At 30.4% G+C, this 72,089-nt stretch overlaps 6 protein-coding genes across 10 annotated transcripts; 3 read left to right on the top strand and 3 right to left on the bottom strand.

The window, feature by feature from the left end:
- Positions 1-28,344: 28,344 nt before the first annotated feature.
- LOC108559580 (fork head domain-containing protein FD2-like) lies at positions 28,345-30,936 on the bottom strand. The gene is made up of 2 exons (XM_017916907.1): positions 30,448-30,936; positions 28,345-28,575 (listed from the first exon to the last, which is right to left on the bottom strand). Exons 1-2 carry the CDS (start codon positions 30,934-30,936, stop codon positions 28,345-28,347), a joined length of 720 nt encoding a protein of 239 aa, XP_017772396.1.
- Positions 30,937-41,672: 10,736 nt separating this feature from the next.
- LOC108559584 (GDP-mannose 4,6 dehydratase) lies at positions 41,673-43,443 on the bottom strand. The gene is made up of 5 exons (XM_017916912.1): positions 43,343-43,443; positions 42,528-42,963; positions 42,245-42,477; positions 41,972-42,187; positions 41,673-41,909 (listed from the first exon to the last, which is right to left on the bottom strand). Exons 1-5 carry the CDS (start codon positions 43,397-43,399, stop codon positions 41,778-41,780), a joined length of 1,074 nt encoding a protein of 357 aa, XP_017772401.1. The 5' UTR covers positions 43,400-43,443; the 3' UTR covers positions 41,673-41,777.
- On the top strand, positions 43,203-44,479 carry LOC108559588 (uncharacterized protein CG1161). Of its 3 annotated transcripts, none has more exons than XM_017916918.1 (4): positions 43,203-43,409; positions 43,695-43,764; positions 43,826-43,950; positions 44,010-44,479. In XM_017916918.1, exons 2-4 carry the CDS (start codon positions 43,711-43,713, stop codon positions 44,404-44,406), a joined length of 576 nt encoding a protein of 191 aa, XP_017772407.1. In that variant the 5' UTR covers positions 43,203-43,409; positions 43,695-43,710; the 3' UTR covers positions 44,407-44,479. The 3 variants fall into 3 exon arrangements, with proteins under 3 accessions (XP_017772407.1, XP_017772408.1, XP_017772406.1); XM_017916919.1 differs by lacking the exon at positions 43,203-43,409 and adding an exon at positions 43,415-43,472; XM_017916917.1 differs by lacking the exon at positions 43,203-43,409 and having other exon boundaries at positions 43,508-43,764.
- A 181-nt stretch (positions 44,480-44,660) lies between these two features.
- On the top strand, positions 44,661-46,291 carry LOC108559585 (ADP,ATP carrier protein 1-like). 2 transcript variants are annotated; one of them, XM_017916914.1, is made up of 4 exons: positions 44,661-44,703; positions 44,840-45,125; positions 45,244-45,740; positions 45,796-46,291. In XM_017916914.1, the coding sequence occupies exons 2-4, from the start codon at positions 44,960-44,962 to the stop codon at positions 46,036-46,038; spliced, it is 906 nt and encodes a 301-aa protein (XP_017772403.1). In that variant the 5' UTR covers positions 44,661-44,703; positions 44,840-44,959; the 3' UTR covers positions 46,039-46,291. The 2 variants fall into 2 exon arrangements, with proteins under 2 accessions (XP_017772403.1, XP_017772402.1); XM_017916913.1 differs by lacking the exon at positions 44,661-44,703 and having other exon boundaries at positions 44,719-45,125.
- Positions 46,292-46,390: 99 nt separating this feature from the next.
- LOC108559586 (syntaxin-6) lies at positions 46,391-49,207 on the bottom strand. Of its 2 annotated transcripts, XM_017916916.1 has the most exons (9): positions 49,191-49,207; positions 48,983-49,132; positions 48,622-48,770; positions 47,866-48,035; positions 47,697-47,791; positions 47,585-47,644; positions 47,294-47,529; positions 47,138-47,232; positions 46,848-46,924 (listed from the first exon to the last, which is right to left on the bottom strand). In XM_017916916.1, the coding sequence occupies exons 3-9, from the start codon at positions 48,654-48,656 to the stop codon at positions 46,848-46,850; spliced, it is 768 nt and encodes a 255-aa protein (XP_017772405.1). In that variant the 5' UTR covers positions 48,657-48,770; positions 48,983-49,132; positions 49,191-49,207. The 2 variants fall into 2 exon arrangements, with proteins under 2 accessions (XP_017772404.1, XP_017772405.1); XM_017916915.1 differs by lacking the exons at positions 48,622-48,770; positions 48,983-49,132; positions 49,191-49,207 and adding an exon at positions 48,814-48,976 and having other exon boundaries at positions 46,391-46,924.
- Positions 49,208-49,839: 632 nt separating this feature from the next.
- On the top strand, positions 49,840-51,723 carry LOC108559581 (40S ribosomal protein S5). Its single transcript, XM_017916909.1, has 5 exons — positions 49,840-49,936; positions 50,344-50,486; positions 50,689-50,910; positions 51,094-51,309; positions 51,550-51,723. Exons 2-5 carry the CDS (start codon positions 50,355-50,357, stop codon positions 51,616-51,618), a joined length of 639 nt encoding a protein of 212 aa, XP_017772398.1. The 5' UTR covers positions 49,840-49,936; positions 50,344-50,354; the 3' UTR covers positions 51,619-51,723.
- Positions 51,724-72,089: the final 20,366 nt, after the last annotated feature.

The raw sequence follows: 72,089 nt of genomic DNA, 5'->3' as shown, positions 1-72,089 counted from the left end.
TTATACATCAGATGTCCCCAACCCTATGCCCGCGGACATATTCAATTAATATTGTAAAATAAAAAACGAAATTATTTTATCACACCTTTGTACAAGGTCAATTTATTGAATTGTTTTAAAACTAAAATAATTTGAAAATAAGAAAAATTAATTATTAATCAAAAAATTAATTAGTAACTATGGACTTCTACAAAATACTAATAGAAATGTAATAAGAGAAAAAAACTTGATAATTATTATTTTTTAATTCATTTATAAAACAACATTGATGATATTAATAATAGCTATGAAATTAGGGAAGTAAGAGCATTGATATTGTACATATATATAGAAAACTGCTTAATTATAAGATAAACTTGCAGTTGAAGAGATCCCAGAAGAGCGATACTGCACCGTCGCCGCAAAGGCAGTTTAGTTTCTTAAAGTTCGTTTATATTTTGGAAGTGTTTGCCTGAAACTTTAATTTTGGAATATTTTAACAACGGTTAAATTACCTGGCGCGCAGAGGTGAAAGTTACGTCTTCTTCTCCCCGAGGCGACACCAACTGCTCATGAAACATACACACAAACTGTTGATGATTCCTTTATTAAATACAGCATGAATCTCTCTCTCTATATATATATCTCTCTTTCTGAAGCGAATACAGAAAGGAAGAGGGATTTTGGCTGCTGCTGCAATCAATAACATCTGATTATTTTCCATGTGTCACATTGAAATGGTTTACTGCTCGAAGGAAGCGAGAAATAAACGGCGCAAGCAATCCATAAATTTCGCCTGTATTTTTACAATTTTCAATTCGTTTTTTTATTATTATTTATTTGTATATGTGTGTATACATGGACAATAATATTTTAGCGTTAAGATATTTTTGGACCCAGCGTGAAATTGGAACTCGATTTAATTCAAAAGATGTAAAGTTTATTGCGCAAACCCCCTGCCGTTTTATGTGCAAAGTCGCGTTCACTCTAGTATTCTAATAATAAAAAAAAAATATATATATAAGAGAGTGAGTAAAAGAGAGGAAACGAAGGGCTGTTGCCGCCAACGCTGCCTCTTTTTCCTCTTTGCCTTTTCTCTCCGACGTTCCGCATGTAAATTTATTGGGATTAAAAAATATTGGAATGTTATGACTGCTGAATTTAATATACCGCTGCGAAAACGTCGAGTGTATCCTTCTATATGGTCCCATCTACAAGGAGATCAAAAATAATGTTATTCTGGAGCGAAATTACATGCAGACCGAAAAATATAAACTTCCACATTAAATTATTGGCTACGAGTAATATTCGTAATTGTAGTAATATCCAAAGGCAGTGGCGGATCGTTAACTTTCAGGGTTCTGGTCTATCACTGTAACACTATTTGAGGGCCCTCGATTAACACTATTTGGGGGCCTCAATTATCACTCTTTGGGAACCTCGACTAACACTTTATGAGGGGGTCCAAATTTTGGGTTAATTAGGTTTATTTATAAGGAATTTAAACCTTTGATTAAAGCATTGTCTATAAATATAAAGCCTAAATCCGCCTTTATCTAAATAAGTTATTGACGCTTTATAATAACATAATTAAATTATGAATAAGCGTGCTATAGTTCACAAAATTTTAACATATCTATTGACATTTGACTTAACCATTTTTACTAACAAAAATACTTATTATAAACTGTATATTAGTCCTGAAAGTATACCCATTCTGATCAAATTATGAAATTTGGAATTGTGCTTTACTTTCAATATTCGAACATATTATTTTATTTGACTTTATATAATTATTCCTCAAATTATCAGCAATAGTATAATTTTGTAGTATCTATTGTTATTTGATAATACCAACCCGAAAAATACAGATGCTACCGAAATTTTATCTTATCCTAAATAATCTTATATAACATTTAATCAAATTATACACGAACGTTCTCTATGTCATATTGTTGAATTACATATATAAATGTGACAGTAACAAATGTACAAATAGTACAAACAGAAAAATTAAGTTATTTTCAAGCAATTGTGAAACGTATAGTTTAAAGATTTTTTATATTAATTGTTATAAAGTATATATTTGAACAATTATTACTATTCTATAGAGATACGCAAGGATAATGCAACAATTCCAATTGGGATTTAATGATTTGGAAGTAGCTTCAGTCAATTATCATATAGGTATAATACGCAGGAAGGTCAAGGTGTGGCTCCTAACATATACGGATGATGTGGTGACAGGCGCCATGAATGGGAAATTTGATTCATGATGAACGCAACAGAGTCAATAAACCAAGATTAGTCAATATTCCATTAAGATAATAATACGTTTCTATAGCAATAATCGTTGAACAATAGTTTTAAGAAAGAAAATACGTGTTTATTAGAATAATTTATTAGAAACATTGGTTTGATTTTTAATGTGAATTTGATATTTTATAAAATTACTAAATTAATTTTAATCGCTACATTAGAAAACGTAACTTTTTCTATAAGAAGTATACAATTTCATACTATATAAATTTGTAAGTTAATGAGTTTGATGTATGCAAAGAACGTAACAGGCGACGGTTTAATTAGTCATTAATTTGTCGGGGAATAAAAATCGTCGTGAAGGTAATTTCCTCGTTCGCGAAAGACTGATGGGCCCCATATAAAATTTAATGCGTTTGACAAATTGCTTTTTCGAAAAATGCGGCTCGGCTAATCCAGATAATGTTTATAGCGTGACAGATAAGGAAATCTTCTGCGCTGCAAATGAGAGGCGGCGGATAAATCACGCGATTGACAATCGGGCTCCCATTATCTGAAGGACCATTAGTCAGCCCAAGCTCAGATTAAATTACCACTCGCTTTTGTGTGTTGGGCCCTTTTCATTCCCTCCTCCTTTCCTTCTCCACATCCAACTCATCCACCTCATCCAACCAACCAACTCCTCCTGCTGCTGCTGCTTCTGCTCCACCGTCATCGCATCTTCTTATTCTTCATCTCCATCATCTTCTCCTTCTTTTACTTTTCGCACTCTGGATTTTTCCTTTCTTTAGTCCTTTTGTTATTTTTTCTTGGTGTGAATATATAGTCAAAACTGGAGATAAATCATACTTATTAAGATATATTGAAATATTTGAATACTAGTATGTAAAACCAAAGATTATTAAAGATTTTTGGTAACTAAAGGTAATGTTATTCCACAAATAATGAAATATATGACGTAGAAAACTGCGTTTCTTAAACTAGCGTTTCTCAACATATGAGAGTAAACCCAAAACGGAATTGGTGACTCACTCAATATGTTCGTAGGATGCTTAATAAAACAATAACTTTTTAGCAATATTCGACTTTTTTCATCAACAAAGTCACCTTTAAGAGTGATACATTAATTCTAATACTTCATTTCGATACCTTTCTTGTTAGTTCATCAAGTCTTGTATTTTATGAATAGGTTTTTAAAAAGCTGTTGTAGATCCAAGCTGAGTAATAGTGAATGACAGCTGGAATGTGAATGTTTTTGCACTTTTGACTGGCAGTGTAGTATATGTATGGTGCGGGTGGGTAATTTTGAACCAACAAGTATGGCCTCGGGCGTGTTGTGTTATAGAGGATGAAGAGGGGGGGGCGTTGGCGGTATATATCGATGCAAATGCTATTCCGCAAAACCAACTACCACTACCCTCTCTCCACCCGCCAACCGACACACCGTCCCCGACATCTAATAACATCGCTTTAACTTTTCATATTCGAGCCCGAGCAAATTGGATTTACGCTATGGAGAGTTTAAGGCTAATTTAATAAGCAATTATCGGTTAGCACGCAGCGGCCGGATAGCCTTTACGAGCCCCTTTGCACCTTGTTACAACCCCCATAACCATCCGAGTAATCCGACAGCCACTACTACTGGCCTGGCCTCGCCTCCACATTGCTGTCCCGGGATTGCATCTGCAATGCGCACTTACACAATTAAATGCATCATAGCCTGTTCACCCATACCCACGTCCATACCAACCAACACCGACGCACTCTGTGTATTTTTTGGCCGTCGCCGCCGCCTCGGGCTTCCCGTTAAGATGGCCGAATGCCAGCTTCCGAGTTTTTCGTTTGGGAGTTTGTGGTGGGTGGTGGAGGTGGAGGTGAAGGAGAAGAGATCGTGGGGATTTTCAACGTCGGTGCGAAGGGTGAGAAGAAGACCCGTGATATATGGGGACAGACGGGATTAAGAGATAAGCTGAATACTCTCTTTTCTTTCCTCCTGTTGAATGAGAAAGCTCAATAAATGCTACAGGAGGGCAGGGTGTGCATTTCAAAGGTTTTCGAGTTCCGATTCGAAAACATCCCCTCGCTCCGTTCGTAAAATTCTGCCGGGCGCAATTAATCCGGAGGGTGGCGAAGGGTGAATGTGCGGCCGCCGAAAAAGCGTTTGAACAGCTTGGTACAAAACTTTCTTAGCAACAGTTTTCCATCAGTGACACGTATCCGTACCATTCTGCGCCAAATGAGCGCCCGCATTTGTGAAATACCTTTCCCTAAACGACTGACACTTGTAACGTGTTTTCGGGGGGTGGCTTGGTAGTTGGTAGTGTAGTGGCGGTGGTGGTGGCGACATGGCGGAAGGTTGGAAAGTGGAAGAAGGTGGATGGAAAAGAGAGGAAGGTTGAGGAGGCCGGGGGGTACGATTCCGCCCCTTCGCTCGCTGCGTGCATGCAACCGGCCCATAAACAACCCGGGGTGCCAACCACCACGAGACACTCGAAAAGCACCTGAGGAGAGATCATCAAAAACGGACGGTGATGATGATGACTTTATTTACTGCCCAACATTATGGGCACCAGATAAAACGGGTATTAAGGCGCAAAACCCCTCCTCGCACGCACGCATACATTAAAGATTTTTCCATTTCGAACATTTGCAAAATTAAACGAACGCTACGCTATCCACAAAGAATTCTAAAGCAGCAACTAAACTACTGCAATTTGCATTGTGTAAGCACGTACAAGTTTATATCAGACCTGTGATTATTTGTCATTTACTTCTAGTATTTGTATTCATTTTAACCTATTATCCCAAAATATATTTATTTACGCCGGTATTACACTATAATAATATTTTTATTGATAAAAGTCCTCAATACCCTAATAATTCACTGTTACCCCCATCGGTTCGCCGTCATAATAATTTTGTATAAAAAAACATTCACATGCATACTCACATTTCGAATCCTATTTATAATAACTAAAGTAATATTGAAATACTTAGTATGGTTTATTGTTGCATTATTTTTACATTACTGTATTATTCAATAAGTAAGGTTTTTTATTGAGTTCAAATTTTATTTATTTCTTATGATTACTTACATAAGATCAAGAGTTATAATTGATTAATGAAAGCTTATAGTGAGTGTGTAATTGCATATTTAATAAATAGAATACAACAAGAGCTATTGATTTAAAATATAAAGTTCAAAATTAAATAGTTTCATATTTAAGCATTAGAAATATAGCACATAATATCTAAACTTTGTTTGTTGAACTTTGTATACGTATTTAGAAGCATAGCGCATTTTAGTGGATAAATAATAAAGACAATATGAGAACAGTCGTAAAGAGGCGAATGCGAATATATACCTCTCTACCAGATTTATGTAAACGAGGACTGCAATAATGAATGAAAATCGATGTTCCCGATGTGCGGATGAAACACATTCGGGACACCTGTTTGTTTTTCGGGGTTGAAAAGGAGGAGAGGATGCCTGTTGACCACTGCAATTTAGGAGCGACCCGGTCGTCCTTTATATTCCGCATAGCCGACGCCACCTAATTCCGTACTCGCAGCAGCAAACCACCCTGCTTCGGCTTTGCAAAACCTCCCCACTTTATATTTCCCTCCAGTGTATTATCCCAGCACCGACGGCGCCGGCGATAACTCAAGAACTTAAGTAATTTAATATAAATATTTTATCAATTTCACGCTAATTTTAGCGAGTCGCTTCCGCTCTTTAAAAACTTATTTCATTTCACCCTCTGAGGCCGTTTTCCGTTTTGCATTTCTGATGGGAGTTGCTTACGTGGGTGGACCTTCTTCTTCATCATCCTGTTACGTCACTTTTTCGTAGCTATCATGTATATATATATATATATATATATATACACGAGGATGACAANGGGAGAAGCCCGGAACTTTTTCGCTGTTGGTGCCATTAAGATAAGATCGTCCTTCCGCTGCGCGAATTTTATCGGGGGCGGCGGCGGCAGCGATATGCCGGCTGGCCGCTCCCTCAAATTAAAATAGAAAGAGAACGAGATATACACAAAAAAAATAAATATAAATAAGGGAAATAGCAACGGAAATAACAAAAGACGTGCGAGTCAAATTTGGATATTTGAATCGAATTAATTAAAATTGACGAGAGGCCGAAGTAATCCAAAGGCAACATCTTTTGCTTCTAGTAAACAGCCACAGAACCACCGGTGTTTAGCACGGAAAGGGAACGTTTCGGGTTTAATCTGCAAAACACATCTCTTTAATGCAGTTCATTTTTGTTAATTATGTTGGATCGTAAACTGCGGAGGTATTCTCTGCATTAACAAGGAAACCTAATTAACCGAATCCTCTTTTAAGGTCCTTTTTATTACGCTTGTAAGCTGCAGTCACCAGTTGTAATGCTTCTATTTTTTTTTTTTCATAAACATTGTACAAGAATTTCGTTTCCTTGTTCATCTCTGTTAAAGGAGAAACGCTGTTACTTCGCTTTTATAGAGAGAATATATATATACATGAACTATAAAAAGGTTAAATAGGAGCTTCAGCTGCATGATTTATTAGTTGCGATTGTCCAATACGATTTCCACAAGGTGTCAACGCAAGCACGCAATACCCTTGGGATTAAATGAATTTATATTTAAAAGCTACAACGTAACCCACGAACTCTTCAACTGATTCCACTGGAAAGTCATGTAATACACGATTCTATATATTATAGCACGGGTCTCCAAACTGGTCGATATAACTAAATTTTTCAAAAACCGTTTTTTTTTAATTATATAGTTTTTTCAACTAAAATATCGGTTTTTGAGCATAGACTTAAAATATTAATGAAATTCATGAAACAAACAGAAAATCGGGAAGAAATTAAGTCTTATTCCTGACTACCAAACGAGATTTAGGAAGAATAGTTAAATGAAATTCACAGAACGTTTGGACAAATACGTCTTAATACGATAACTTCAAAGACTAAGATCATTAAGTTATGTGGACAAATATTATCATATGACAGCGATGGTGAAAAAAGTGTCGAAGAAGAAAATAATATGGAAAAATGCTAAAGAAAAATAATTCATAACTATCTACAAAAACGTGAAGAAATGAATTTGGCTTATGATTATTTGTTGCTCTAAAGACTAGATTGAACCTAGCTTGGTAAGAAATGAGAAAGTTTTCTCTATTTCTGGAAATGTTGTATGCAATAAACCTGTAGACATGTTTTCCTTCTTAAAATCAGTCTAGTATCAGTATTTTCAAATATAAAGTAATGAAATTTATACTTAAAAAAATTGATACATTTAGAAATATTAGAAATTAGAACTCACATGATAATTTATGTTATCATATTGAAATAAGTCTATAGTTTCAATAGCAATTTGTCTACAAACATGTGTATGTCTTCAATGATAAAACATTAATAGTTGGAAAGATGAATCATCTCAACTAATCTACTTTTAATTGAAATTAGCATAATCCAAAATGGAACTATCAATTCTTTACATTTACATTTTACCTACTAACAAAACTATATATTAAGAAATAGTTTTCGTGATTATAAAATCGTTTAACACATATAAAACTATGAAATTACAATTATCATATGTTTTTCTTTCTCAATTTATTATTAATTTTAATATTTATAATGTAACAATATTGATTATCATAATCTATTATTTAACATATTTAAGTTCTGTTAATGCAAAGTGACAGTGACAGAACGCAATGTCAATGTCAAAATCAGGAAAATTTTGTTTAATAATTTATAGACGTAGCAAAGCACAATGATAACTGCAGGACTTAAAGTTATCAGTAGGTTAATTTGAAAATGCGTCGGAAGAAAGAGGCCTGGCAGCATAATTTGCTTATTTATAGTCATTAGAGGATTTCTTCAAATTGAACTTTCCCCCTTCTAATCTTGTTAGCCCGATGTTAGAGCTTACCGAAAGATGTTACTTGATATTTATAGGATGCCAGTGGCGTCACAAACTTAGAGTGCGTCCTAACATTCATTGTGATTTACGTTATTCTAAGTCCCTCTCTGCATTCATTTTGTTATATTTTTGCTTTGCTTTTTTTCGAAATTAAATTCGATGCCCTCCGCATTTTCAGGGAGACGATAAAAATAACAGTTTTGTTGTAAATAACTTTATTGTTATTAGCTTCTGTACGTACATAAAATTATGGCTGTTCCCCCTAATACTCCGGAAATATGTATGGGAGGATGCAGAATGGAAGAAACGGGGCAAGACAATAACGTAATATATTCGGAATCATATAAAGGGATTCCTAAATCTGGCATTCTACGAGCGTTTTTATCGTTCGGTTTTACTGTTTCGGTGGTCAGTTTAACGTAAACATCGTACAATTCCTGCTCGGTGGTATAGACGGTACAGTTAGGTCCGGTTTAACAGGATTACATTAGATAAACCCAATAAATATGTCAAAGATGGAGGAGGTTTGGTGCAGTAGGCCTCGATGGACACGGGCAAAAACAGAGAAAGATGAATAGAATGAATAAAAGAGAGAGAGAAAGAGATGTACATTTGTTGAGGAGAAGCGATGCGTGTTTGTTTGTGTTTGTATGTGAGTGTGTGTGCATCCGAACAAAACGTTTCCCCTCCGATTCTATATATTGGCGCCGCGACGCCTCGTAACTTGAGCGTCGCGAATGAAGCCGCTGCCAAACCGTAGCATCAACAAATCTTAAACAACTAAAAAACACCATCGTCGACCCATACCATTCCTCCGACTCACTCCCTTCCGACCAACCTCGACCTAAAGCCTGAAATACTGCACAATGCAGAAATTCCGCTCTCCGTTACGGAGCCAATAAATTTTTAAGGTCTATAAATTCTCATTGGGCCTAATTTTTAATAAATCTGCTGCATTTCACACATTTTGCCAATAACCGAAGAAATGTAACCTGCTTCATATCCTTGTTTAACCCAAATAAACACGCTATAATTTCTACTTTAATTATCATCCAATATATAACTAAATTATGTTAGATGATGATATATATCAGAGCGGTGGCAATCGCAAGCCCGACAACCTGACTATATCAAAATCCCGACTATATTAAAATCCCGACAACCATAATCCTGACTGTATCAAAATCCCGACTATGTCGAAAATGTCTGCAATAACATTTTAAAATTATTCCAGAGCGTAGTGACTTTTAAATTGTTATTAATAATAAATAATAACAATTAATAATCTAATTGTATTTGAGATTATTTCATAATGTTAAGGTTTATTATGAATAATTCATCTAAATCAAATAAATTCATAATCATTTATTGTTATTAATAATAAAAGCGTTATTAATAATTTAAAAATGTTATTGTAAACATTTTCGATATAGTCGGGATTTTGATACAGTAGGGATTATGGTTGTCGTGTCGAGATTTTGATATAGTCGGGATTTCGAACATCAGGATTTCAATAGACGGTCTTTCGGTTGTCGGGCTTGCGATATAGACCCATATCAGAGACGCCCGGAGCATATAAAAGAAAGGGGCCATAGTCAAAATGAAATTCCTAAATTTGTAGATCCAACAAATTTCTAGACAACTGAATCAGACAACTTTGTCAACTGAATCAACATCAAATGATATGGCCTATCAAGATTCATCCTTTCACATACCAAACAAATTATAGGATAATTACTGTTTCCTTGATATTGCCTAGAAAATTATAATAATGCCCCACTAGGCATGTTCAGAAGGTGGGACAATACAATTTTTTTAATAATTTTATGGATATACTGAATAAATTATGTATATTTAGTTGGTTCTTTTCAGCGATCTTTCAGGTACTTTTATCATCATAAAATATGAATTAAATTGCTGTTAAAGTTTATAATTTCCGTATTCCATGAATCAACTAGTTATTTCATAAAATATTAATCTACGGTAGTTAAATTATAGAACAGTTTTGTTAAATGAGACTTTAACTAATTATTCTATATATTACCTAGTTAATATCTAAAAAAAGTAGATGTACTAGGTCGGCAACCTTTTTGAAGCAAAGAAGATATTACCTGTTAAAAATAAGTCTAGTTACATTATAAAAATTAGTGAAATGTTTTTTTTTAATAATTGCTCTAAGAACTGGGAGCCGCAATTTCTCATCAAAAGAGCCAATTGCGGCTCCACATCTGCAGACCCTTGTAGTAATATCAATGCTTATAAATAAAGACATTCCAAATTAACTATTTCCAACACGAATAACAACATGAAATCAATAGTATAGCATCAAAACAATCCTAACGAAACAAACAACTGTGTTCGTACGGTCAATGCAGTTCTTCTCGTGGAATTATTGGAGCGTCACTTTATTCTCATCTTTATTCTTTGAACCTTCAAAGAAATTGCAAATTTACAATTTCTAAATAAATGTATATAATTTCGTACAAAAAAAAAGCATTTTCATCATCATTTTAATAATATTTAAAAAAAAATAATTTAATATTTTCAAAAGTGAAACCAATTTCACGCTTATTAAAAATCTTTGATAAGTTAATTACAAAGAAGAAAAATGTTTAAAATATCAAAATTAAATTAGGTCAAACAGCAACAATTATTTAATTCACATTACGTTATTATTCTAATTAATTAATTTATAAAAAAATAAGTTTAATTACAATAAATTCATTTACTACGTGGAATTAAAGAGATTAATTAGATTGTTTATTGAAAATAATTTCACGCTTATTAAAAAATGCTCTAATAAAGTATGTGAAAATAGGAGCAATTTGTAAATTGGGTCAAGCTGCAACAATTATTAATAGTCAACCTGTTACACGATAATTAATTTCGTACACGTAATATCAAAAGCTACTTTTTTTGCCTCGTATCGAGTAATGAATACGATAAATCTACGTTTATTCTTTAGAATAAAATATGTATGCACTCCATGGAAAAAGGAGTTACGTAATAACATGATGGATTACGACAAATACAAGCGATAGTGTCTAAAATATGGATCAATCAATCCTCTTTACGGGAAAATTAGAACAAATAGCCTTCATCGTTATGTCTTTACTAGATATTATGATTAATTGCAGTTTTAGTACTTTAATTTACTTTCATATTTATACATAACATTACAAAATCTCTATCTTTCGGATTTATGAGTTTTGTAAGGTACAGACCTTTTTTTAAAATAAATTTATTATTCACAATCTGCCAAATGCTGGCAACAAGTAAATAGTTATGGAACTTTAACAGAATATAACACTGAGCGGAAAACCTTCCAAATTACCTAATATAATATAAGTAAATATTAATTTTAACAATAAAAACAAATAACTAAAAACATTCTTCTAATTTTAAAATATATAAGGAAGATCAAGGATGTTATATCTTTTTAGTCTATGGCGGGTTTCACTATTGTTTAATAAATTCATAGGTCGGTTACCTATGAATTTATTAAACAATAGTGAAACCGACAGTTTTGATATCGCTCACTAAACATAGAAATTTCAGTTTTCACGGTATTAATTTGGAGGTCATTATGGATCACGTCGTTAGGCACATACCAGGGAGCTTGTACCAGGGTATGCAGACACTTTGATTGATAACGTTGAATTATAACGATTTGCTCGCTGTTCCCCAAAGCTGTATACCATAGGTCCACAGGCTTGAGGAGATTAAATTTTATAAATTTTCTATAATAATTTTATATAAAAAATGAATGGTTTTCAAATGCAATATCCATTTAATTGCATTAAGATATGACTATGTTTGTATACTTAAGATTATACATGAAATATCTTTAGGATTTAGAACTTTTATAATCTACAGACTTGATAAAAATAAATTTTATTACTATATGTTTTTAATCGCATTAAAATATGGCTAAATTTGTATACTTAAGATTATAGAAACCTAACATGAAATATACCTTTGGGCTTTTGAGTTTATCAGTAGTTTATTGATGCTCTACGATTCCACTATTTCTTTGACTATGAATCTGCTGCTATCCTTAACACTGTCATTGTCCATGGACTTGGCTGAAGGTCCATATTCCACTATTTTCTTTGACAATGAATCTGCTGCTATCCTTAACACTGTCATTGTCCATGGACTTGGCTGAAGGTCCATATGCTGCAGCTCATACATTTCACTGTCCTTCTGCGATGAACGGCTCACAAAGGGTCTGGCTTACCAGGATTTGACAGGTTCAAATCCTGGTCAAGCACTAGCAAGTGGATAGAGTGACTTAACCATTCGGCTATTAGTCGCCCATATTAAAAAATAAAAGAGATATATTTTTATACATATTACTTCTTTATCCATGTGATTTTCACTGATGGTATCGTAAATACAATTCTTTTCATCGAAGCAAAGCATGTCCTTGTCATCACTGATATCCTCGTACATTAATTAATTCATTTTTCTAGTTTTGTTGATAGTTTGTGTTGTTACTGCTACAAGTGATTGCAAGAAATTAATGCATTTGCAAAGATTAACTGATCTTTTATAGTACATCCCTTTTTCAAAAGTATTATCAAAATCGCCAACAAGCGAAAGTGGCTGGGTTCATTTATTGTGGTCGTAAAATCAGGTATATTATATTATTAACATGAATTTAGAAAAACCCACCCTTTGGCCCAGTAAAAATAGTAATTAATAGTATTTAATTTGCCTGAATGCGAAAATGGCTGGGCTCATTTATGGGGTCGTAAAATCAGGTATATTTTATTATATATTTATGTAACAAGAAGCAAATTTATTGAATTAACATGAAAAACCCACCATTAGGACCCTTAGTAATTAATAGGAGAAAGCTATAACTTTTCTTAGAATATCTTTCCGTTTCCTTTAAAAACAAAATTCAAAAATTTTATATGTAAAGTAAATGAACAAATATCAGGTTAAATAAACTTTTGTCTCACGTTACTTTTTTTACTGCAAATTACAGCCAAATAGCGGAAGATAGAAGTGTTATACCAAAAGCTTTGTATTCCCCATATATTCCATTTAATTTATTTGAGTACTAACTTTTCTATCTATAAGAAATACATTTGGTAGTAATATTATTTTTTTTTACGTCGTATAATTTTATTCACAATCTGTTTATCAACATTGTGAACATTGAGTAAATTTAAGTTCGCGGTTGACATTAAATGGATAATCTTTCCCGGTGGATAGTTACCAATATGATAATTTGATTTTTAATTTGTTGGTTAGCTGAAGGTCTTGTAGGTTACCTTCAGTAGTATGTTGATGCTCTGCGATTGCACTATTTCCTTTGACTGTAAATCTGCTGCTATCCTTATTGGGCTGAAAGTACATATGCTGAACCTCGTTCATTTGACTGTCCATCTGTAATGAACGATGGCCCTATTGCTGCAAGCACCGAGAAGGCTCACAAAGAGCATGGCTTGACCAGGATTCGAACCGGCGCCCACGATATCGTGGGTAGGGCGACATAACCATTCGGCTATTTATATTGAAATATGGCTAAATTAAAATTTCCGTTTAGTTCAAAGAACATTCCGTTCTAGGTTCGTAAATTAGAATAATAGATGAAAGCAGCAATCGTATTTAATTAAACATGTCTTTTATAGTCGACGTAAATGAGGCAAATATATACGAGGTTCGGAAATCTTCTACAAAGTGCATTTTGTGAGCCATCAATGAGGAACGACGAGAGGAATGTAAAAAAATGATAATAGTGGAAATAAAATATTAAAAACCAACAAGGCGAATGTTATAAAACATCGTCCAAATAGATGACACAGTTATTTGGTTTGGATATTATATTTCAGTTAATGTCCGCTTTTTACAATGTTTGGACATCGGCGCACATAAATACGGAAGTTATCGAGAGGCGAAACGACATTTTGATGCCTTTATCAGCGCACCAGTAAAAATGCTCCCACATAAAATATTATACGATGTAGACTTAATCTATCAACTGGCTTTTTAACGGGGGGCGGCTTCACTTCCCGATAAAACCGATCCGACAGTTACAGTCTTTGCCCATTATGCGAGACGCCACTAAAAACGCATTCGCAACAACCCCGGCTCCCTTCAACCTCCTCGCAACTGCGCGAAACAAAAATGGGATGGAAGAATGTATAGATGGTTGGATGGATGGAAGAAGGAGATTCTGTATGCATCGACAAAAGCAAGGGGAACAATAGGGGGATGCGTATTCATAAGACCATCTTTCCAAAGAGCATTGGCGTCGTCTACTTATGATCACCCTAAGAGCAGTGCACATTTGCGCGGCTACAGATAAGAAATAACTACTTTCGTCATTACCTAATATCATGCTAAATAAAAATTCCAAAATGTTAGATATCTTACACAACTTTATTTAATTATATTAAATGTTAAACAAACTATTTAACAACTTGGTAAACTATATATTTTTTCACAAGTACTTGTCCACATTGACAAGTACATGTAATTGACACTAGCGCAATTCAGGCCCTTGGTACTAGTAAAAAATATGATGGTTGGTCCACATTAAGCTAAATAGACGAAACCACATTATTAACATTCCCAAATATCCAATTTTCATATGCATCTTTTGGATCTATTTCATCTATTATAATTTATAAGAAAATCAATAAAATGTGAAAACACTGCTTTTCTGATCGTCAATTTTTCATTGACGTTTGTTTGAATCTAATGTATGTGTTACAGTTTAAGAGAAAATAAGAAAATGTGAAGACACTGACTTTTTTAGCCCTAAATTTTCATTACTTCATATGTTAATGTGTGATACAACAATAACTGAAGACACGATGCATTTCCTAAATATCCTACTTTCATATGCATCTTTTGGATCAATCCATTATTACATATTATACTATAGTTTCTAAGAAATCAATAAATGTGAAGACACTGCTTTTCGAGCATAAATTTTGCATTACTTTATTCTTTAAGCCAAATGGATGAAACCACGGCAATATTTGAATACTCGCTACATTCCCCATATATCCAACTTTCAAATGTAATTTTGCTCAATTTCTATCTGTTATAGTTAATGAGAAAATCAATCAAATTTGAAGACACTACCAATTTGAGTGTTTGCGAGATGAGGAATTAATAATTATATATTAATGATTTGTAAATAAAAATAATGAAGACATTTATATAAGATAATTTAGTAAATTAATTAATTTGGATGTTAACTTCAAATGTATTTAATAAAATTTTACCCAAAAAAATGTTGATTTAATTAATATAATTAAGTATAGTTAACGCGTTCTATGGAAACCGCTTTTAAAATGGAAAAGACGAAGTTCATGAAATATAATTAGTTAAATTTATTATTTAATGATCTATTTCGTGAGATTATGATGGTATTTATTCTCATCAAGTTAGAGTATTTTATTTGTCATGCATCCATTGAAACAAGTGAGGTGTAATTGAACGTGAAGACTACGCAACTAATTTTGCGTCGAGCAATTTATTTCGCGCGGGTGACTCCTATCCAGATAATGAGGGAAAATATGTTGTCCTGGATATGAATGCTAAAGTGGCGGCGGGAATGGCGTAAGGGACTTTGCGAGATGATGAGATGAAGCCGGACCCGGAATAGGCAAACAGTAAACATGTCAGCACATCATGTGTGCAATAAAAGGTATATATGCGTACGGTATGGGATGGGATGGAAAGGGAAGGATATATCTCCTCCCGAAATCCTGTTGCTGTGTGCGCTTCGTAGGTGATTACATCGTTTAGTCCTGGGTCCGGTTTATGGGCCCGTAAAATTGTCACTCACTGTATATATGTGTTTGTGCGTTTATGTATATATATATGCATGTGTATGAGAGTATTTTGCAGACACAACGACGTGACACGGCCAGCATTTAATTATCTCGCAATTAGACGGTTAGCTAGACTCTGGCAGGATTACGGAAGGGCCCGCAACTTTGGCCAGAGACCACCACCCTCCTCCTGCTCTTCCTCACACTCACATAACTCAACGACAATGTCAGTGGGAAAAGCACCCTTCGCAGCAGCCATACATTTATGAAAACCAACATTAAAAAAAACAGCAAGCTAGCAAACAAACACAGCCAAACATTTGCGAAAACAAAACATGAGAATGAGAGAGATGGAAACAGGAGGATGGGGAGGAGTAAATAAAATGCAGTATAATGGTACTACGGAAGGGCCGATTTTATTTAGTGATCCTGTCACTGACAACTGTTGATGACTCATTATGTGATTAAAGAGATTTACGCCCACCCATCGCAGCAATTTTTAACCCATAATGAGTTTTAAATTGAATCCAAGCACTCTTCTGCAGAAATATTTTGAGCTAATTGCTAATTACGGATAACAGCGGCTCTTAATTTGCACGGATTCAAACAGTTTCATTGGAGCGATTAAGGATTCAAAGATAATGAATACTTTAGCAATGTGATCAACAGGATGCGCTTGTTGACAGAATTTACAGGAGCAATACTTGAAATCTATTATCAGACATATTATATATCACAAAATACTATTAGAATTTATATTGATACTCATACGAAATATATAAATATAAATCATATCAAAAGCATTTATTATCAGAAATAGTCATGGAATCATAAACAAATGTGTTTATATCAGAAGAAGAACATATTTAGCTTAGCTTAGTTGATTTGGGCCAAACATAAATTTGACACAATTTGACTCATTGTTAAAGAAAATGTTCAATTGAAAAACTCTTCCCTTGTAAATTAATAGCTTGTTAACCCTATCCAGCCAAATGATGTCATTTGGAATAATATATTATATCCACCTATTTTTTATGTCATTTAACTTTATAATTTGGTAAAAAAAAATGTAAAAAAATATACAGAATACAATCTAATATTTAATAATAAAAACACTTAAAAATTATAAATGTAGTTATAAATGTTATTATAAAGAGATTTATGTTAATTATAATGTTATTTTTAGACGAAATCTTATGATGTTTGTAAATGTAAAATATTAAGTTTCGAATTTTCATGAAAATATTTTTTTCTTGGATATGTAAATTCTAGAAAGACAAAACCCTAACATTATATAGAGGTACTGCAATAACTGCACCTAAATATCAACTAAGTACAATAAAGGTCAGTTGTTGGAAGTCAAACCGAAACAATGAACACCCGAAAAAAGATAAAAACAAAACAATCTCAGAATTCAACTTAAAAATCAAATATTTAAATATTATACAAACTGTACTGAAAATACCGATTATATAATTTTGAGATAAAAAAAAAACACAGAATCACAGAAAAAATCTCATAAATGAAAGATCTAATTGGGACACCAGGACTTGTGACTGAAAATCTGGGCACCTGACATTAGAATATATTAATAATTTTAATAATAATAATTTATATAAAAATGAATGAGCTAATTATATAAGAATAATTCTGACTTATTCTACTTACTTACTTAGTTTCAACCACACACCCTTCTTTTAACTACTTAATATAATTACGCCAGTTACATTTATTGATAATTGTTTCACCCCCTAATATTAATAGTTATTAAATATCAAAAGCATTTCAAGATAATGTGCAACCTTGCAAGCTTCTTATGCAATTAATGTAACAATTAGATTCCAGAGCCACATGCGGCTCTTTTACTAATAAATTGCAGCTCTAAGCACAAACTCCGTTAAGAGGATCTCTATGAAAAAATGGGAAAATATCTTAAAAATGGCTCTTTGATCCAAAAAGGTTGCCGATTAGATTATATCCAGTTGAAACAATTAATTATTTGTAAAATAAGTAAATGGTTTGGATTTTCTTTCCTAGATTTTATTAAAACATGCAATTAAGCAAATAGTTCATGAAAGAGATTACTAAAAAAATAATTATAAACTTGAAATTTTAAATAAACAAAAATTTATTTAATAACAATAATAAAAAGTATTAAAAAAATAACATTATTAAATAATTAGATAAATAACTGTAAGCGCACACAAAAAATAATGTAAATTTATAAAATCGTACAAAATTAAAAAGAAAGTTATATTGTACATAATAAATATGTACTTTCTATCTTTACGATTTAGTATGAAAAATATTTTGAACTAAAGTGTACCTATTTAATTTGCCAATTCTCAGAAATATATTCGCAATTTAATTTTACAATGTTTTGCGAGAAATGTGAAATGACCATTGCCTTATTTGGTGTGGTGGGGTTGTTTTTAGGAAGGGTAACAATTTTAGTATAAAAACAGACAGAACTTTTCTTAGCCATCAGTCTTCTTTCACACAGAGTAGTGTATACTTGCTATGGATAAGTTATCGTCAGAGGTTGAAAACATGGACATCAATGGACAGCAGCACAAACAAACAGCAGAAATAATTTTGCAGGACGTAGAACACTCTTCGACACCGCAGAAAAAGAAATCCGATTCATCAATTGATTTTGAATCGGATGAAATATATATCAATGAATTGCAACAACGTCATGCTCAATGGACAAAACAAATGGAAGCGTTGATAGAAGCTAATCATAAAGAATTGTACAGTTGCCATCAATTAATGCAGAAAATGGTTGTTAAAAAATGCGATTCCATGGACATCAATGGACAGCAGCACCTTGAATTGAGCCCGGATACATCAGTATCAATGGAGATGACATTGCAGTCGCAGTCGTTTTCAAATGATTGTTTAAACGAGAATGTGCAACATTTAAACGATGAGATCGAAGAATCCATAACAAAAAACAATGTCTCGAAATGCAGGACCAAGTTGGAATTCAATAATGAGGTCGACGAAGAATTGGACGAGCCGAAAATAGAGATCATCAGCGAAAATTCTACGAGGATATATGCAGATCGATTGCGGAAACGAATTGCGTTGTTGAAAGCTACTGCAGAAAGAATGAACTGTTCATTACATTCATACGAGGATTTTCTAGATGATAGTGTTGAAGAATGCGATTCCATGGAAACATTTTTGGAGGACGTAGAACACTCTTCGACTCCGCAGAAGAAGAAATCCGATTCATCAATTGAATCAATGAAATATATATAATGAATTGCAACAACGTCATGCTCAATGGACGAAAGAAATGGAAGCGTTGATAGAAGCTAATCATAAAGAATTGAACAGTTGCCATCAATTAATGCAGAAAATGCATATTAAAAATTGCGTTAAAAAGCATGAACAAGAGTACTAATTTATTGCCGACTATCATCAAGTGTTTTGACCCAATGATTTGGCCGGCGAAGTTGATCATTCAGCACTTATTCAAAGCTTTGCTTCAACTCATGGTGTTTTAGAACTGTAACTTATACAATTTTATCACGATATTATGGATACATTGTGTAACTTACACGTTATACTTTATTTTTGTACATTATCCATTGTATATACTTTTTTTTGTGATTTTAATTGTAATTTAATTAATACTCAATTATTTTATGTTTATTTATGTATCTTTTTATTTTTTAATTATATTACTATTATTTACAATATAAAAAAAAAATCAAAAATATTTGTTTAGTTGTTTATATTTTTTCCTCCTGAATTTTATATTCGTAATTAATATTTCTTTTCCATGTCTTCAAGTTCGGATTTTACATTTACTTTCTGTTTTTGCAGTCATTTGTAAGAAAGTTCATATTTGCTACTACTACTTCAATATGTTTAATTATTAATCGTGAAAAGAGTAAAATTATATATTTTTTTAATGTTATTGATGATATTATCAAAACAATTACGGCTTCGTCTGAGGACTAGTGGCGCCAGGTAAACTATTTAGGCGGATATATCCGCCGCGTGTCCGCACTTCTTTTTAAAGTATGCATGCATTGAAAAGTTTCATTCTATCGATTGTTATTACATAATACTTTTCGTTCTTCTCTTTCTTTTTAATTATTTTTAAAATAGAATTTAAATATTATAGATTAAGATACATGTGGGATAATTAAACTTGAACTAAGTTCATATATTGTTTAACAGTTAAATAATAGACATAATTGACACACCAGTTTTTTTAAATATCTATTTTGCACTCAAAATATTAAATAAAATTTAATTATAATTATATAATACGCTTTTTCTTCGAAGTTCTAATAAATTATTATTATATGTCAAAAGATAAAAGGCAAATTAAAAGTAGCGTGATGTTGTGATTTCTTGGCGTCAACCAATGTTAATAATACTTATCCTCGATTCACAAACCACAATGGCTTCATTATATTGAATACACGTGATAGTAAAAACACCTCAGAACTAAACTACCTTCACCGGTAATTCAATAATTGGCGGTTTCTTCTATTATTATGTATTTCCTCGGGAACACCCACATATACAGGAAAAAACAATCGATTTCTTATTAGTGACTTATTTAAAAGCAATTTGTACCTGAACACACGCATTTCCTTGAACTTTGTAGTTTCCTCATTTCCTCTTGTTTTGTATGATAACTCAAAATAATTTATTATTGGTTCATTTGTAAATTGCAAAATAAATATACTTTTGAATAATCATACTTTTTGAATAAATTATGTTAATTATTGTTATTAAAAGTATGGGAATAATTCGCATAGTGCGGTTTCGATCAGTCCGGATTCGCAATAGTATAGTTTTGAAGATTCAAACAAATGTTAATTTAGGAAATACATTCTAAAAAAATTGGTACACAATATTATTTTTGTACACACAAATTATCGTCTTTTTTATTACTTAAATAGTCAAATTTCTATTTATGCGGTTTATTGTTTTATATATTTAGTTCCTTGATTTGTCCGGTTTCAAAAAGTCTAGAATATTGGTGAATCGCATCGCATTTATTTTAGCGAGTTATCTTCTCTTATTTTCGTTTTTCTGGGAAATAATTGTTACCTATGCTAAGTAATACAAATTTTGCGATATATTTCTTCTAAAACTATAAAATTAGTATAAAATAAAGGGTACCTGAGTGTGGTATTATCATCTTCATTCGTCGAGTTCCGAAAGTGATGCAGAACAGTGTTTTTCAATCTACAGGTGGCGAAATATCAGCTGTCACCTTGTGTCAAAGTTGAAATACATTTATCAATGGGGTCGCAATACAAACAAATATTAATATTTGTAATATTTACTTTAGTTAACATTACATTTGACACCGAAGCCTTAATATAACGAAGTACACAAAAATGTGTTATTGTTAAGCGATCATTGAATAATGATCGTGTCTCCATTCTGACCATAGTATTTTTACCTCAGAAAATGAAGTTTTGCTTAACTTCGTTTTTTTGGTATAACGATATTCCATAATTAACAAATAAAGTTGTCTAAACCAGGACAGTTCCCAAACTGTGTGGGGAGATAGACCAATGTGTAGACTTGGGGCGCCGCGGAAAAATTTTGATGTATTAAAGGCGTAAAACGAAAAAAGTTTGGGAACCCTTGGTCTATACGATATTTGCGTTATTTTAAATGGACTAATTACTTAAGGTGTTATAAAATGTAAGACCTTCATTCATATTAAATTCTTCAAATTATTTAAAATATTTACTAACTCATCTGACACATCTTATGAAACATTAACTTTTTGTCCTTCCTCATACATTTCACAATTATCTGAATAATTCACGTGCATAAAATAATAATGCTAAAAGGCTCGCGGATTTGCACAACTCTTTATTTCTCTTCCCCAGTCCTTTTCTTGTAATTTATACCCGAGAGTTCGTGTGTACATTTGTTGTTTATTTCATTTATTTTTTATTCTTCTTCCGTTGCTTCTTTTTGCGTGTCTTCCCACTGTCACAGCTGATGATAAGGGAAAGTGGGAAGGGCGGTACAATTTTAATTAAGTTGCGAGCAGGAATCTTTTCCCAGTTCAATTTTTCTTTTCCTCCTTCGCTCTTTCCCTCTCCGCTTCGTCACACCATTTCTCTGTCTTTCCATCACACCCCTCTAGCAGTCAGTCCGACCGTCCGGACGGTCCCCGTTTGCTTTTGTTACAGCAGTTTCAATTATTTATCTAGCACCGCGAAAATTTAATTTAAAACAGGAAATTTATTTATCCATTTGCGTCCGACGACGTCCCAACCCTTCGATCTATTTCTACAAGGCATTCCAGATTTAATTAATTTGTAACAAAAATGCGCTCAGCGTTCTTTCCCAAGCCAGACTCTTTCATCTAAATACTTGAAAATCAAGTAAATATTGTAAATGTGATACTTGTCAAGTAATTTCTGCATAGCTGTATCTTCAAATACTTTAAAATGCAAGATTATTTATCAATAGAAACTATCAGCAAAAATTGTCAAATAATTTGTATATGACTGTTTCCACAATTACTTGTACAAGTAATTATCAACTATATACAAGCTTATTTCAATTTCATAATTTCTAGAAATAAAAATAAAATCAATAAAACATTACTTGTATTTTCTAGTTTATGAGACTTGGATATCAATTAATATAAATAATAAGATTTAAGTACACATTACGCAACATTTGAAAGGTAAATTCTACATAACTACGTCTACAAATACTACAAAATTTAGGATTATTTATCAATCATAAACATCTTTAACAACAATTGTCAAGTGATTTGGCTAAGGTTTTTTTCAAAATTACTTGTACAAGTAATTTTTGGAAATCGCAAATAAACAAAATAAGATTTAACTACTGAATACGCCGTATTTGACAAGTATAAATATTTAAAAAATGTAGTATTATTTTTCAATAGCAAATGCATTACGATCAGCAATAATTGTCAAGTAATTTCTATACGGCTGATTCCACAGTTACTTGTACAAGTAATTAAAAAAAATATTTGTTTATCAACTTTATACAAGCTTATTTTAATTTTATAATTTCTAGTAATAAAAATAAAATCAATGAAAAGTTACTATTAATGTATTTTCAATAATTATAAACAATAAGATCTAATCACGCAACATTTGACAAGTAAATTCTACATAACTAAGTCTACAAATACATCAAAATATAGAATTGTTTACAAAAAAGTTTATGCAAATCAACTTATATAAATAAATGCTAACTTTTGCATAATTACGTACATAAATACAGTGGAACCTCTCTTAAAGAGTTTAATACGTTAAAAAAATTCCGGATTTTTACTCGTATAGAGAAACATATAAAAAAAATCCACATAATATGTGTACAGAAGTTTTAAAAATGATATAGCATTATAAAGTAATTTGTCTATGGTTGATTCCCATTTACTTGTGCAAATACTTTAAAAAATAGACCGTAAATCTAATTGCAGACTACGTGTTACATGCCAAGTAACACGTAGTCATACATAACCATAACCACGCCTACAGATTCTTCAAAATGTACGATTTTTATCAACAGTAAATGCGACAGCTTCGACATGTAATCTTGCAAGTTGATTAAAAAAAAAAATTAACAAAATAAATCAAGTTTATTCATCAATTTTATCGTGTAATATTTTTGAGTTTAAAAGTAATAATTGAGTGTCATTTATAAAAATACAAGCGTTCTCACACGTGCCACTTTCCAAGACCGAAATAAAGTTTGCTTTTAGAATTTATAGCTGAAATCGCAGATGGAACTAATGTTCTTATACAACTATTGATCATTTTTAACTTCCGTAAATACAGTTTACTTTGCTCAACAACAAAAAAACTGGTATTTTATTAAAATTATTTATTGTTTGTACTTCTACTTAATTTAAGACTTAATTGTAAAATTTTCATAAAAACTATGTTTCTACAATGTCTCTACAAATCTATGTTTGTCTTAACGAGTTTAATCCGTTCCAAAACTTCCGGATTTTTACTCCTATAGTGAAACATATTAAAAAATACACATAATATGTGTACACAAGTTTTGAAGATGATGTAACAAGTGCGCAATCCGGGACTTCTCTTCTCATCGTCACTCGTTATGCGAAACGTCGCTCGTTTTTCTTACAAGGCGAAATGCTCGTCATGCGAGGTGCTCGTTAAGCGAAGATCCACTGTATTTGATTTAGGCAGTGGCGGAACTTCAAATCTTTTTCCCTCGGCAAGATATTATTCAGGCTTCAAAGTGCAGGGTCTTGCAGGGCCACATTAAAAAAGTTGTGAGCCCTAAACACCAGTTAGTTTTATTATTTGAGGGCCTTAAACAAATTTTCATTTGGGCCCCCTATAGTAACAACACAGCACCCTCTCTTCCGCAACAGAAATATCTAAACAAAATAATTAAAAATTGTGTAATTTTTTGGTTGTTACAATAAATGCTGTTATTATATTATTATTTTTTATAATAAAAATAAATAAAGAATAAAATCTGGTTTTAGATCACGAAAGTAACATTCTTGTGGAGAATACGGTTTCGATAAATGTATCAAATAATTCAATAATTGAAGGCACAAAATAATTAATTAAAAAAATAAATAATTTTACAACATAAAAGCTCTCTTCACACTTTCCCCAATTCCAAACATTTTTAATGATCAAACAAAATGTTTGTTTGATCATTAAAATGTCAAAACGTATATGAATTATGCGTTGCCATCAAATATTTAAAATGTCGATCGAGTGCATCGGCTCTCCCATTATTATGTGGAAACAACGAAAGAATTAAATGCGAGTAAATTGGACATAAAAAAGGGCTCGTATGGAATCGATGAATTATTAAATTGGAGGAGCTGGAACGTTCGACAATATACAAAAAAAAGAAGCTTTTCCATTATTCTATGTAATTATCGAATCTATAATTAATCCAATGGCCGGATTTCGTAATTGAATTATATTTTGTAAATCCGAAGCGTGCAGGAATTACTAATGATTTAGTGCACACGCCGCATGGACCCGTGGGGAGAGGAAGAATGGACCCGGGCGTTATATTATATTTTCACCATTGACGGTCGTAAATCAATAGAACGAAACCGATTAATTTGCGGTACGAAAGATATACAGAACGTTTCAATCTCTCCGCGGATAAAACAAACCAAAAAAAATAAATGAAATATTAAATCCGGTTACGCAACTGGCAGCGCCATCTGTCAGTAGTTGATGTATACATTGAATATTAAGAAATATTACAGGAAACTATTTTAATTTGCCCTCAGTTATATTAACTGAACTATAATTATAAACATAATATAATTAATATATAATTTAACGTTTTTCATCAAAACAATTCAATTATTTAAATGAAAAATTTCAAATAATCATTAATTTGCATAATTTAAACGTCAATCAATATTAAAATTTGTTATGTAATTTATAATTAACGACATATATTCGATTAATTGTTCAAATATTAAGGATTTGTTTTATTTATTCTGTGCTTTAATTAATAAAAGCAATAAACTAATTAGTATCAAATTATTTAGATATTTACGTTTAAAAATAAATTATTTTTATTTTCAAGTGTCATATGTCATTTTTTTATATGTAATTATTAGAATAATAATTGAAATTTGTATTACGTTTCAATACTGAAAAGGAATTAAATTTTTCGTGTGGTTTTGTAAATTTATATCTGAATGACATTTCTTTCTATTAATAGATATCACTTCTATCTTTAAGGCAACCAAAACGTTTCTCGTACCGTGCAAATTGCATAAGTTGATTTTCAATAAAATAAAAAAAATATATAGTAAAAGCATTAAAGTTGTCGTAGACCTTAATCCTGGGTTTTTAACAACAAAATACGAGTTCTTGAAATCTATTGAATTAATTCTATAAATTCTAATCCAACCATTTTTTTCCAAGACAAGTCTTGTGGGCTCTCAAGGCCTATGGCCCATTGTGCCTAATGGAAAAGACTGCTTTGAATAACATTTACTTTTCCTTCCTGTATTAAAAATTAATAAAATTTATTTATTTTATATTTACAAATAAAAAAACAAAATTATTTCTGTTACATAATTTGCTTTTAGTACAGTGAAACCTCGCTTAACGAGCACCTTGCATAACAAGCATTTCGCTTAACGAGCAAAATTAATTGTAAGAAAAATCATCATTCTAGTTGCATCTTAGTGTTGTTTGTAATCATACAATTTATAAACTTGTGTTCAGAAATGTTTTTTGTGCAAAATTTAATAACACTTACATGTCTCCGAATAAAAAAAACCAGAGAATAAAAATAACCATATATATGAAAAGCAAAATCATGAAAAATCGAGACCAAGTTATACTTTTTTTTCTCCGACATGCAACACATTATCGTAATTTACATTAGTTTATGGGAAAATGTGTTTCACTATACGAGTAAAGGTGTATTAAATTTAATTAAAATAAAACTTAAAATATTGCTCTTCTTCAGTGCTTATTGTAAAATATTATTTTGAGTGCAAATGTACCGTCTTTCGGGCATTTTCACTAAAGTACGAAATTTCACACTCAACTGTTGCGTACACACCACAATGCATTAGCGATTGTTTGCGGCATTTACGACTGAATTCTTTGAAGTATTTCATTTTTAACATTACTATCTTTAACACTATACCTGACTTCAAAAAACTGTACTACTTAAATATTTACTTTGTAAATAAGCCAGATGACTTTATATTGTACAAAGTTAGGTAAAACTATCTTCCTAAATGACAAATCTGTGGACATAATAAAAATGTCAATTGTTTTTTCTTAGTTTATACATAAAGAAAGATTTGAGACAAATATTGGTTTCTTATTAGATATTAATTAAAATTGAGCACTAACTTACTTAAAACAGCGTTTCTCAATCTGTTTGCCGAGCGAATCAACTTATTTGTATGCAGTTATCCTTTAACCCAGTGGTCCCCAGCCCCCGGTTCGGAACGTATTTTTTTCTATTTTATTTACTGTGGTGTATTTCTCTCAGGTTTGTGCGACTTTCCATGGACGAGAAGTTATTTATGTTTTTATTATATTCTGAATCCATTTTTGTTTGCAATTTTCGCATTATTAAGGTGCGTTTTTATAAAAGACTAAATGTAAATACTATTTCATATTTAGAATCTTATTTAAAAAAGGCCTTGTAGTGGTCCGTGAGGTCAAAAAAGTTGGGGACCGCAGCTTTAACCCAATTGTTCATCAGTTCTTTCATTTGACATAATGTGACAGCTGTCATTTCACGATCTAATTGCTAAAAGTGTTTCATCAAATCCTCGTTTTGATACAAGGTGACAGCTGTCATTTCTTTACCCAATTGGTAAGAATATTTCACCTTTTCCTCGCTTTGACACAAGGTGACAGCTTTTATTAAAAAAATGACGTGAACCACATGAGAACCGCTGATTCAAAGAGAAATGACAAACATTATCATTAATACATTTAAAATATATATTATATACTTAATAATAAACAAGTGATAAATCTAACATAATACTTGAAATAAATAGTGAACTTCTTACTAATTTAATATTTGTTCATTAATTAATTTAAAAGAATATAGAAACTTTTGTAAAATCCTAATTCGATTATATTTAAGTAATTTTCCAGTAAAATTTTCAATTTGAGACTAATTATATTTCTTTTATGAACTTAATCTGAGGATATATAAAAAAAAAAACAGAATGAATTGGAAATCTATTAAAGCACGTTGCTGCAGGTTATAACATCACATACAAACATGCTACAGATGGTCGAGTTCCAGTTAGTAGTTAAACTACCTAACAAATATAGAACATAGGGAAATACCAAAAGATCAAAGACAAGTAAAACGGTTTTAAGTATAAGTAGGATGCAGAGATCAGAATGTTAAAATTAATCAAAATACTTTTATAAATTAATCAACTCAAATCTACATAACAAAACAAAAATTTACAACGTAAAAGTTAAACATTACATTGATAAAACAATTAATTCACTTTTTTTTTAATTAGTAATCATATGTAATTTCTTATGACGAAATTTTTAATTAAATTCATAATATTGCTTATTGATCATCTTTATTTCAAGTTTTTACTGTTGCGGTTATTAAAAAAAACAGCGCTCTTTTTTTGTGTGTGTGTGTGGTTATGGCAACAAAGTAATCATACATAATGTTTTTGTTTTATTGATTTATATTACATAAATATACAAAGAAATAGAAATTATTTATACAAAATAAAGTTACACATAATGCTCTACGCTCGATAGGAATAAAACTGTAATGTAAATAGGTACAGAGATAGATCAAAGGGATGCCCCCGGCCCGCCGTCGTGCAGAGCTCCGTCGTTCCGAAACTTATTTATTTAATCAAGTTTATCGTCTGATTTTATTAGGTTTTCAATGGTAAACAGACGCGAATTTTTGCTTTTGCACTGCGACGTCGACGAAACGACCATCGAACCAATCGACGATTCGCGCGACGACATCATCGACGCCTCCTCCATTGGCCGATCGCTAATTGACTGGCTGCTCGGAGATGGCGCTGATAACGATGGCATTAAGGAAGCTGTCAATTCCTTCAGCGTCACTGACTCCTGAAACAAATACATACACATACAGAGATAATGTTTGTTCAAAAAGGACGAAACGAAATTAGGGCAACTACTTCAAAAGGATCATGTCTTCGGCTCTCGTTTCATATTTGCCTTCATTTGCATATAGATTGCGTTAGTTAAAGACTGAAACAATGGAGGTTTTAATCTTTATACTTCAATAAAACATACATCAACGTGATCTCTAAATTTAATCGATTATTTTAAAGTAAAAGTTTGTAATAAAACACTATGTTATCAAAATTGGTTTACTTGTCACAAGTATTTGACAAACTGTCAAAATTATCTTTATAGAAAAGAGTAATGATTTTTTATAGATGAAATTAACCATTCACTTAATTAAATTATTATCAATAAAGAAATTTAAGATTTTTTTTAAATTCAAAATAAATAAATAATCATGAATTATTGATTCATACTATCAATTTTTAAATAATACAGATTTAAACCACATATTTTGAATGTAGTCTTCAGTTCGTTTAGAAAAGAATTATTTTAATCTAAATCTATCGATTTTTTAATTTTCATATTATTTTACTTTAAGTTCAAACCGAAAACAAAATATTGCTACTATTATATGAATCTATTAAAAGATTAGTAACTTCAATAATTATCAAATATTTTAATTTGAATCATTACGAATTATTACAATCCAATTATAAAGATAATTCAAACTATTTTATATGTTAGTAACTTGCTCTTATCAAACAACCATTGGATTTTCGATTTAAACTAATAGTAATAATAATTTATTGGCCAGTGAAATGAATGAGGCTGTCAACCAACAAATTAGAATCAAAAATCATCATAATGGTAACTATAAAAATTATCCATTTAATGTCAACCGCAATCTTAAATTTACGACATAAAAAAAATATATTTGATGTTACTTAGATAAAATTATCATTCAGTAATAATAAAAATGAAATTAGATTAACTGCTTAATTGGATTGATAATACATATAGTTTTACTACATTTTACTACAAATGTATTGATTACAAACAATAATTTTGTACACATATGATTATTTAAATTATTAAAATTCAAATTAATACTATTAATTCATATTCATTTAACTTCAAATATATTCGATACAAATAGATTTGTATAAAGTGATTAATGTTTAATTTCTTTATCTATAAACTATTGAGAGTATTTTTAAAGAATTACTATTTATTAAGTTTTATGCATGTAGATTTGTGCAAAGAAATTATTGATGAATTTCTGTATATAAATTTGTTCTCTATAAACTATTGATTACTTTCAAATAAGCCTTAATTACTTTACGCCAAATGCATTTATTAGATACAAATTTAGACAAAGACATGATATTTGACGTTATATACAATATTAACTATTGATTACTTTAAATTAATCTTTATGTACTTTACGTCAAATGTATTTGTTACATTCAGATTTAGACAAAGAATTTAGTTTTGAAGTTATATATAAGATTACTTCATATCTAAATAATGACATAAATTTCAAATTATTTCTATTAATTTTACTTCGAAAGTATTTGTTATGTAGAGATTTGTGTAAACTATAGATTTATCTAAACTATAAATTACTTTCAATTAAGTCTTATTTACTTTATTTCAAATGATGATTTTTTTAGATGCAAATTTAGACAAAGAAATTAGTTTTGAAGTTATATACAGGATTATTTCATATCTAAATAATTGAAATTGTCATTAATTTTAAATTGTTTTTATTAATTTTTCTTCAAAAGCATTCGATACATTGTAGATAGTAATGATTTGCTAATTTATAAATCTTCAAGAATATGCAATTAATGTTGTTTTGACCAATTTGATTGATATGTTGCAATAAATGAATTTTATATTATTTACCTGATGATACAGAGCAGCACTACAATCGGCAATCCTCTGCCTCCTGGTCTTCCTTCTTCTATAGTTTCCTTTTTCGAACATGTTATCAGCTTTCGGGTCCAGCATCCAATAGCTTCCCTTGCCACCTGCTTGCTCCGGACCGCCGGGACCGACTTTATCCCTTGGCACTTTCACGAAGCAATCGTTCAGACTGAGATTATGTCTGATCGAGTTCTGCCATCCCTGTTTGTTATCCCTGTAGTACGGAAAGTTATCCATGATGAACCTGTAGATTCCACTGAGCGTGAGTCTCTGCTTCGGCGAAGAACCGATGGCCATCGCGATCAGAGCGATGTAAGAGTACGGCGGTTTCTCCGGTCGCGGTTCATGATGCAATTTCAACGGAAGAGGAAGGAAGATGTTGGATAGGTAAGGATTGAGAAAGGGATGCTGCAGTGTTAGGTAATCGGGCAGCGAGTAGAGCCCTTCGATGTGCTGCAGCGGAAACATCTTGACTACCTCCAAGAAAACGAGCTTCGTCTTAAGTCAGAATTCTATTAATGCGCTCCCACTGAGTGAGTGACTTAACCAATAGCGTCGTTCGGTTTATCCGATGGGGCGGAACCGTTTCGGCCAATCAACGGCGAGATTAACCGTTTTCCGCCGCATTGATTTACTATTTGTTGTCACACGTGTTTTGTTCGACAATAACGGCGACAATCCTCAAACAGGAACAGTAAATAAGCGATCCTGTTATTCTACACTTACTTAAATTGCTATATGTCATCGGGATTTTCTTCGGGCGTTGTTTTCATTTCGGATATTTTCCCTCCTCGCTGCATCTCGCACACGAACAACCACCACTAATTTTAGCCGCAACCAAAACCACGAATCACTTATTTTCTTTCTTTTGACGCAACGACGCTTTTTGTTTTTCTTCCGTAATTTATATGTCTGCATTTTTATGCCGGCATTAAAAACTATTTTCATAAATCTCAATTGGTTGTATCCTAAATGGGACTTAAACAAACACCGCAAACACCAAAACACATTCATCCCCCTTGATTTACATCTAAAATAATACAATATTTGTGAATACATTTCTGATTCATTAACCAACTACGCAAACATAAATATCAATTATAAACGTCTACTGTTTACTTCGCTACTTTCTAAACTGATATCATCTAATCTGAACTATAAGCTTCAATAATATCACTTAAATTATTCTCAAATCACACTCTAATTACAAATAAAAAGAATATATATAAATAAATAGTTTTCATGTTTTCACTTAACAATTAAATTAAAGAATTTAAAATTTCTGTCAGTAAGACAGCTATATTATTTAGCTATAATTACAAATAACCACAAACTACCACAATCTACACTTTATTATTTACTAAATGTGTTGCTAAAACCTTATGAATTTGAAAAAATAATAATCTTCAATATTTTATACTTACCTTAACTAATATGTACTTCGTTAAGCGCTACTTCATTTTCAGAGGTAAAAGTTCTATGGCCGGATTGAAAATACGTTTCTTCCTATATTTTTTTCCAGCAAAGAAAGGTTATTAAATATGTAGTTAATAATAATTATTAACAAATTTAAAGATTAGTTAGAAAATTAAATCTGTATAATATTATTGATGTATTGAATAATTTTGATTAAATTAATAAGAAAAGAAAAATTTTCATTCGCCATTATATTGAAGTTTACATTTACCAAGTATAAAATAACTTCTCATAACTGTCTTTACTTTAAAGTGTGTGGTTAATTTCTATTTAATTTAGTTCCTCAATTAGTCAAGGAAATTGGCAGAACCGTTTATCTGGACTATGCGAGGTATTTCTGTAATTGATAATGATTGTAAATAATATAACTTGGTACATAATTTGTATATAAACTATATAAATAAGATAAACATACAAAATATTTGCACTTACTTTAGTAACTAACAAAAACTAAATATACTTATAAATACAGTCATAGCTCTATTAACGAAATTACTTCGTTTTCAGATGTAAAACTTTTTTTTATACACAGTCTGCTTTTATACAAAGTGAAATCACATTTTAAAGTATGAGTCTAAAGTTGATTATTTGTACTTTTTATCTTTCATTTAACAATTGTCTATACGGAGATATTTCAGCTAATACTGATTGTTAACGATTATAAATCTAAATCTACTAAAATACTAAAAAGTATAAAAATTTATTAATGTTATTTAAGAACTTTTTTAAATCTTTGGTTGTTAAGATGTTTTTGCCACAAACATCTTTAATTTGTCTTCGTTTTTAACAAGATTTTTTTAAATTTTCCACTGAAAAATCATCAGCTTCAATATATTTCTTTCATAGATATTTTCAAAACCATTTCTAATTACTTAGATGTTTGTCTAATAATTGTTAGGCGTTGGCCTTAAATAGAAATATTTGTTTATGTTACATAAATATTGAAAGTATAGATTTTCTTTATACCGAAGTTTCGTTATCAGTTACCTCAATTGAGCGAGGTATGACAGTATTAAAAAAATAATTCAATGAATCAATTAATTTCCATATTTATTAATTCATGGGGATGTGTATTGCTTTAATAATATTATTTAAATATAATATTTACTCATTACACACTGATTACAAATAAAGGAAATGATTGTTTTTTTAAAGAATTTTTTAAATATATTTTCTACAATAGAAAATATTCTATTCAAATATATAATATTTCATCATTCAATAATCAGATTTCAATTTGTAAATAATAAATACATACTTTGTTTTATTGGTTTATATCAGTAAAACAATCAAATTCAATAATAACTTTAAAATGTAAATATTTATTTTATTATAATTAATAATTTTACTAAATCAGAAGCAGAAAGAACAAATATGAATATATACACAATAATGAGTATGAAAAATTAACGAAAGACCAATATTGAAGAATAATTTTAAATACTTTTAGTTTCATTAATTTATAATGATTTAAGGAAGTTTTTTTATTTTGGGAAGTTTAGTGAAGGAATAATACAATTTTATCGTTTTTTACCTATTACTCGGAAATATATTAAGTTACGCCTACTGTAACCCATTTTTTCAGGGGAAGGCGAATTCCAATGTTTTGCATAGATACACAAAAGAATTTTATTTGGTTAACGTCCTCATTACCCTCAATACTTCACTTTTACCCCATTTTGGGTAATAATTATTTATTAATAATTTCACTAAATATTAAAATATTATCATATTTCTTCCTACAAAATACTTAACAGTTTCTTTTTAAGTATTTTCTATAACAAATAGAAAAATATAGAAAAACACGTTATAAATCACAAAGTTTTTCTAATTAAGAAGCTTTCAAAGAATATACATATTTTTATTTGTAAATTAAAGATTAAATAGAATTAAAATAAAACATAATTGATTAAAATATTATAAAACACATTGCAATTAATCTAGGATTTCAAAATAAGATAAATTCTAGGAATAAATAAAAGCGTTTAGAAAAGTATAACGAAGACAAATTACAAATTTCCGTAAGTTAATGGTAGGAAAGGAATATAAATCATTGTGTAACTGTAGACGCACACTGAATGTAGGAGAAAAAGAAAGAAAAAAAAATGGTTCCTTTTTAATACGGAAATATATTTGAATAAATTGCTATCCAAATCAATGAATGTAAAGCAGGATTTATCAAATTAATGAATTACGTCGCAATTCGTGTTTTATTTATTGATATTTATTTAGTTTACTACTTTTTATATAACACCTCACTTAATAAGTTCGTAGGATGACCAATAAAATAACAACTTTTGAGTAATATTCGACTTTATTCATGAACATAGTCTCCTTCAAGAGTGACTCATTCATAACAACGCTTCTCTAACATTTCGACACCTTTCTTGTACGATGATTTATCTTTGGCCTCAAAATGCGGCTTTAATCCTTAGCTATCTACTCAGCTGACGACCGAATTGACTCTGGAGTGTAGTTGTGGATCTAGGTTTCATCCATTGTTACATAACGCATGAAAAAAATCCAAAAAAGGTCCAAACAGCGGTAGAAATCATCAACTCGTTGGTGTTTTTGGTCCAATTTGAGCTTGCACGTAGTACTCATTCCGAACAATTTCGAAAATGTAACAACCAATTTTTGAAAAAAAGTGTAAAATCACAAAAACTTTTTTATCCCAACAATATTCAATTGTCTTAACTTTTTTTTCTCTATTTCTCTTAACCAGTATACTCTACTTTTTTTCTATGTGTTCTATAATTTTAAGCTCCCCTTTTTAATATGTCCTGCTCTGTTCTAAGCCGTCATTTTCCTTATCACCATTATATGTTTAATGTAATTCTAATTGTAATTCTTAAGGCCGCAAGAAGCTAATGCCCATACCGGTCTCATTAATTTATATAACCTGTATATACTATATTTAAAAAATACCATTTTTTTTAAATGGAAATGGTTCAACTGAAATAAAGCTTAGAGAGATATAAAGTTTAATATGAGATATAAATTAATAATATAGTGGCAGTGACTTTGAAGTTTGTAAAATTAGCTGAAAGAACATGTTGTAATTATTATAAGCATAATAAGTATAAATTAAAAACACATAAATTCGCTTCGAGCAAAACTGGAAATAGTCGCAAGTTGTAAAATAATCCTCAGAGCATTTCGTACCTGATAAAATTTATGAACCAGACACTAAACTACAAAACCGACAACATCTTTACGTTTTAAATGTACAAACGCGAAACTCCAGTTCTATTTTCAACTGCAACAATGATTAATTACGTACAGCTAAATACAGATTTATCACTACGCAATACATAATATGTCATATTTTAAGAATGTTTTGTACTTTTGAAAAAGCTAAAATCATTTGACAAATGACAGTTGTAAACTTAAATATGCTTCCAATATTCTACAAAGGATGAATTAAATTCGTATTTAATTTTAAAAATCAATATTTCACAAATTATCAATTATTACTAAATTCACTCCAAAAATGAAAATTATTTTAAGTTTAATTTAAAGTTAGTTAATGATATTACAGTAATTACTAAATATTTTGAAAAATTTGACACATGACAGTTGTGCTAAATTTGAAATAAATGACATATGACTTAAACATGCTACGAATGTTTTAAAACTGTGGTTTCCAACCTCCGGTCCGCGGATCAAATGGTACCGAGCCGCTAAAAGAACATTAAATTATTTCCATTTTATTTTAACTCATTAGAATCTTGTGAGTTAAACGTTAAATCACTTTATATTCATTTTTTGGTGCAACTGTATCAACGCATCCGCCCCCCCCCTCAGCGGCTATAAAAAGGTATCAAATATTTCGAATTGGTTTTTACAAATCAATATTTCACATTATATCAATTGTTACTAAATTCATGGAAACTGTTTGCAGTTATTCAATGATATTATAGTTATTATTAATTGCTTTTTAAAAAAATTTAAAGTTTGTACAAATTGACAGGTGTCAGTTGTAACGCCAGAGTAATTTTTAAATAAATATTACAATTTATTAAATTCAAATACAAATTTAATGTACAAACTACAAGTCAATATCAAATTATGAATATATTAATTATTAAATGCTTTAAAGAAGCTAAATTTGAATAAAATTACCAATAATAATAATAATTTATTGGCCAAACATCAATACATAAAAAAATAAAAAATACATTCTATACATAAATAAATCGGCTAACGGCCGAGGTCTTTCCGCCCAATTACCAATATTTCCTTGTACTTTCTTCTTAGATAAACTTGATTCAAACTAATTCAATATCCATCAAAATTGATTTATACAAATGTCAGAGTAGAAAGCATTTTTAACAATATTTTATGAATGTTTTTTTTTTGTATTTTTTAGTATATTTACCCATTTTTATAATTCCTTGTACTTCCTTGATAAATGATTTATAATCATTTGCCAAGTGTTATTTTCTCCTAATCTGAAGACAGATAATGTTAAAAAATATAAATATGAACAAATTGACAGTTACAATCTCGTAGAAGTTTTTCTTTTTTTTATAAATATTATAATTTATTAAATTCCATTACAAATTTAATATGAATCCAAGAAATAATTGTAATTATTCGAATTGAATTTTACAAATCAATATCAAATTATAAATATATTAATTGATTAAAACAAAAGTTAAATTTTAGAAATTGACATTTGACAGTTGTAATGTCATAGATTTTTTATTTTTTTTTTAGAAATGTCATAATTTATTCATTGAAATTAATGAGAAATAATTATAGTAGTTCTATTAAAATTGTTTGCATTTTTTATGAATAAATCAAAGAAATATACTTTGTGTAAAAAATATAAAAACTTTTCTATCTAAACTTTACTTATTTCGATTTATAGTCGATGACGTAATATTTAGGTATTCTGTGTATTCTTATGTATGATTCAATGCAGCGTTGATTCGTTTTATCGTGTTTGTGTATATTCCGGATGATATATTACATTGTTTTTTATATATATTACGATTGACTCGCTTTTCTGGTTATGTTTTGTTGTTGGATGGTAAACGTAGAAAGGAGCCTCAAAGACACCATGTGGTCCGATCTGTTTATTTATGCGCGCTTTATTGTATTTTGTAAGGAAGTATCACGGCCAATAATACATGTTTAATTATAATTTTCAGAGAATTCCTGATACTTCCTCTCCAAGATAAACACAATTTATCTTTCGCGTTAAAAACTATAAAGGCAACACGGGATTTGGTAAAGTTTTTTTTCAGTCATCAGTTAATTCCTTATCTAAATAAAGTTTGATTAACTTTGATAAATTTATTTAATATTAGTATGAAATAAATTATGTTTGAAATAATTATTTTTTTAATTCTAAATTATTTAAAAACCCTAAAATTTCCAGTCATTTTCAATAAAATAATTATTAAAAGCTATAAATGTAATAAAAAATGATTCACTTGATCTAATTTTAAATAGATGACTTTAGTTTCCTGAAAAAAAATAAACTTTGAATTTGTAACAAATGTAAATGCATGAGTATTTTGTTCCAAGAATATTTAATAGTTTTTCATCAAATACACAGAAAAAGTCATAAAAAATAGATTATTTTACTAAAATCTTGTTTCAATATGTCATAGAAAATTTCTTATTTTATTAATTATTTTTATTACATGAAATATTGAAAGTAAAATTTTGGTTTGATTGTTTCATCATTTGAATATTTGTGAATTATGTTTGTTTTAGATATTTCCATTACAAAGAAATTTTTAAAATCATCGTTCTAAATGTATATTTTACTATAGTTGATAAAAACTTGATAAAAAAATAATTGTAAATATTCAATTTGATTTATTTTTTCTTCATGTTTTCAATATTAGTTCAAAATGTGTATTTACCATTTTATTATAGAAAGTTACCAATCTTTCCTTCGACTTCCTTCTTAGATAAACTTGATTCAAACTAATTGAACATTCATCAAGACTGATTTATACAAATGTCATAGTTATAGTATTTTGGTGAATTATATTTTTATAGTATATTTAGACTTTTTCTCTAGATTTTTTTTGGCATTCCTTGTACTATAAGTCAAGATTTGCCAAATGTTGTTTTCTCTACATCTGGAGACAGATAGGTTAAAAAAAATCACAAAATATTATGAATAAAAATTTGAACGTTTATACAAATACTAGTTCTATATATATTGTAATCAAACATTTAGCTTAATGTTATGTAACATAAGATAATATATTACTAAAATAAAGATGGACAAACAAAAATCGATCATTTCTTGTATTTCTTTTTTAAATGCTAATAAGTGGTTAAAATTTCTAAAAAAAAATCACCAAATGACTTTTTCCTAATTACAAAACGGAAGAAATAACAGAGTTGAAAGAAAATAATTGAATATTTACAAAATCTACTATTTTTTTTAGTTTAAAGATCTGAAATTAAAAAAAAATCCTAAAATTAAAAAAAAAGATTAGAAACCACTGATCTAAATGTTTGTTTATTCCAGAAACTTTCTTATTGAAAATTGATGAACATACATATAACTGATATTTTTCTGAATCTGAAGAAATAAATAGTTTTAAAACTTATAAATGTTGGTTCAAAATGTATACGTTTCAATTTGAACAACATTTTTATATTTACTTGTACTTCTTATTTACGTAAACATTCGTGCAGATACAACAAAATGTTTGGTCAAAATGTTGATTCGCTAGATTTAACGATTCGTAAAATCTCTTTGAATGTTTGCTAACAAAAATTCATGCAGCGATATTTATTTCTGATCTAAAGATAGACGAGATCTGCAATAAAATAATAGTGGCAAATAAATGGTTTAAATCGAAGAAAGCCGAGGTTTATATAGAGGTGTGTGTGTGTGCGGTGAGGATTTTTCCATAAACACGGTGAGCTCTGCAGGCATTCATCAAGACGATGGATTGAAGTGACAGTCATTATGTTATTACAGGCACGTTACATTTGATGTATGGACCGCGTTATGTGTGTTCCTAGAAGAAGATACCAAAGGCAAAGAGAAGAAAATATATATATATAAAAAAAAGTCTTCTCGTGTATGCGTGTGTATGTGTTTGGAGTGCGCGCGGAGGCAGGAGAGAGGTTTTTACGGGTTCGTTTCAAATGTGCCCAGAATCAACAAACACGGTTCACTTTAAACACAAATTATCCTGCTACTGTGTTACCACATGTACTTTAATTTCCCCTTTGATCATTCCCTGCCCCTCCTCCTCCTTGGAGGAGGAGGCTGGAGCATCGTGCATGTTTCCACGGCCCACCAATACATCTGAAATGTTTATTGATTATCAAACAAGGAAAAAGAAGAAGTTAAAAAAAGAGGAATGGACTTGACACACAACAACAGCAACAACAACCACCGCCATTCAGAAGGTGGCCGTTGCTTTCAACGGCTGATGTTTTCCACAAGGCAAATGCCCAAAAGAGGCGCGCCATAAAACGTAGCCCCGATGTCGCGGAAGTTAATGCTGTTAGTATTTATCTTTCGGGTTTATTAGGCGTTAAGAAGCTGGGCACCGTGACGGCCGTGGTAGTAAATTAAAGGAGAGTTTTCTTGGGTTTTCGGATTCGAGGGAGGATTCATCATTTACACCTCGTAACTTCCAGACTAACTGAATTGTAGACGATGCCTGATGGCCAAAATGGATGGATGGATGGATGGAACGTGGAGACCAAGCACAAGTGTATTTGCATTTTGCAACCAAATAAACAGTTTCGCGTTTCCGGCGGCGATTTTACGAGGTGGCGGCGCAGACCACACACGCACTGCGCGCAGAGCGCCGCGACGCCCAACAAAAATAGAAGGCGGCAATAAAGAGATACATAAATAAGTAAATAGTAATGTTCTAGAAATTCGAGTGTTTATTTGTGATTCTGTGTGAACATAAAATAAACATCGGCGGCACCCATCCAACCCTAACGTTCCTACACTTCATCTCTTGATACTGCTGCTTCTGCTGCTGCAATATTCAGAAGATACCAAAACCACATCCAACATAATCGAATCAAATAAAGTAGACCTACAATCTTCAAACGATTTGATGTACGAACAACTTCGAACTTAAACAAAAAATGAGGCAAGATTTGAAAGACGAAAAAATATCTTTTTTCTTAACTTTGCAACATTACAACAGGTTTGTTAAGTTAACAAAATGACAAGACAAAAATTTCTCTCCAAAGAAAAAATCCGATTGGAGCTACTTGAAGGGGCCCCGCATCACAGTAATACTCATTGTTTTTAGATTTGGTACAGGTTTTTTTTAATAAAGAAATTTATGACTTTTGATTTTTATAATTGGATTTTGGATTTTGTTTTAAGTAAATATTTAAAATCTATATTTAAATATGTCAATTCTAACTGTTAATTAATTTTGAGGAGCCCGAAAAAAAAATCAATCAGACCTCGCACTTATTGGATTCAATTTATTTATCAGTATTGACCAAGATTCCTATGTTTGAAAACAATAAAATTTGGACAAACTAGGACGATGAGAATTCTAAGAAAGGTAATATATATTTTATAATAATAAAGAAATATATTTTTTTTTAAATTCGGACTATTATCAAAATTCGTTTCCTCGAACGTATTGAGTTCGAAGTTCAAAAATTGAACAAAAATTCAAATATTATAATTGATAATAATGTATTCATTAAATAAGTAATTAATTTGTTTTGAAATATTCAGACTCACTGTTTACATTCGATTATAGTTATAGTTACATCATGAAATATTTTTTATTTGTCGATCTGTTTATCAATCAAATATTATGATTATGAGCATACAAATTATTAAATTTAGCTGTTTTATTTATATACAAAAATCGTTTTTTATCAGACCAAATACATTTATGAACGTATTGTTACATATCTTGTTAACTTGTCAAATGATTATGATAACAGACTGAAACTTGTTGAAAATTGTTCTTTGTCCTTTATGTAAAAATGCGTCTATACAAATAAATTTAAAAAATTGGTTTTATATTCTTTATCTGTTAAAAAAAATATTTCTCACACTTTGAGAATCTAATCAGAAGCATTCAAATATTTTCAAAGAACCTTATCTGTTTATGTCTGACTAGAAGAATAGAGCTAATTATGTCGTAATTTTTATGTTATTTTTGTATTGTTTTAGCTTGCAGAATTTAAATCGACTTCATAGCTTTAAAATATTATGACATGTTTAAGTGAAATCAGAAAAATTCAGCTATTTTTATGCAACTTGTTACACGTTTACTGACAATGTTTACATTTTTACATCACTTTCAAAGATGTATATAATTATTAATTACGTGACTTCAATTTCTTGTAGAAATACAGGTAACAATTTTGTAATCTCGATATGCAAGTTTGAGATTGTTCCTATTTAATGACTAGTTGCCTTTTTTAAATTATAAGTAAAGAGTTCTAATTTCATTGCAGAAAAAGACTCATGGCAGACAATTGTAAATAATAAATGTTATGTTAAGAAATTGTTATATTTATCTTATAATTATTATAAATTAGATTTTCTTCTCTTTTGGCCCTATTTCTAACGGCCCCCAGAAATTTTGTTGGTTTTTGGGAATCGAAACAACGATCTTCGTATCAGATTAAATTCGAATTGTTGTTACTGGTTTCTTTATAATTGTAGTTATTGTGAAATAGTGGCAACATCTAATAATACTCTGATTCCAAATTGTATAGCATTTATTCCCAAATAGTTAAAATGTATCAATAATTCTAATCTAAAGCATAGAATATAAATGCAGGTAATACAAATAGTCTGGAATAACATATATCACAAATCTGCAGTACAGATTATAATGTTATCAAGCCTGCGGATTCCTTTTCATCAGGTCGATATCAGCATCCATCATGTCCTTCACCAGCTCCGGAAACGTGACCTTCGGCTGCCAATTGAACTGTTTCTTCGCCTTCGAAGCATCTCCCAAGAGCAATTCCTGCAAACCAATGAAATAACAATACCTCAAAGGCAGAAGAGACATCAGCATCAATGACTTACAACTTCAGTAGGTCGGAAATAGCGTTCGTTGACTTTCACTCTAACGATGCCGGTGTCCTTTTCCTTTCCCACTTCGAAAGTGTCTTTGCCCTCCCAAACAATCTCAATCCCTACATGTTTAAATGACATTTCTACGAACTCTCGCACGCTATGCATCTCGCCGGAAGCAATAACGAAATCTTCGGGTTGGTCTTGTTGAAGCATCAACCACATCGCCTGAAAATAATATCCTTTGAATACATCAAAATCAATTAAAATAACGATAAATCATACTTCGACGTAGTCTTTGGCGTGACCCCAGTCTCGACGAGAATCAAGATTACCCAATTCTAAGACTTCGGCTTGTCCTAAATGAATCTTTGCGACTCCTCTTGTTATCTTTCTTGTGACAAAGGTTTCTCCTCGTCTGGGACTCTCGTGATTGAACAGAATCCCATTGCACGCAAACATGTTGTAAGCCTCGCGGTAATTAACGACGATCCAATAAGCGTACAATTTGGCGCACGCTGAAACATTTCGATGTAATCGAATCACAACAATACCGCAACAAGTATACCGTATGGTGATCTCGGATAGAACGGCGTTTTCTCGGTTTGCGGAATTTCCGCAACTTTTCCGTATAGCTCGGACGTTGAAGCCTGATAGAATTTGACTTCGTTCTGCAAGTTGCAAGTGCGTATGGCGTCCAAAAGTCTTAAAGTGCCGACGCCGTCCACTTCAGCAGTGTATTCGCTCAAATCGAAGGATACTTTTACGTGACTTTGGGCGGCCAAATTGTAAATTTCACTTGGCTTTATGGTTGAAATCAGCTTCACCAAGCAGCTGGAGTCAGTCATATCACCATAGTGCAGCTTCATTCTGCCACCTTGATGACCGAATTTGTCTTCGTACAAATGATTTATGCGAGATGTATTGAAAGTCGAAGCCCTACGGATAATTCCATGAACTGCGTATCCCTTGGCCAACAAAAATTCTGCCAAATAAGAACCATCCTATAAACAAACATATTTTAGACTTCATCATTAAAGACTGTTATTATAATTACTCATATATTAACTATACTAAAGTCATAAATAATGTTAGATCAGTTATAAAACCTTGAATAAGATTCAATATACGCGATTATCCTTAAAAACCTTATTATTCTTATTTCTAATAGAGAAAACAAATGTGGTACTAATGTTATTCGTACCTTTGCGCCATAAAGCTGTAACTTAAGTTGCATACGTCACAAATATAAACAAAATAATGTGTACGTATTCACCTAACACTTGTACGAGAATAAACCAATTCCCAAGGATTTACAAACTATGTACAATAGTTGGAGATGTTTAACGGAATAGAAATAATGCTTATTTAATGGTTACTAACCTGTCCAGTAATACCGGTAATCAGGGCAACTTTCCTCGGTTTCTCTGCTTCAGCCATATCACCCAACGTAAGCTTATCAACTGATACTAATTTAACAGTGCCACAGTAGTTGTTAACATTCAAAAAAGTGGTAATTTATTTTAAAATATCTAAAAAAATAAATAATATTGAAGTGGGCGGTGTAATCACTTTTTGCTCCGTTTTGCCCAGTTGATACGTATTCAACTTCACACCATTTCACATGAAAGTTCGTAATACATTGCGTTCCAATTGTGCATGACAACCGTTTCGTGAATGTTATTGTTGATAATGCAAAATATGCAGGTATAAATAGTTCTTGTACATTTTGCAGATAGTAATATTCTAGAATGCGGTCTCTAATCGTATTTATCGGCGTATTCGTGCTGTTTGCACAAGCCCAGGTAAATATACCAAATATATATATATATATTGCAGACAGTCAATAACATTCTCCAATTTCAGGCTCAATCATATGAGAACAACAGATGCCGATGTGTTTGTCCAAGTATTTCAACTGTCACCAACAGTTCTGAAAGCAGCCACAAATCAAGGATCATCCGTATTGCAAATGTTTTACCAAACAAATGGTTAGTCCAATAGAATATATGTATATTCAGATAATTTAATTTTGTTTTTTTTTTGACAGCAATTGTGAAGGTGTTATTTTACCAATTTATGAAGAGCAGTTGCAAAACAAGTCTCAGGAGTTTTGCCCACGCTGTGAATGCAATTTTGAATACAGGAACATAAACATAATTAAATATGTTGTGATTATTGTTATTTGGGTCATATCAACTTTGGTGATATATATGGCGTTTTTGATCATACTGGATCCCTTGTTGAATAAGCGCAATAAGGGCAGCTACCAGGAACATACCAATGAAGAGGATGAAACTGCTGCTGGTGTGGGTGGACCAATGGCACATAACATGAGTGTTAGGGGCAATGTATTAAACAGAGTTGGCCATCAGCAGGATAAGTGGAAGAGACAGGTTAAGGAGCAAAGAAGAAACATTTATGATAGACATACTATGTTGAACTAGATTTTATATTGTGATATATTATGTATTAAAACTATATTCCTTTAACAAAAGTAATAAATATTTATAGGATTTACCTATTGTGTAATCAAGTAAACTGTCCTAGCTTTTTTTTTGTAAAAACAAAAAATTGTTTGTCAAATACATCTACACTGTGTCAAGAAAAGATCTAACGTTTTGCATACCAATTCCAAATTAAAGAAACGATTTTCATCCCAACACGAACCATGATTTGTTAAATCTATATATTAAATAGATAACTCTACATAAGTTTTTAGTATATATTGAAGATTTAGAAAGGTAATTTTATCCCATTTAAATAGCGATATTTTTATATAAATTTCACAAAACTATTACATTTTCATTTATTTAAATTGGGCGCTTGAATTTATCAGTCCAATTTGTTGTATAATATAATTTAAGATTTCCATTTTAGTTCTAATCGCCAAATAATAGAGGGTGTCAGTGCATTTCCGGTTTCGAACTTCTGACAGCATCATTGTAAATCGTTTGAACTCAATTAGAGGATACATTATCAATTTTTGGTCATATCAAAATGGCTAAAAAACAGCAGGATGCGCTGTCCTTCTTTAAAGATTTCATGGCTGGAGGTGTTTCTGCTGCCATTGCGAAGACAGCCGTTGCGCCAATTGAAAGAGTCAAATTGTTGCTTCAAGTCCAGCACGCCTCAAAACAAATTTCAAAGGAACAGCAATATAAAGGTCAGTTCTGTTGTCTTAGTATAGATTTATGAGATGTATATCATCCTGGAATCAATCATTATTTGTGGTTCTTTTAATTTCTTTAAAAGTAGTATTTAATAACTATTACGTGTTTCAGGTATGATTGATTGCTTCGTGAGAATTCCCAAAGAGCAAGGTTTTCTGTCTTATTGGCGTGGTAATTTTGCCAACGTCATCAGGTACTTCCCGACGCAAGCTTTAAACTTCGCGTTCAAAGATGTATATAAACAGATATTCATGGCGGGAATCAACAAAGATACGCAGTTCTGGAGATGGTTTGGTGCTAACTTGGCATCCGGTGGAGCGGCTGGTGCTACATCTATGTGTTTTGTGTATCCTTTGGATTACGGCAGAACCAGATTGGGAGCGGACGTTGGCCGCGGTACCGCAGAACGTCAATACACAGGCCTTCTGGACTGTATCCAGAAAACATTAAAAACTGATGGTATTGTTGGTCTATATCGTGGTTTTATTGTATCCGTCCAGGGAATCATTATCTACAGAGCAGCGTATTTTGGATGTTTCGACACAATTAAAGGTTCATTGCCGGATCCCGAAAATACGCCGTTCATCATCGCCTTCATCATAGCTCAAGTATATTAGAAACTAAGCCTGTGTTGTTCAAATTTCTTATTCGATTATATTTTAGGCTGTCACAACTTTCTCTGGATTGTGTTCGTATCCTCTGGACACCGTGAGAAGACGCATTATGATGCAGTCTGGTATACCGAAGAAAGATTGGATGTATAGCGGAACTTTAGATTGTTGGCGCAAAATACTGGCGCAGGAAGGTCTGAAGGCTTTCTATAAAGGGGCCTTATCAAACATTTTCCGTGGTACAGGAGCAGCACTTGTATTAGTATTTTACGACAAGATTAAGACATTAATTTAAAAGTTTATATAAACGCATTACTATTTATTCTGTGTTTTAATATTAAACTAGACTAGAACAGTATAAAACTTGATTCAAAACCGAATGTAGTATTGTTAGTATATTAGGGGGTAAACTTTAAACAGTCAGCCCAGTTTTATTTTCTTTATATTTTTTTTTCCTTTCTTTATAGTTCAATATGTAAAATACGTCTTTTTTTGGGAGCATTCAGAAAATAAAGTTATAATTTAGTTCTTTATACATGTAATTGTTTTTTCCAATAGTTTAAATATGTTGTCTATTAAAAACAAATAAAAATATACTACAAATATTAATAATGTCACCCTATATACTTTACACATAACTAAAAACCTTTTTTTTTTGTACCAAATCATATATTTGACTATACAAAATGAACCTAATTCTCTTCTGTTTCATCTTCTTTTTTTAGTACTCTGGATCAACTATTTTTAACATTTAATGGAATCTATATGATTTTGCCTTTTCATTAAAAATTAATAATAAACTTAGATTTTTTCAAAATAATTTGCAACCTGGTCAATACTACAAGTAAACCCACAATAGGTTTCCAATAATGAACAACAAAGTGCGATAATTAAAAGTATGGCACATAGTCGATTAATCCAATAAACATTCATCATTGATTGATGTGTGCAGTATGCTTCAATTGATATCCTTTTTTTCACATATTAATAACTGAATACACGTACAAAACAAGACAATTTAGGTTTTGTACTATTCCCCAAACGTTGCAAATATATTTCAAACGGGTTTCTTTTTTTCCTCGTAACAAGTAGAAAAAGTAAAAATCACAGCAAAATAAATAAAACTATCACAATCACAATAATAACAGATAAAATAATAATTGCCGTCCACTGTCGTCCTTCTGAAACAAAACAAAGAAAATCTTAAATAAAATTTATTTTTGAAGTTGTGCAGAAAGTTGTAACATTTTCTAACACAAGTCAACCAATCATAATTTAGTTTAGACAAAAAGTTGCTACAGTTGATATTCATGCACATTCAAAAAACGTAGATGAAAATGTTTAAAATTGTTAGTTAATGAATGAATAAGTAATAATTAGATGGAAATAAATACCATTTGACATGTGGAGAACTTTTGCAACTTTTTTCATGGTTGCATCCAATTTGCTGTCTGTATTTTCTAGTTCTGTTCCAAATTCATCCAACATACTAAAACATTAATTTATAATTAGTAAATATTTACGTAAGAAATTTAGTGAAATTTGTTTACCCAGCCTGTTCATCAATCTCCACAGTTATGTGCCTGGAAACTGTTTTTAATGAACCTAGAGAATCACTAATTGCTTCTAGTTGTTCATCTTGGTTCCTTGTCATGTATTGTTGTTGTACTAAGGTGTCACTGACAAACCTATTTGGACTATCCAGTTCGTTTTCGAGTTTTGAGTATTTGGTAGTCCCATGGCTACCAGTGCTCAATACTCTTACTGGACTTGGATCCAGCAGAGGCTAAAACAAGTTATTTAAAAAACATCTCAAAATAACATATATTTATTAGAAATACCTGTCTTGCAGTGCGATCGCGATCTCTACTCCTATTCATATTTATTTTATCTTTCATAGACTGAAACCAATAGCCTTATTTATTGTACAGTTAATAGCAATTTAGCATATACCTTGACTTCTTCTCGAGTGGAATCTATAAAGTTCTTTCTTGTTGTAAGCTCTTTGTTATCCAACTTAAACTTGGATGGGTTCTTTTCTACAATATGTGTGAAATGAGTTAAGGTTTATAAACAATTATAGTTTTGTAGTAATTAATAAGTCTAGTCATGGAAAGGATATCAATTGTATCTTCTAGGTCCTCCAAATCCCATTCTATGCTTCTCAAGGAATTCTTTAACTCTGTGTTGGTCCATTCCACCTCATTTTTTGTTATGCATACAGTGTCATCCTGCAGCTCAATCCATCTGAGGTACAAGCCCCGAGTTTTGTTCAGTGCTTTAAATACTTCACTGCAAAATCAAGCACTGGGTAAATAATTTCAGGATGTGTGTGTGTGTGTGATTTGATTACAAAGTAGCAGTATTGATTTTCAAAGACTGGCTGAGCATATAAAAATAAATAAAATACAACATTCAGTAGGAGGATGCAACCAAAGCTGATTTGTAAACAGTAGGCAAAATTATAGAATGAAAAACATGTTATCTATGATCTAGCATATCATCTATTTATCTAGGTGCGTGTAGTGTATAGAGATAGAGCACCTCAATCAAATGAAACGCTAATGGCTTTGAAGGCTAAAAATAAAACTCCATTCATAAAATTAGCTGCAGGCGAAACGTAAACAAAGGAAACGGAAATTATAATGAAAAAAAAAGAGAATAGTAACGATTGCAATAAGTATTTATTCTAGAAATGTAAATAAATAATTAAACGAACAAACAAAACAAACAAAATAACATCATGCCAAACAGTAAAATAATAATGGTAAGACAACGAACGAAACAATAATCGGCGTAAACACGAAAACAGAAGCTGCAAAACAGAATTGTAACACGTTCAGTTATTGCTGAGAGCTTTTCTCTGGTTCTTGCTTACTCTTTGACAACGAAAAACGGATCTTCCAACGTCATATCAATTCGTGTGATTGCTAGGCACTTGCTAGGCTATTGCAAACCGAGCGATTTTTGCAAACACCGCGCTGTGGCGCATGTGGGATGCCAGGATCCCTTATCTCTCACGTAGCTCTAAATTTACACGCACACAGGACACACAAATCAAATTAATTACCAAACAAGTCTTTCTCCTCCGATGATTAAGGGTGGACGTGTAAACAGGGGGGAAAAGCAGAAAACAATGCCTAACAACCTATACCTATATAGTAGACATACATGTATACGAGTATACACACACATATACTTATATATATACGCCTATTGACAAACCCTGACAAACTCACCTGTGTGCACTTGAACTGTCTTGAACCCCTAGCGAATACTTGCGGAACGAAGAGAATCCGGAATGCTACGAACTTACTAAGCTACATCCAAGATCACTAATTGATATATTAATCACTGTAGTATGACCAAATCATGCATGTGCACATATACTAGCACAGAAAAAAAAATCAATAATATTTACATAGCGAACAACAGATTTTGAATTACCCGCCAAATCAATTACATCTTAAATAAGCTTTGAACAAAATAGTAAAACAAAGAGTAAAATAGATGTTAATTGGAAGCAAGCCTTTGCCTAGGAATTAAATACATCATACATTTAAATATACAAACAGCAATGCCACCTAGTACTAAATAGGGACATTATTTATTAGTCAATAAACGTAAATTAATTTAATAGAATTGTTTACATTAAAATAGAAATTACTTTATTTTTTTCTTAGTTGTAAATGCCATAACTTGTAATAAATACTCATTTCAATTATAAAGTCCTGACATCTATCCACATTTTTGTACAACAAGTAATAAATTAATAAAAATTACAAAACTATATTTTCTGAAGGAATAAATAATTTGTATATGTAGTTTAATATAAGAATTATATAAAATATTCAATAAATTAGATTTTTACTCTTTGTATCATATATATTGGCAACAATGTAATATATTATATTTACTTAAACATTAAGTTAAAACTAATATGTTGTTAAAATTTATTCAATTATAGTACGTTTGTTTAATTATTTATTATAAATTATTGTAATTAACATTGTTTAATCCATATTTTTAAGTATTTGTTGGAAAAGGCAACACTGTAGAATGATCTTATTCGTTATGCGCAGCACTGGGGGAGCTAGTAGTCATGTTTCCGCCTAACATCATTCCTCTTTGCAAATGGCCTTTTCCGGATCACGCTGCTATTAGGTAGACGTGATCGTTTTTAGTGAAATAAGGTGAGTCTTTTAGAGCATTACTAATCTTATCTTTGCATTATAGAAACAGAAATTCTTGCAAAAACTGATTTACAAAGCAACGACGAGTTTATTTACGTATTTTTCACGAAATTCGTTTTTTGTTGACACGTGTTTTAGTTGAACAACATATCAATAGTGTGGTGGACGCTTTCACATTGCCCAGCACTCTTCGATCTCTAAGTTAAAAGTTGGTGTTTGCAAGAAAAGTTTTTATAATTGTTTTTCATTCATTTTAACATGATGATAATTTATATTTCTGACACCTCTTGGCAGAATACATTTATTGTTGATACTTACCTAGTCTGAAGTTACAACTAATGCATGCTGCATTTACATGTTTGATTATTTTGGAATTTGATATATGTATTCTTATTTTTCTGTTGTAGAGTTTATAAACATGGCGGATTTCGAAGAAAGTTATGAAGATGCTCCCATGACTGGAGCCCCAGCCATCGCTGAAACTCCAGAAATCAAACTCTTCGGCAGGTGGAGCTGCGATGATGTCCAAGTCAACGACATGTCCCTGCAAGTAAGTTTAATAATTATTCATCAAACTCTCATTATTCTCATATTAAAATGATGATTGTGTATATTAATATTTCTGACACCTCTTCAGAAAAAATCATTTGTTGAAAAACTGTACATCAAATTGCTGATATTGCCCTGACTTAAACAATAAGTTTGGTTATGTTTGGAACAATTTATTTATTGAATGTTTGCTTTTCTCTTAGGATTACATTGCAGTCAAAGAGAAGAATGCCAAATATTTGCCGCATTCTGCTGGAAGGTATGCTGCCAAGAGATTCAGGAAGGCCCAGTGCCCCATTGTTGAACGTTTGACCAACTCATTGATGATGCACGGACGTAACAATGGCAAGAAACTGATGGCCATGAGGATTGTCAAGCACGCCTTTGAAATCATCCACCTTCTGACTGGAGAAAACCCACTGCAGGTGAGATTGCTTTTTCAAACTTACTTTTTATTTACTTTCAAATGATGATTAGGAAAATACATTTCTGACACCTCTTCTGAACAAATACCTTGTTGAGAAACTTCCATTAAAATACTGATTGGCTCTTGCAGCTAGTTGATTCTTAGACTTATGAGAACACATTAACTCATTATATTGTTATAGATCTTGGTTACAGCCATCATCAACTCTGGTCCACGTGAAGACTCTACCCGTATTGGTAGGGCTGGTACCGTGAGGAGGCAGGCTGTTGATGTGTCCCCATTGAGGAGGGTCAACCAAGCCATCTGGTTGCTCTGCACTGGAGCCCGTGAAGCCGCTTTCAGGAACATCAAGACTATTGCCGAGTGCTTAGCTGATGAACTTATCAATGCCGCTAAGGTAATTTATTTCTATATTTATTAACAACATACTTGTCCATTCTAATGCTGTCCAACGTATAACCAAATTGGGCCGTTTCGCTTTCGGACGATAGTAAATGCAAAGTATTCATACTTATTGAATTATCAATAGATAATTTGATTTGGAGACATTGCTACAACTTTACAATAACTTAAATTATTGTTGAATCAAATAAGTTATACCTATACAATTATCTAATATATTTTCTTTTGTCTATAGGGATCTTCCAACTCTTACGCCATCAAGAAGAAGGATGAACTCGAACGTGTTGCCAAATCCAACCGTTAATGTCACATCATTCTGTCCTTTACGTATTGCTATTTTATGTATTGGAATATTAATATTAAATTTATAAAAAAAACAACAACCAATAAATAGCGCAAAATAATTGTACCTTTATCCTTTTTTATATATAATTTTAATACAACAAATACAAAGACCGAATAAGGTAAATATTTCTATTTTTTTATATTACTATCCAGTTAACTGATGTCCATACTCAATACCGTTTGATGTATACCAAATCAATCTGTTTCGCTTATGGACTATATTGAATGCAAAAGATTCATCTAAAAACGAAACTTCGTGCTCGAATTTCGTGTGGAGACATTGCTACATAAATATTATTTATTGCCTGTTTGTAAATCGCGTTGTTAGCGGAAAATAATGCGTTAACGGCTCTGATTATTCAATAATGAAAGATATTTTATTAATTTGGCGCGCGCAAAGCCCCCTCGATTAATCAATATACAATTTTCAGGCTAAATCAATTACTTTGGTTTTAAATATAATCTAGTTTGAGAGAGGAAAGCCGGATATATTTCATGGGACAAAAACGGCCTTCGATTTAATGCTTTAATCGCTTCGTCATTTTATCCCACTTTCAATTAATTTCGTGCGCTGCATATTTTGTTTTGATATCAAATGAACTTGATGGTTCTACCTACTTTAAATTTGATGTTAATTGTGAACATGGTGTATCTGTTTTACAGTTAATTTGTAGATGATGTTTGCTTTAATGTTATGCTTCTGATTTTAATTAGGAGGTGAAAGTATTGTCAACGGTTTCTAACACCATATGAAAATTATTGTGTTATAAAAAGTTCTTCAATATTTTAATTATTTCTAGATAGAAGAAACAAGAGAATCTTTTAAATGGAATGCATTTAAACAATTGGTTGTTGTCTATAATAGAATACTTCAAGAGATAATGATTTATATTTAAAAGAGGTTGTTTAATTAGTGGAATGTTTTTCTGAAATTAATACTTTAAAAGTAACTAATATAAAATAATAGTTTTCTATTATTTTTTGATTTGTAGAGATTATATAAGAATATTGACTTGCTAAATGAATTTACTTATATGAGCAAACTGCTCAATGAATATAATTTTTACACATCCACGTACTTTTAGTACGCATGTTGCTTAACTATTGTTAGCTGGCAAAATAGCGACTGTTATGTCAATCAAATTTAGTAATTCCATTGAATATTGAAAGTTAAAAGTAAAAAATAGTAAGCGTTAAGTTAAAATTGGTGTGCATACATGTTATAATGGTTTGACCAGAAAAATCATGCAAATTTTCTCAAATTGCCGTTGGTAATGCCTAAATATATCAGAATTGTTAAAAACAATTGACTTGTGTACATATTCTGAAAGGAAACATTCAAAACATTTGGATCGGATGAGATGAGTTTCATACTTTTCTATTACCAAAAGTGTCACTAAATCAATAACTAAGTTATATGCTGTTTATGGAAAAGTTGTTATAGCTGAAAGAGTTGTACTAAACTAATTAGCTAAGTTTATAGTTAGTGATTTCTGTCTTAAAGGTAGTAATAATGATGAAATCAAGCCATTGATAGAGAATAACAAGACACGTGAATTACTAAGGATATTGAAGATATTTTTAATATCATCCACGAGCATTTTTTGAAGCTTACATAAACTGTTACGATGTATGAGTTTCGGACAATTTAACGGACAAAAATCTGCAATACCAGCCCTTATGTTTTTATTTACTACCCCACAACATTTGTTGGGTTAAACTTTTATACTCTACCCGCAGCATTAACCAGACAGCGCATATTTCGAATTTATTCCGGCTTTTGCAAAATGCCATTAACTGTAAGAATGTTTAAATTTTAGTCAATATACAAAAGTTTTTTGACGAAAAAATATTGCGTGAAAGAGAAACCAAGTAGTATAGATCAGAATGGTGTATACATAACTAAAAATGTATATAAAGTGGAACCTGGCTTAACGAGTTTAATCCGTTTCAAAATTTCCAGATTTTTACTCGTATAGTGAAATATATTCAAAAATACACATAAAATTTCTCTTCTCATCGTTACTCGTTATGCGAATCATTTTTTTCACAATTAATTTTGCTCGTTTAGCGAAATGCTCATGCAAGGTGCTCGTTAAGCGAGGTTTCACTGTATAAATATATTTTTATTTTTAATTAATGTGAAATATTGGCACGAACTTTCGAGACGAGCCAATACAATATATAAGTAATTATTTATTTGAATGTAACTAAAACTAAGTAAAATATATTGTAGAAGGTCTGATTAAATAGAAAAAATTGAGTTTATACACGATAAACTTATATGTCTTCGAGCACGGATATGAAAACTTTGAATTATATGAAAAGGTATGTGGGTTTAATCCGATTTAGTATTATTATTTTCTAAAGGTTAAGTGGATCGTAATGCGATCTTTGCGTTTCTTACATTCTTTTCGTTTATATGTAAAGTTGCTTTGTAAATTCAAAAGACAAAATATTTATTATTTTATTTTAAACATTTTCAGTTGCCATCCATCGTCGTAATAAAAGGGGCGTAGGAGTGCAAGTAATAGTATTGTTTTATTAAGGCGGGGGCGCAAATTTTCATCTACTATACAAATTAGAGTATTATTATTATTGCCATAGACTTCGATAAAAGGTGATTTAAAAAAATATTAAAATACAGTTTTTTTGTGGTAATTTCAAATGTTTGATTTATTTATTGGTTTTTCTCATTGAGTATAAATCATATGATTATTTCTTTCAATTAGAAAACTGAATATTATGAAACATCGTTTGGTAATCAAAAGTTTATGTCTTATTTAATTATCTGAATTCAAGTATTCAAATAAATCTTATTAAATACTATAAGATTTATACTTATTATTCAATTGAAAAGAAATGTATTTTAAATACGTATTCTTTCTGTAATCATGAAGTTTATGCAATAGTTTCGAAGAGTGCAAAGAACGAGGATATCGTTGGACCCAATAAACACTTTCAAAGTGTATTATTTCGCTCGACCGTAAATTCCTGCGACGAATTCCGGCCGCACATGGGACGAATGTTGTTGGACAAACGTTTTTCTCGAGTTCCGCAAACTCTTGGCACCGCATTTCAATTCGACCGTACATTCAGCTATTCCAAGAATCGCTGTGTCCGCATTTATTTCATTTCCTATTAAATGTAATATTCATTAACTGAAAATCATCACATATAATAAACTACAATTAAACTAATCTAATATGTGATACAATGGAAACAGACAACGTACATTATTGCTAATAAATTAAAATGTAATGATTAAAATAATTAAAGTCTTAGTTAATTCTCTTTATTTTTTCAATTTATTTTTTTTATTATCCAATAATAAGAGAAATCAAAGACAATATGCTTAAAGAGCATAATCCGTTCCAAAAATTCCGGATTTTTAATCGTATAGTGAAACAGTTTTCCCCATATAAAATAAGATAATGCAAAAAAAGTATAAGTTGGTCTCGATTTTTCATGATTTTGCTATGGTTTTGAAAATGATGCAACAGGCGCATAATCCACTCGTTAAGCGCGATTCCACTGTATAAGCAACCGCGATTGTCAAAGCTAAGTTTAAAATAAATCGATCGATAATTGCATTTAGTGAAATAACAAAGGTTTTAGATATTCATTTTTTGTATTCAATTCAAGTCAAGTAATGTATTATCCAACATATATTTTATCCAATATATGATAATAGGAGAATGAGACTTCGTTTGTTGTGATATTTCGACTAATTTAAAACGACATTCTTTAAGAATTAAATAAATAAGACTATAAATGAGGATAAATCTTAAGCCTCTATTGTATACTGTTTCCAAATGGTAACTTTACGTAATATCATTACATGCAGTTTCAAATATACCTTAAAAAATTCATATAAGACTCTTTCAAATTTTTACTTCCTACAATGTTTATGAAATGGTTAACTTTAACCAATTATTTTCATTGCACATAACAGAATATCAAAAATATTTCTACAAAAATATTAATTTATATAACTTCATCATCTGAACTAATTAGCAAATCTTCTCCACTATAACATGAAAGGGAGAAATATAACGTAGAAGAAATATATATGTACTATATTATATAAGTTTACACTTTCACGAATAAAGAAAATACCACATAAAAGTAAAACTAGTGAAAAATATTCAATTTTTCAAAACCGAGTTAACTCTTAATATTAACCTTTTAATACACTCTTAATACTTTGATATTCTCCAATATCTCAGGATTTCCAATTACATCATTGACGACTTCAGACTTCAGTATTCTATCGAATAAATAAAGATATTACAGCAGCTTTTTTATATTGCCATGGAAAAAATGTAGTGTCTTTGGTTTTCTGCTTTCAATTTTGACTTCACAACTATTACTCTGCATAACTCTGCCCTATTCTTTTGATAGGCTGAATCTTTTTAGGAACTTGTTACTTCTTTTTAGACTCAGCATTTGCTTGATTTTTGACACATTAGTGCAGCTATTTTCAAATTGGGAAAAATATAGTTTGGGATTGGTATCCTATTAAAATGTAGATGTTAATACAACGTCTAATGTAATTTGAGATGCCTACATTCTTTGCCGTATCGTGCAACGTTAATCGCAGATAATTCATTCTACAGTCATTAAAAGAATTATACATTGATTTCTTCGTTGCTTCAAGAAAGTTCAAAAGTTGAATTAGTTAAAAAAAAATTAAAATTCTATGCTTTACCAAAGTTGTCTATTAGTAAGTTTTCAATCAAAAATTACAGTTTCCCTTTCATGTTTTGATAAATAAAAAAATTTTTTTAAAATTTATATTAGTGTTAGAATTGTGGCCATTTACAATTTTGGCTCATTTAAGCAGTGAATTAGTACGTACAGTATATTCGGTAATGGTACGAAGACACTTCCGGCGTTTCCGGAAAGAGCTTAATAAAACTTTCCTTTCTCGGCGGGAAATTAATGTTTCCGCTTGCGAAACAATTCAATTTTCCGTATCAATAGAATTTTTTCGGATGAAAGACATAAATAATTCATGTTACCTTTTTTTTAACATATAAATAACAAAGTTGAAGCAAGTTCAAGTTACTGCTATACAGATGTATAAGCCCGCGCAATAACTTTTCTCTTCATTCATATATATATACGTATTTATTTTTTTTTTCGGTGCTGAAAATATATTTTTCTATGCGATCCGGGGGGATCGTGCATTGGTTTCGTGTCGTTGACGCCACACGAAAGATCTATGAATTATGGAGTACCTTTCCCCAGCGTCCCTTCGTTTTTCTTCCCATACAGCGAAGATAAACAGAAAGTTATTAAAAAGTTATATCATCATTTTTTTTTAATATTTTTTCTCGATTAGTCTACTGCGGATCGCTTTCCATTGCATCGTGCATACGTTATTCGGTCACTAAATGTAATAGAATAATAGCGTGTAACATGCAGATGAGGAGACTTTGTCCGCAATTAAATGAGTTTCTCCTTCTAAAAGCAACTAATAGCGAAAATTCACGAACCACTAAATCGTTTGAAGCGAGTCTCTTAGTTTAATTTTCCAATGCTTTTCAATCAAATTTGCTTATCGATATATACAGTTATACCTCAGTTTACGTTACTTCTGTTTAGATATAACAAAGTTCGCAATTTCAAAACCAATTTAACATACAAATATTCCAATTTAAAGCCAACGAAAATTGGCCAAAAGTTGTACTAGAAGTAGAAGAAAGTAACAACTAAGAAATCAATAGGTTTCGAAAATTTCAAAGAAGTGGATGTTAGAAATTTATTGAATTCGGAATATGATGGCTTTTCATCCGTGTTAGCAACAAAGTCAAAGAAAATGAAGACCAAAATAAAAATATTCCTGACGAAATCATTTAAAAAGCTGTTTAAATAATCCTGATTTAAGAAAAAGTATTGTTGTTAAGCTATCAAAGAGAAAAAAACACAAGTAATCAACTTTAGACTGGTTATTTGACAGTTTTTCATTTTTTGATAAACCATCCGAGTCATAATATTGGATGAAGTAAAAACTTCTGAGCGTTTTGTCCCATACATGGAGCTTCTTCTTGAGACCAGTCTTATGCAAATGGTTCTAACCGGTTTTCTGGCTAATCTTTAGTTCCTGGGCAATGAAATAAGTGCTCGCATGACAGTGCGACTCGACTCGATTTCTATGATTTTATCAACATTTTTGACGATTGGCCAACCAGAACGTGTCTCATCTTTGATGTCCATATTACCAGAACGGAAGCGTTGGAACCAACGCATTGCTGTTCGATACTGTATTAGGTCCATAAACAACACATTTTTTGGCCGCCTGCTCCGCTTTTTCCCTTGGTCGTAGTGGTATAGATGAATGTATTTCTCTTTTTTTTTACATCCATTTTGGAATGCTCTAACACACAACTGGATTCACTAAACACAAAACTGTCAAAGAACTTCTTTAAAGCGTTATGTCGCCTTTAAGTCGCAGTATAGAATGACAAGATGCAACGTATGCATCGTGAGATGATAACTAAAAACGCTCAAAACTTTTTATTTCACCCAATATGTTTATATCAAAAAATGAAGTTTTGGAATTCGTTAAACGAGGTACAAGACTGTAATATATTTTCATACTGCATTGCATTTTGGAACATGTAAACTTTAATAGCATTTTATTAGAATGGAAATGATTATAAGTATATTTTTTTTATATATTCTCGTAATCCTGTATAAACCCGAATGCACAGTTTGCATGATCGTAAAAATGTACGATACAACATAAAAACGAATAAAGTAGGCTATTTAAACATGATACAATAGAAATAATTATACATACTTTTATTATCATCTCGTTAGTTTGAAAAAAAAATTATTATTTTAATATTTCATAAATTATGACCAAGTATTAATTAAAATTAAAAGATTTGTATATGTAACATGTATACTCAGATTTATGGAAAAATAAAAATAACAATAAAAATGAGTTACACAGCGAATATATTTATGAAAACAATAAATTATTATAATAATTTTTTAAAAATTTTGTAATTTAATTAACGTTAATGTTTTAGCTATACTTTTTTATTATCTTTTTATATTAAACTAACTTCCTTTAATACTTAATTTCTTAAGAAACAGTATATAATATTTAAACAAACAAAATTCTTTAATGTTATTACTTATTAGTATAAATAATTGAAAACGTTAAATACGTTTTGTTCTACAATTTTTGAATTATATTATTATAAATTAAGAAATTATTATTGATCTATGTGAATGAAATGAGTTAAACTACATTTGTTTTCTATTTTATATAGTTTATTATTATTAGTTCAGTAGTTATAAAACAATTGTCTTGATTTTGTAAGTTAATAATTTTTTTCTAAAAGTTAATTATGATTGCTTTTTTATTTATTTATTTATTTGTTGTATTAATATAATGAGCGAGTATTTAATTTACTTTATTTATTACCAATTTGTTTCGTTGGCCACAAAGAAGTCTGACAATTTCAAAAAATTACGCAATTTTATTGTTACTAATTGTTGGACGTGAGGAAAATTGAAGAAAGTAATTGCTAAGATTGCAAGAGCGTAATTTAATGTACATAAATTGTAACATTTTAGATTCAGTTCGAGAAGCCGTATTCCATTAACGGCTTTTTGTCCATTTAGTTAGCAAAACTTGATCCCAGGCGCGACTCTACTTATTTAACTACATAATGTGATAAACCGTTAAAATTGTACAAAATTTTGCTTAAATGTATTCAACACATGCTTAAAATGTCTTCGGGTGTGGAGAAATATTAGTAAAATATTGATGATGTTTTCATGAATCAATGTTATGTGCTGAAAATGTCTTTTGGTGGTCTTTTGCGTGTGAAACATTGATTGAATTATCCGAAATTCTTTCACGAATCAACGTTTCGTTTATTGACAAAATTCGAACAACATAATAAGATAAATCATTAAAATTATAAAAAAAAAATCTCTAAAATGTATTCTCTCTATGCTTATTTTTTTTTTGAGAATCCAAAAATGGGGGTAAAATCGATGTTTTTTTCTGAAAAGTGTTTTCAGGAATCAACGTTACGATTTCTTTTAAAAATGTATTCACCTTACGCATAAAATGTCGTAACTTTACGTCTTTTTTTTTACTTCGAAGATTTTTTATCTTCGTGATAAACCGTTAAAATTATAAAAAATTTAACTTAAATGTATGTATTCATCCAATGCTTAAAATGTCTTCGAGTCAGCGGTAATTTGATTTTTTTTAGATAAATCAACATTACACTTTTTATTTAAAATTCGTACAACGTAATATGAAACTTCCAAGAAAATAAGATGACAAACCGTTAAAATTATATAAAATTTCGTTTAAATGTATTTACCCTTAAAATGTCTTCGAGTCAAGATCCGAGTTTTTTTTCATAAATCAACATTACGCTTTTAATTTAAAATTCGTTGAAGCTAGTATGACTCAACGTTACGTTTTTTATTTAAACTTCGAAGAAAATAAGATGATAAATCGTTAAAATTATAGAAAATTTTGCTTAAACGCATTCATCCTGTGCATAAAATGTCTTTGGTTCTGCGGAAATACAAGTGGAAAATGTATTAAATTTTCCGAAATCCGCATTTTTCACATAATATAATAAACTGTTAAAATTATAGAAAATTTTGTTAATATTGCTTGGGTGTGTAGAAATGCAAGTAAAAAACTAACTAATTTATCCGAAATTTGAGTATTTTTTAACAAGAGTAAACATTACGAAAAACATATGTAAAATGTTGATTAAGTTATGTGATATTTTCACAAATCAATGTTACGTCTTTTAGTTAAAATTTAAACGACATAATATGATAAACTGAAAAATTGTACAAAATTTTGCTTAAAATGTCTTTGGTTATACGGAAATGCGGGTAAAAAATCGATTAATTTATCAGAAAACTAAGTTATGATAAATAAGATAAATGATAAAGCATTAAAATTATAGAAAATTGCGTTTAAAAGTGTTTACCTTATACTTAAAATATCTTCATGTCAGCAGAAATACTGGTAAAAATTAATGAAATTGTCCGAAATCCAAGATTTTTCATAAACCAACATTACGTATTTTAATTGATAAAAATATAGAAAATATAGCAGAAATGCGGGTAAAAAATCGATTAATTTATGCGAAATCCGATTTTTCCCCAAGCAAAATCAACATTACGTTTTCATAACAACAAAATATAAGGAACCGTTAAAATTATATAAAATTACGTTTAAATATATTCACCCTAAGTTTAAAATGTGTCCGGGTGGGCAGAAATACGGGTAAAAAAAATATTTTATCTGAAAACCAAGTTTTTTTTAACGTTTTTTTAAAATTATAACAACAAAATATGATAAACAATTAAAATTATACAAAATTTCGTTTAAATGTATTCACCCTATCTTAAATGTGTTTTTGGGCGTGGAGAAATGCGGGTATAAAAGAAAATCGAATAATTTATCCGAAATCCGAGCGCTGAATGTGTTACAAGGTAATTTTTCATTGTTTACATAACAGAAGTTAAAGTATGTTTATTCCCTAAATATATATTTATGCAGGATTTCGCAAGGTGCATCTGAGGAAAATATTTACGAGTTTTTCTATGTGTGTGTGTGTCAGGAAAATATAAGTTGGTGGAAAGGATAATGAGATAACCTTCGACAGAAAAATATAATCCGAACCCAACGAAAATGGAGAAAATGTATGTATGAGCGAAGAAGAAGTGGGGGATGCTGTGTGTGCGAGCGTTGGATGCGTCGCGACGCCTCGCCAGTCTAGAGCGTCGAGTTTGCGAGGATGATCTGATCGTGTGTTCCGCGTTCCCGGCGTCACGCGCAAAAAAAAAGTTTCCTCCTTTGCGAACCGGATTTTCCATCCTGGTACGAAAATCCTTCTCTACAGTTGTTAAACTCAAGTGAAGTTTATTTGTTTATCCACCAGAAGTTTACCGCATAACAAACAAAAAAAGGAAATTCGGGTAAGCAAAATACAGAAAACCGAATTTGAATTCATTTTCGAAAAAAAAAAATATTATCTCAACAAATATAAGGATTTTTAATTATTCTAAACTTAATTTATGCTCTTTTTTTTGACTTAATTAATGATGTTATGATGCAAATAATATTTAAAATAAAAAGTGCATTGGAATTCGCATCGAAACTCTTTCGCATTTCCCCTATGGACACCAAATCATCAAACGGTGATAAATTTAAGCAGCTTTGGGAGAAAACCTTTTGCATTTTTATTGCGCGAACGAACGAAACTCGTCCACTTCTCGCGTAGAAAAATATGCGAGATAAATATTGTGTAACGCCGGAGGGCTTGCTTTTTCTCTTCTCTTCTCTTTCCTTCCTTATTTTCTTTTTGGTATTGATTTCTTATTCGCGGTTTGATGTTAAAAATAAATAAATAAAGAAACTTTTCAGTTTTTTTTTTCCTTCTCACAAATCAAAACGTAACATTTTTTTTGTTGTTAATTCAAATCTCGCACTAGTTCAAAACTTTTGAAAGTGTTGGAAGAAGTTAATTAACCACTTTTAAGATATTGAACGATATTGGATCTTAGGTCTCCGGAGACGTTCTATCTTCTCTTGTCGGAAATGTCAAGCAGATTATAATTCCATTAAATTCAACATATGCTAGTTTAATTAACGGTTTATGTTGTAATTTATTTGTGTATTACAATTTAACATTAATTAGTTGCAATTATAATCAAATTGCAATTCAGAGTAATTATGTGATTATGAATATCGTCATATATTCTTGTTTCGAGATATTTAACAAATTAAAAAAATATTTTTATACTATATAATAAAATATTTACACTTGTGTAAACATTTTTTTATGATTGTTAAATTTTGTTTATAGTTTATAAGAAGATATGATTTTTTCAAGCTTGAAGTGAATTTGATCATTTTCAAAATTAAAAGATGACTTGTAATAATAACAATAATCAATTTTATTAACAATACAAAGTTATAAACAAAAGTTTTGAATGTTTTGTATATTTTAAGTGATTTAAAATATTTCTGGTAAATTGGCGGGATGCAGTAAATCTATAACATCTTTATATTTTTCTTGTGTTTTTAGTCTTATGATGTAAAACATGAAATTCCGTATTATCATCAAATGGGGATTTGTACAACATCTAATATGTAGCATTTTTTCAAAACTTCTTCTATTGAATTTTGAACTGCTTCAGTATCTTCTACTTTTCTTGTGGTTGCTTCTTTCAGTTAGTCTAATAATACAAAAACTTGAAATTCGTTATCATCATTTAAAGAGGATTTGTACAACATTTAATATGCAGCATTTTTTTAAAAACTTCATCTATAGAATTTTCAACCAAGAAATATAAAACATGAAATTTGGTATCATCATCTAAACGGGATTTGTACAAAATCTAATATGGAGCATTTTTAAAACTTCATCTATAGAATTTTCAACTAAGAGGCAGATACTCAGTATCTTTTACTTTTGTTGTTGTTGCTTCTTCCAGTTAGTCTAATGATGTAAAACATCAAATTCGGTATCATCGTCTAAAGGGAATTTGTAGGACATCTAAAATGTAGCATTTTTGAAAAATTTCATGTATTAAATTTTCAACTTCTTCAGTATCTTCTATTTTTCTTGTTGTTCCTTCTTCCAGTTAGTCTAATGATGTAAAACATGAAATTTGATATCATCATCTAATCGAATTTTATACAACATCTAATGAATTTTCAACCGGGAGACAGACACTCCTTCAGTATCTTTTAGTTTTCTTGTTGTTGCTTTTTCCAGTTAGTCTAATAATATAAAACATAAAATTTGGTATCATCATTTAAAGAGGATATGTACAACATCTAATATGGAGCATTTTTTAAAACTTCATCTATAGAATTTTCAACTAAGAGACAGATACTCAGCATCTTTTACATTTCTTGTTGTTGCTTTTTCCAGTTAGTCTAATGATGTAAAAAATGAAATTCGGTATCATCGTTTAAAAGGGATTTGTACAACATGTAATATGGAGCATTTTTAAAACTTCATCTATTGAATTTTCAACCAAGAGACAGACTCTCTCTCAGAATCTTTTACTTTTGTTGTTGTTGCTTCTTGCAGTTGATTTGTTAAAATAAAATCTTTGGATTATTTTTATTGGTTCATAATAATACTCAATGATCACGAATACAAAATCATGATCGTTCGGCAAAAATGAATGACCAGATACCACAAATTCTCGATAGTGTAAAGTGTTTAGTGGCGAATAAACTTAATCTTCAATTTTGCAAATATTTCTTCAGATTATGACAATGTAAAGAAATACAACGTGAAATAACTTAGACTTTCATAATCACCGGCACTAATAACAATTACTAATTGCTTGTTTTTAGAAAAAGAAAAATATTTTATTAAACATAACAAAATTTCATTAAAATCACAACCAAATTAGATTAATGAGTAACTTGTGTTGTAATTTATTTGTCTATTTCAATATCAAATAGTTCAATTATAAGCAAATTGCAATTTTTAATACATAATTGCAATGTATATCGCAAAAATTATACAATTGTTAAAGAAAAATGTAAGAAAAGTACATGATTCATTGAATCTGGCAATATTTTAATTTATATATTAAAAAGATATGTTTTTTTTATACATATTTGTTTATATAAATTTAAAATATGTTAGATTAATGGACAAATTCTATATTATAATATATTTAACTACAATAAAATTATATTCATTTAATTTAAATTTGTTTATTTTTAATGAATGTTAATTAATAAATGAACATTTTTTCTTTCTAAAAATAATTTATCGTCGCCATTAATTAATGAAATAATTATTAATTACAGAATTAATTCGTAATAATTCCATTTATAATAATAATATTAAATCAATTTTAAATTCTAGCATATTTTTTAACTGAATGTTAATACATAATATAATAACGAATGAAGAAAATTATACATTTAATTGCACCAATTAAAATATTTCCTGTTCTTTCGCATGTACAACAATATCTCGCATAGTGCGGATTCATTATCTTTTTGTGCTGTTTATTTGTTTTGCGGTTTTAATGATATCAACTTCTTATTTAATTAGTAATTTCAGCATTCAAAATGAACACGAAATAATTTATATTATATGTTATTTATTAAAATTATAACAAAATGTGTAAGGTTTTCATTATTAATAAGACATTTGAAACTGATATCTATTTAAAAGGGGAAAAAATGTTGATAATTTGGATTTGTGATTTGGAGCAGAATTATTCAAAATACTAATAGTTATAATTTATTTACAGTTTTATTTTAGTATGTACTAAATGATCTTACGTAAAATAAAATATGAAGTTGTTAAGATACTGATAATTAGGATGAAAATGAACCGTGAAACGTTGAAACATTCAAAAGTTGTGTATTTCAGTTTATTAAAAGAGGGAGTATACACTATAAGTAAGCCTCGTATAAGGCGTGCGTGCACGTAAAAGGCTTTTTGCATGATGCCAAAGACTATAAGAAAAGATGGAAAAACTTGGAATATATATAAAATTGAAACATTCTCGATGTGTGTTGCAAAAAAAAATTAAATTATACTTACCGTCTAATGTGAAGGTTGTCTGACACCGTTTGAATAATGCTATTGCTTCATATGTAGTATAATACCAGTGTTTCTCAACCTTTGTTCCGCGAAACTCAACTTATTTGTTTGCAGTTGTACTGCGACCCAATTTCACCTCTTCCTCGCTTGACACAAGGTGACAGCTGTCATTTCGCGACCCACTTGCTAAAAGTATTTCACGAGTTCCTCGCATTGACATAGGCTGACAGCTGTCATTTTGGACAACCCAATTAATTGCTTTTACTCTTCTCTCCTGTAAAATATGCTACAAGAAGTAAATAATTAGTTAAAGTTAAACATGTAAGTATAATAAAAAGAAAACAGTGGTTGACGAGATTTCCCAAAGTCGCAGAATAAATTAAGTTAGATGCTGGAAGAAGAATATTGAGTCCATAGAGTGATGTATTTATTGAGAAACTCTGGCCTATATGATAAATATCAAGAACAATGATTAATAATTGAAACTTTAGAAATAACAAGTCCTCAGATACATTATTTTTTCTTAATAGTAAAATTATGTACAACCCGATACACATGTTTTTATTGTTAAGAGAACCTAATGCCGTAACCAAGGTTACGTTAACATTTTGATCTTATAGTCAGTATTATTCATTAGGCACTTTAGGCATAGTGTCCACGGCTGTCTTATCCATTAGGCACACTAGGCATAGTACCTAGGACCCACGAGGATTTTTGGGACCCTCGAGTTTTGTTTGGGCCACGAACAGTAGTTAAATTAGACTTCGTCATTATCATTTAGCTAAAATAAATTTAATATCAGATATGGCTATAACCACGAAATATAGTTTCTTTTATAAATAATAATAATAAAATAAATAAAAGATATGTTTTAATAATTACTAAAATATACATCAAATAATAATTGGATGAGTGACAGAGACTGATTGGATTCAATATTCGTGTGCGTGTGAATATTTGACATGATTTATTTCATTGTCTGTCAATGTTTGATTTTATTAATTTTCTCTATAAAGTATTAATTATTTCGCTTTCATAATAAAACACGTAAATTGAAATCTATTAAAAATAATTGAATCGAATGAAATAATTAATTTGATGCAATATAACTTTAGATAAAATAATTTTGTAGCAAAAAGAAAACTTATTTACTTAAGTACATTAGTTCCAAGTCATTATTATCAAGAATTAATTATAATTAAACTATTATAATTTTGTGAAATATTTTTTTTATTGTGTCTATTTTTCACAAAAGTTTGTAATTTTCCTGTTAATTTTTATTAAAAAAAACTGTATACAAAATTATATGTGTTAATGAATCACGATTTATATAACATTTTAAATTAATTAACAGGAATACCTCACATAGTGCGGATAATCAATTCCGCTTTTCAAAACAGGACTAATCGAGGAATTAAATACTTACATTAAACAGCACAAAAACGACTTGACTATTTTTTTAGAATTTATTTTTATTTTAGACGAAATATTTTTTAAATTTCAAAAAATGTTAAGAAAATAATATTTGATAAAGAATGAATAAAAATTTATATGGTTTTCAAAATTGGAATAGTTGTATTATATTTCCTAATGAAATACATTAATCAATTAACGTAATGACATAACATCATATGAACTAAATTTGTAAACGGTGAATACGCATAATAAATATTCAATTTCTATTTGCTCGAATGAATGTAATACAGCATAAATCTCGAAGGGGAATTGCAGCATGAATAAGAATTGTGTACGCTACGTGAATTAAGCAAGGAATATATATATATAGACGAAGGAAATGGAGTTGCTTCCTTGGCCTACAATGAATGAAATCCCTTAGATTTTCTCTTATAATTCTTAACAATTCTCCAGATTCAATGTAATTACAGTCACATTTAATTATTATTATTATTACTGTAGAAAATATGTCCATACAATATTTCCAAAAAATACATTTTAAGTGATTTAATTAGAAATAACTTTTATAAGTGTACAGTGTACAAGCATAGAGCTACAAGTTCCGACGATATCCCGTACTATTTGAAACCGGACTTATCGGGGAACTAAATAAAATAATTACGACTCTTTTTAGAATTTATTTTTAGATAAGTTTTGAAATTTTCAAACCGGACTATATTGAATGCGGACTGATTGAGATCACACTATACGAGGTATTGCTGTTTATAGTATCTCGATTTGTTTAGTTTCAAACAGTCCGGGATATTTGCGCTACTTATTACCCGCACTGTGCGAGGTATTTTTGTAAAGTTTATTTTATTACAACTAAATAAGTCTTAAGTATAGCAATTACTATCTCTATAGTTTAAATAATCTTATTTTATTTTTATATAATAACTCACTTCACTTATATATAATTATACATATACAGTACGAAGTATTAGTGAGTTAATTTAATAAAACTTATTATTTCTCAGTTTTATGTTAATTATAATCATTTCACAAAATATACATCTCTATAAGAATTTAAATGTCCAGTAAATAATATAAGAAGACAAGAAATACTCTAAAACAGTGATGGGAAAAGTATGGCCCGCCTACATGTTTCATCTCGCCCGTCGCATATTTTAGAACAATGGTAAAAACAAATTTCAATGTTTTAACATAATCAATTACACAGATTTTTTTTTCTTTTTTTTTACCCATTCATGAAACATAACACATATCTTTTTCTTTCTAAAATAATCAAATTGGATTAATTACAATTAATTCTGTATAAGTATGAAACAGTGCATGGAAATATTAGAATACAGTGGAACCTCGCTTAACGAGCATTTCGCATAACGAGTGACGATGAGAAGAGAAATCCTCACCTATTGTTCTTTCTATTCACATATTACAATAGCAAAAAAAAATAAAAAAATATTATGTAAACGACATATGCAAGAAAATACAGCAAAACCTGGCACAGTACGGCTTCGATCAGTCCGGTTTATACAAAACTAATTCCTTCGTATAATCAAGTCTCCTTTTATACGGTTTTCAAGTTCTCGGTTTGTCCAGTTTCAAACTGTGCGGAATATTGGCGGACTGTACGCGGTATTGCTGTATAACTTTTACTTGTTAGAAAATTCAACATCCGAAGTATTTTTACGTCGTATGTCGAAATCTGACTGAATATTAAATATGTTAACAACGATTTAATAAATTGATTAACGAAAATATTATTACTTTATGTACTTTATTTGTTTATAAAAAGATATCAATTAGTTTGAAAGTGAAAGAGAAAAAATGATCAGAATTTGCATTATAACTTATAGACAAATATATGTGGCTGGATATCATATTTTCAATCCATTTATGGCTTCACGCAACGCTGGTGTGTCGAACGTATCTACTATGTTATATAAACGTTTACGTTCACGGAGGGCGTCCACTGTTGGCCAATTTGTAATCGATCAAGTATGTTGTTACAGAAAAATATCATTCTCGAAGGCATTCATATATAAATATGTTATCCCTTTTGAATTCTTCGTGATCTTCGCATTCAATGCATATTAGATTGTAACCGCAAACAATCCTCAATAATTTCTACACATATATTTTTAATACATAAACTTCCTTATTGCTTCATAAATGAAATGACGTGATTAATAATAATAATAAATAACAATGTTGATTGCTAAACCATTTCGAAATTTTAATTTAATTTACATGAAGAAACGGATGGGTTTTCCTTATGTAAACAATTTATTAACACTTCAATACATGAATAATGCAATAAATTATATATTAATGTTAATTTTTTTTATAATTAAATCAGCGAAATATTAAAAAAAAAACTTATTTTTACTCGAATAAATTTATGTAATAAATAAGTTTATGTTGCATTGACTATATAATAAATCCTTTATTGAAGTAAATATAGCATTACCTCGCATAGTCCGTGTAATCGGTTCCAGTTTGCATTGTTTCCGGATTCAAGTATTGCTGGAAGAATCCTGATTTCAATCAAATTATCAAATATTTAGTATTAACTTAAATGATTGGACGTTTTTCTTAGTTAGATAAATCTTATATAAGATGTAACAAGCAAATATATTGGTTATAGGTTAACTTCAGTAGTATATTAATGCAATACGATTCCACTATTTGCTTTGACTGTGAATCTGCTGCTATCCTTAACACTGTCATTGTCCATCGACTTGGCTGAACCTCATTCATTTGACTGTCCATCTGTGATGAATGATGGCCCTATTGCTGCAAACACCGGCGCCGGTTCGATCGACTTAACCATTCGGTTATTAGTCGCCCTCTATTAAAATTTAGATTATTTTTTATAAAGCAATCTATCTACAAAGAAAAACAGATAATAAGCTCTAGTTTTGCATTAATTGAAAAGAAAAAAATTAAAGTATATACTAGAGATTGATCCAGCGACCAAACTCCACAGAATGCTTATAAAAGAAACACATATAAAAATGTTAGGCTTATTTGAAATTAAATGTAGACATCATTAACACTAATTTAAAAGCGATTAGGGAGATCCTAATTGAGAAATTAAATGTAATAAATTCTCAATGATTATATCTTATATATCTTAATAAATGATTAACAGAAACTACATTTTCCTTATTTCTTTCTCAATTGGAACTTAAATAAAATTCGCTATATATGTTGAAAAATTGATTTAAGTCTTTACGATTATTTATCATATATACTATATAAACGGTAATTATAAACATAGAAAATGTTAAATTTAATTCAATAAATAATAAATAAACAGGTAAATTGTATTGTTTATTCTATTATCAATTGAATCTTGTATAAAATTCATTATAAATATTGAAATGTAAACTATGAAGAAAGTAATGTATTCTATAAAAATTGTTATTGTATCTTCTTGACCTTATGCTTGGAGCAGAATTATATTGTCAAAGTTAGGCCATTATTATGGTAGTTGAAGTTGTTTGCAAACATTAAATTGAAGTAAGACTAGGGCACAAAACTATTATATACATATACTGTTAAAATGTACACTTACTTTAAGAATGAGAACAAGGCCACAACTACAAGTGAAATTTTTACTATGTATGTAACGTAATTTGGACCAGCGTTTCTCAACATAAGAGCCGTGACCGAACGTTGGGTTGTGTTAAGTATTTAATGAGTTGCAAAATGACAGCTATTACTTTACGTCAAAGCAAAATTGACAGTTATGTACATCAGTTCAAGTTGAGGAGCGGGTGATAGGTTTTTAACAACATAATATGTATTCTTGTTAACATATATGTTTTTCATGTTGACGTAAGAATGAGAACAAAGCTACAACTACAAGTAAAAATCTTACTGTGAAAGTACATGTAATATAATTTAGAGCAGCGGTTCTCAACCTAAGAGTCGCGACGCAATATTTGGGTCGTGTTAAACGTATAATGACAGCTGTCATCTTACGTCAAATCGTCAAAAAATGTATGTTATAAACAGGGCCGCATTAAGGTTCTTGTAATCTCTAAGCACCAGTTAAGTATAGGATTGGATGGAGGGTCATAGACTTTGTATCTAATGGAGAAGATGGACCTGAATATAAACAATAATATACTGCGACAACTACAGACGACAGACTTAGGTCGCGTGGAAAAATGGTCAAGAAGAGCTGATTTAGACCACAATAGTCTTATCTAAATAACATAACCTCATTAAGTATCAGTAAGTACATGTTAGTTTTAATTAGCCAATGCATAGTTTTTATTATATTACTACAATAAAAGTATACTAAATTAAATCTTAAACTGGTAAAATAATAATAAAAGAAATATTTTATAGTTTTTTCACTAATTTATTTGAATGTATTATAAGAATAAATGTTAAATAAATTCTATTTTATTATTTTCTCATTAGTTTGTTAAGTAAAATGATAGATATTGAAAAATAGAAGTTTAGTATAAAATTTGATTTTAAATTATTCATAATTAAGTTTTGACATTAATAAGTACTAACAATAAGACTTTTAACAATAAATCTTTTGATAATTGTATAATAAAACTCTTGATTGATGATTCTTCACAATTTCCAGTAAAACAGTAACAATTAAACACAATGCATACAAAGAACATCATTGATGATAACCATTTATTATATAGAAACTGCACACAAAATCCCGAATTTGCTATAGAATTTCATATAATAATTGTATTATACAGACGTCTGTCCATCATCTGTAAGGGGATGACGTGGTGCTCGAATGTTCACTGAATACATACTGCATGCATTATGACGCCTCGCGAAGCGGAGATGTGTGTGCATAAACCATGAAAATAAATGAGGCCTTTTGCATGAATTATGGAAACGAATTTGTTTCCGAAATCTTGAAATTCGCAAAAAAAAAATAATAAAACAACAAATAAATGAGAAAGAAAAAGGAAATATATATATAAACGTATTTTCGATGCGTTTTTGTTTGCTTCGTTTTGTCCAATTTCGCATTGCAACAGCTCAATTTGTATGCTCACTGGAGACTAATCCCGTCGCCACCTACGACGACAACCTCCGGTTTCGCCAATTTAAAGCTGATTTTATACACACTCGTGCATTTCACCGACGTGATTGAATTTATCAGAAAATATTTCTTCCTGCATGAATTTTTCATAAATATATTTGTTTTTACAATAATTACATTAGCTTTCTTTTTAATAATAATAAATAAAATTTATTATACTACAATTTTCTTCTATTTTTTCTTTCTGAAATTACGTACATATTATTTAAAGAAAACTTTTTTTGTACAAATCAATACATTGATTAACGTTTTCTTTGATAACGAAGTCCGTAATTGTCCGAAAACATTGATAGATGTCACTAAGAAATGCATAAATGGAGT

This window comes from Nicrophorus vespilloides, unplaced genomic scaffold, assembly GCF_001412225.1.
Source record: "Nicrophorus vespilloides isolate i.1.1-1 unplaced genomic scaffold, Nicve_v1.0, whole genome shotgun sequence".
NCBI classification, from domain to species: domain Eukaryota; kingdom Metazoa; phylum Arthropoda; class Insecta; order Coleoptera; family Silphidae; genus Nicrophorus; species Nicrophorus vespilloides.
The sequence above is the reverse complement of the archived record's forward strand: the minus strand, read 5'-3'. Positions and strand labels throughout refer to the sequence as shown.

What these genes read in the sequence shown, in the direction of transcription:
- LOC108559585 (XM_017916914.1), top strand. Translation starts at nt 44,960, where the DNA reads ATGGCTAAAAAACAGCAGGATGCGCTGTCCTTCTTTAAAGATTTCATG. An exon ending in AAAGGAACAGCAATATAAAG is followed by an intron (nt 45,126 to 45,243) that starts GTCAGTTCTGTT and finishes TACGTGTTTCAG; the next exon opens with GTATGATTGATTGCTTCGTG. An exon ending in TCGCCTTCATCATAGCTCAA is followed by an intron (nt 45,741 to 45,795) that starts GTATATTAGAAA and finishes ATTATATTTTAG; the next exon opens with GCTGTCACAACTTTCTCTGG.
- LOC108559584 (XM_017916912.1), bottom strand. Translation starts at nt 43,399, where the DNA reads ATGGCTGAAGCAGAGAAACCGAGGAAAGTTGCCCTGATTACCGGTATT. An exon ending in CTATCCGAGATCACCATACG is followed by an intron (nt 42,478 to 42,527) that starts GTATACTTGTTG and finishes GAAATGTTTCAG; the next exon opens with CGTGCGCCAAATTGTACGCT. An exon ending in ACGCCAAAGACTACGTCGAA is followed by an intron (nt 42,188 to 42,244) that starts GTATGATTTATC and finishes TATTATTTTCAG; the next exon opens with GCGATGTGGTTGATGCTTCA.
- LOC108559581 (XM_017916909.1), top strand. Translation starts at nt 50,355, where the DNA reads ATGGCGGATTTCGAAGAAAGTTATGAAGATGCTCCCATGACTGGAGCC. An exon ending in TCAACGACATGTCCCTGCAA is followed by an intron (nt 50,487 to 50,688) that starts GTAAGTTTAATA and finishes CTTTTCTCTTAG; the next exon opens with GATTACATTGCAGTCAAAGA. An exon ending in CTGGAGAAAACCCACTGCAG is followed by an intron (nt 50,911 to 51,093) that starts GTGAGATTGCTT and finishes ATATTGTTATAG; the next exon opens with ATCTTGGTTACAGCCATCAT.
- LOC108559588 (XM_017916918.1), top strand. Translation starts at nt 43,711, where the DNA reads ATGCGGTCTCTAATCGTATTTATCGGCGTATTCGTGCTGTTTGCACAA. An exon ending in TGCTGTTTGCACAAGCCCAG is followed by an intron (nt 43,765 to 43,825) that starts GTAAATATACCA and finishes CTCCAATTTCAG; the next exon opens with GCTCAATCATATGAGAACAA. An exon ending in AATGTTTTACCAAACAAATG is followed by an intron (nt 43,951 to 44,009) that starts GTTAGTCCAATA and finishes TTTTTTTGACAG; the next exon opens with CAATTGTGAAGGTGTTATTT.
- LOC108559580 (XM_017916907.1), bottom strand. Translation starts at nt 30,936, where the DNA reads ATGTTTCCGCTGCAGCACATCGAAGGGCTCTACTCGCTGCCCGATTAC. An exon ending in GTGCTGCTCTGTATCATCAG is followed by an intron (nt 28,576 to 30,447) that starts GTAAATAATATA and finishes TATTTGTTTCAG; the next exon opens with GAGTCAGTGACGCTGAAGGA.
- LOC108559586 (XM_017916915.1), bottom strand. Translation starts at nt 48,938, where the DNA reads ATGTGTGTGTATACTCGTATACATGTATGTCTACTATATAGGTATAGG. An exon ending in CCACTCGAGAAGAAGTCAAG is followed by an intron (nt 47,645 to 47,696) that starts GTATATGCTAAA and finishes TATTGGTTTCAG; the next exon opens with TCTATGAAAGATAAAATAAA. An exon ending in GAGATTGATGAACAGGCTGG is followed by an intron (nt 47,233 to 47,293) that starts GTAAACAAATTT and finishes TTAATGTTTTAG; the next exon opens with TATGTTGGATGAATTTGGAA.